The 55595-nt window shown below is 50.5% G+C and overlaps 1 protein-coding gene across 2 annotated transcripts; it reads left to right on the top strand.

Moving 5' to 3' along the window:
• Nucleotides 1-5549: 5549 nt before the first annotated feature.
• THNSL2 (threonine synthase like 2) lies at nt 5550-14307 on the top strand. 2 transcript variants are annotated; one of them, XM_064448886.1, is made up of 9 exons: nt 5554-5731; nt 6314-6541; nt 7191-7385; nt 7652-7804; nt 8507-8737; nt 9602-9750; nt 12510-12635; nt 13568-13707; nt 13830-14307. In XM_064448886.1, exons 2-9 carry the CDS (start codon nt 6319-6321, stop codon nt 14056-14058), a joined length of 1446 nt encoding a protein of 481 aa, XP_064304956.1. In that variant the 5' UTR covers nt 5554-5731; nt 6314-6318; the 3' UTR covers nt 14059-14307. The 2 variants fall into 2 exon arrangements, with proteins under 2 accessions (XP_064304958.1, XP_064304956.1); XM_064448888.1 differs by lacking the exon at nt 7652-7804 and having other exon boundaries at nt 5550-5731.
• Nucleotides 14308-55595: the final 41288 nt, after the last annotated feature.

Here is a 55595-nt window from a genome sequence, read left to right as displayed (position 1 = left end):
AGATGACACCAAGTTGGGCGGGAGTGTTGATCTGCTCGAGGGTAGGACGGCTCTGCAGAGGGATGTGGACAGGCTGGATGGGCAGAGGCCAATTGTATGAGGTTTAATAAGGCCAAGTGCCAGGTCCTGCACTTGGGTCACAACAACCCCAGGCATTGCTAAAGGCTTGGGGAGGAGTGGCTGGGAAGCTGCCTGGCAGAAAAAGACCTGGGAGTGTTGGTCAACATCCAGCTGAGCATGAGCCAGCAGTGCCCAGGTGGCCAAGGAGGCCAACAGCACCCGGGCTTGTGTCAGGAATAGTGTGGCCAGCAGTAGGAGGGAAGTGATCGTGCCTCTGTGCTCGGCACTGGTGAGGCCGCACCTCGAGTACGGTGTTCAGTTTTGGGCCCCTCAGTACAAGAAGGACATTGAGATGCTGGAGAGTGTCCAGAGAAGGGCAATGAAGCTGGTGAAGGGTCTGGAGGACAATTCTTCTGAGGAACAGCTGAGGGAGCTGGGGGGGTTTAGCCTGGAGAAGAGGAGGCTGAGGGGAACCTTATCTTTCTCTGCAACTACCTGAAAGGAGGTTGTAGCGAGGTGGGTGTTGGTCTTCTCCCAAGTAACAAGCACTTGGCAAGCACTGGAATAGGCTGCCCAGGGAAGTGGTTGAGTCACCATCCCTGGAGGTCTCTAGAAGATGTATAGATACGGAGCTTAGGGACATGGTTTAGTGGTAGACTTGGCAGTGCTAGGTTAACAGTTGGACTTGATGATCTTTTCCAACCTAAACAATTCTATGATTCTATGATGCACAGAAATGGACAGACTTTCTCAAAGTCACCTGGAGAACCTGGTAAAAAAAATGTGCTTTAACTGCTCAGCCTCCATAGCATCTTCCTTGCCAAGTCCCTGGTGGGTGATCACAGAGCCCATATCCTATGGGATTGCAGCTTTTGAGATAAAATTTGGCCCTGAGGTTTAATACAATCTTTTGGCATAGTAGGACAGGATTGCACAACCTTCTCAAGGTAATAGCATCTTCAGCGTCCCACTGTGGGAACCAGCATTGCACAATCTCATCCTCACACTCCCTTTGTGCTCTGCCTTTACAAGTAGGTCCTGCACTTTGGTCTACAAGACCCAAATCACAATACGGATGTCCCTGAGCTTGTTGTGAAACACCTCACGGTAAGTAAAAAGCGTTGCACCCAGCCATGGGGAAAGGGCGAATGTGCTGGTGGCTCCTTGCCCTGCAAAATCACCAGAGGTAGAGGTCAAAAAATGTGTGTGTGTACATTTGTAGGTGAGAAGAGGTGTTGTCCCACGTGGAAGTCCTACCTCATGTCACCTGGGATAATGACAATTTATATCAGATTTAGAGGGGGGGAGCCACATTTGCTGTAACAAGGGAGCAGCTTCATGCACTTTAAATCATTTACAGTTGTACATTTCTGCCTTATATTTCCTTGACATGAGGCTCAGACAAATGATTCTGGGTGCATGTTTGCCTGTGCAGCCGTAGACACTCTGCAGACTTCCCTAGCCCCCGTCTTCCCGTGGATCTCTGAAAGTCGCCAATGCGTGGGTCTGCCTTTGAGAAGGGCAGAACCGAAATAGTTTGATTTCTGGCAAAACCTTATAGTTTTTACCTGGAATCTCCCTGTTTTCTCTGTGAAAGTTCATACTTCTGTGCCTGAGAGGGCAGGGGGTACATAACTTCTTCAACAACCCCCAGCAACAAGCTTATATATTTTTTCTCAGACAACATAAATACGCTTCCCACTGGGACGTACTCTGCACAGGGTAGTAAGTGGCATTGCAAAACCCCAAACATCCTTATCACCCACTTAATGGACATGCCTGGCGTTGCTTGGGTCACTGATAGGTCCAAAAGCTTTTGCTTCTGTATGGTTTTCAGACACCAGGCAGCAAACAGGCAGAGGCAGGACTGGGTGATATAGGGAGATTTTTGTGCTGTTCAGGTTTATGCGATTTTTTAAATAAAATTTTATTACATTTTGAACATTCTGGTCCTGGTTGTGAGTTGGGGTCTTTCCATGTGCCCCTTTCTGAGTTCTCTCCTGGGGATAGGCGCCAGAGACCAGGAGGGTGATAAAACCCCAGGTCAGATCTCAGGGAGAAGATGGGGTGAACATGAAGAACCTCCTTCCCACCTTGCGCTTGCTCAGGTCACCCACCTTTGTAGCCTGGCCTCCTGCTGCAGGACATCACCCCGACTCCTCTACCTCAGCTCAAAAATGGGGCTTTTTGGAGGTGTTTCCTGGCTGGTGCCTCAAATCCCTGCGGGATGGCTGGGTGTGCGTGGATGGAGGGAGCTGTGCGAGGGTGGGAAAGGCTGGGTGCAAGCAGGTCAAGCCTCCGCCGAGGCTGCGTTGGTGCATCTCCTCCGTGGATGCAAGGCATTGCCGCCATCTAGTGACACGGGGATTCACTGGTGGCTCTGGCAGAGCCTGTGCTCCCCGGCGCTGCTGGGCCTGGGGATGCTCTGCTAGGGGCGTGGAAAGGGGACCCAAACCCAACGCATTGCTTGTGCTTGGGACATATAGGGGGAGAGGATAGAAACCTGCTCAGCAAACACGAACCTGGGAGTGTTGCAGTGCTTTCCTTCGAGTGCTGCAATGCTCTGGGGTGAGACCTGAAATTTTGGGGGGACTCGTGCAGGAAAAAATTAACTTCTCATGGCTGTACGTGCCCTTCTGTTTCCTTGTTCCTCGCCATGCTTTGGGATGCCTTTGGTGGGTGGAGAGGCTGAGGAAATTCCATGTGGAGGCATGAGAACTGATGCAGTACAAAGGAAGGTTGGAAAATCCTGACAGCACCTTAGCTGGGGTTTGCAGATACAGCTGGTTACTGACAGGTGAGTCCAAAGAGAATGAACTGCTTGGAACAGACAAGGTCCAAAGTGGAAGTGCAAATCCCAGCAAGAATAGGGAGGCACTGGGTAAGACCAGGTTAATTAAAAACAGTTACATTTCCCAGCTCTTGGTCTGTTGCTGGAGTGGATAAGCCCAGGTGGGCTGGTATGCAGCAGCACAGGCATGCTCCTCCTCTCTTTTTTTTTCTTTTAAAATTCAAAAAAACCTTAAAGAAATGGCACTTTAAACATGAATGCATGGAGCTTGCAGGGCTGAGCCTGGGAAAAGCCCTCCCAATAAATGGCACTGCTGCCCTGGTACATGCCACAGGTGCTTCCCCTGGGCTCTGCACTCACCTGTGGCTGCCACATAAACAATCCCTGCCATCACAGCATCAGCCAATGATCTCATTAGCAAGGGCTATCGCTGCTGATAGGCCCAGGGCATGGATCAGGGCATCCCCTGGAGGGATGTAATGCTGAAGGGATCATTGAATTCATTGTAAGTGCTTCACTTTAAAAAAATAAAGAAATGAATCAGTGAATCACACAGCTAATGCACCTGTTGAAAGAATTAGACATACTGTAAGTCAATGCCCAGAGACATAATGTCCCATGGTGGTGGGGTAGGCAAGGTCCCATCAGGGTGTACTGGGTGAACACAGGAGGTGCTCAGATGCTTGTTGGTGATACTAAACTATTACATTGGTAATAAAAGCTATCAGCTTGTGCAGCTTTTTCTAGGGATTTGATCTTTTCCTTATTCTAGCCTAAATTTGAGCTAGGCTCAAAGTGTGGTCTGTTCTGCATGGGCAGAGAGTGCTACAAGGAAGGCAAATCCTGAATTCACCTCGGTACACTGTTGTGGGAGAGGTTAGAGGACACAAATCATGTATCCTGCAGCTTTTGGTATCTTCTTTATTTCTAGTATTTCATAGTTTTGTCCAGAGATGGTACTGGACTTTTTTGTGTCAGCTACTACTGGAGCATGATGAGTAAAAAACCCTTTCAGAGCTGGTAAACAAGGAAGGGACTAATAACTAACCCAGCTGAGTATTAAAGAATCATTTACCCTCCCAAAATACATGGGGTGTTAAAAATATATGGGACTGAGAATATAATCTCTTTACACCACTTTGCCACTGTGTGATTTGTTCTGCACGTCAGGGCCAGCTGAGGCGAGTGGCTGATGCCGAGACCAGCCACTCGCCTCAGCTGGGCAGGTGACCCTGGAGGCTTTCAGTGACTGCAGGGGTGGCCCTGGGGAAGTTTTACCATCAGTTTAAACCTGAGCCATCCCTGAAGAGCAAGGTCCTGCCCTGCTGCCTGTTTTTTCCAGCATCCCCTGGGTGTGCAGCTGGAATGGGGAGGGACCCCCATTACAGGTCAGCACCCCACTATATGCCAATGTGCCATAAGGACCTAGTGCCTGTGGGTACGGAGAGGACCCTGGGACCGCAGCGGGTTTGGGTGGCTCAGGCTTCCTCTTTGGAACATGATGAGAAATGTTGGGCACAGACATCTCCTTAAGGTGGGGAAATGCAGGCTGGTTGGGTGATATAACTGATATAATTATAGATAACTAGATCCCTTTCTAGCTGATTTCCTAGAGGTGGTCAAAAAATGGAGATTATTAACACAGCTCTTTCCCACTGGGTAAGCTCAGATTTATTATTATTAAAAGGCTGCTGTTTGCTTCCTGCACTGCTACAGCTGCCTTGTTTGACCTTGAGGAACACCATCATAGGCAACTCTGCCCAGAGCCTGAAATTTAGCTTCTGCCTCCTGCTGAGGAGCTTGCAGTAACAGTTCTTTTTGGATGTTGGGTGTAGAAAAGCCCATTTCCATGTCGGTGCTCAGGGCAAGGACCAGGCCACTCTCTACCAGAGACTTTTCTCATGGCTCCAGTTACTCACCAGAATTAGAGAGGCAACGCATATTGGGTTGGGCTCCAAAGCTTTGGCAGATGATGTGTCCCTTATGCCAGACGTGGACTTTTGGATTCATGCCTGGATGTTATCAGCCATCCTTTGTACCTTTGCACCATGCCTTCCTGGGCTGAAGTCCCCACACACGCTCCAGCAGCACACGCTGCGCTGCACCTTGGGTCTGTGCAGCCACTAGCCCTTCAAAAAATACTTAGTATTTATTAAACTAAAAAGTAAGGAAGAGGATGCATAGCCCTTCCCTGCACTGGAGAACTTAGTTTTTGCACAGCCCCGCTTGTGTCCCCTCTCCCTCCTGTGCCTCAGTTTCCCCATCAGTGGGACAGGGCTCTGACGACCTCCCAGCCTTGCAGGCTGAATGTGTGGCTTTGCACAGCTGAATTACAGACTGATTTTGCTTGGAAGGGACCTCCAGAGGTTTCCAACCTAAACCCTGCTTTAAGCATGTTCAATCTCAAATTTAAATCCAACTTCACAGTTAAATCAGGTGGCTCAGTGCTTCCACAGCTGAATTTTGAGTTTCTCTAGGATTATACTGGAGACAACAAGCTTGATCCCCCTCAGGGTTAAAAGCTATGTCCTTATATCTAACTAGATTTCTCCCCAGCTGCAGCTCATGCCTGCTGCCCCTCGCCCCGATGCCCGATAACGCCAGGAGCAGCTCGGCTCCATCTCTCCCGCATATTCCCATCCCCAGGCTCGGTGCAGGGCGGCCACTTCCACCGGCTGCGCCGCGGCAAGGGGAACGTTGGCAGGTTGCAACGGGGAGAAGTTTTCTGTGAGCACAAGTGCAAAGGGTGGCTGGGCTGCAAGCGGCGGCGGCAGTGACGGCGAGTTGCTTGGACACTTTCCAGCCTCTGCGTGGGGTCAAGCGGCCCTGCAGCCTGCCGTGCCGTGCCGAGGGGCTGCACCGTTAGCCGGAGTGCCTCAGGTGGGAACGGCTATGGGGGTTCATGGGGTTGGGGTGAGAGGAGGCTTCTCCCGGCAGTGCTGGCGGCTGCTCGGGAGGATTTGCATGAATCTGGTAGATTTAGCTCAGCCCTTCCTACACTGAGTTAAATCCTGTCCTTAGTTTAACCCCTTTGAACAAAATCAGCCTGCTCTAAAAACATGGTTATTTCCTTTTATTTATTCCTTTTATTTATTTTTTAAATTTTAAAATTCCAGCTTTTGCAAATAGCCTGCAGGGGACATGACGTGCTTGCGCAGCGACTCCTGCACTGTCAGGGCTTTTGCTCAGGCTGGGAAGTGTCTCCTGGGCAGAGTGGGAAGGGCACAGGGAAAGTCTCGGGCAGCATTTCCACTGTCCACAAAACGCCGTGTGCCCTCCAGCGGCTCTGTCTGCTCTACCTCCCCACGGTGTGGAATTTTTTTAGGGGGATAGGCGCTTTCTTCCCTGAGGAGCTCTGTCTGTCACATGGGAAGTTTTGGGGGGAGTCAGCTTGGGATGTGGGGCTGTTCCCAGTGGGTGGGATGCTCTGGGGCCCTGGCAGTGACTGTGGTGCCTCCCCAGAACCCATGGGCTATGTCAGCACGCGGGGAGGTGCAGGGGCCGTCGACTTTGAGGGAGCCCTCTTCTCTGGCTACGCACCCGATGGGGGCCTCTTCATGCCCCAGCACATACCCTCGCTGGACGGGGACACCCTGCGGAGGTGGAGCTGCCTCTCCTACCAGGAGCTGGTGAAGGAGGTCTGCTCCCTCTTCATCACAGCTGAGCTGGTCCCGCGGAACATGCTCAACGGTGAGCCTCAACCATGCAGGGAGTTGCTCGCAGGGATGTGCATGAGGATTTTGGGGTGTTCAGATGCATCTGCCTGCCTTCACCCCACCCTCTTTGCAGCTTTCCGAGGATGGAGCCTGTTGTGCCATTGTCTGCTCCTTTCTGTACCCTGTTCTCCTCTGTCACTTCTCTGGGGCTTGTTACCTCCTGGAAAAGGTGTCCCCCATAGTCCTGCTCGCTGCTCCAGACCTGCCCTCCCACCAGGGCTTTCTGCTGCTCCACACTCCCATTGAGATCTGGTTTTTGATGTTTTTAAACATTTAACAACTATCACTTCCACAAGAGGGCAGCTACAACCTCTGTCTCATTGGCACTTCATGACAAAATTTGGGTTTCCTGTATTTCATATTTTAACACAGTTTGCTCTGATTTTGTCAAGTGTCCCCTGGGGTCTCTCACTGTAGAGTTACTGGAGACAATAAAGTGGGCTGGTTTACTCCTAATAACTAAGAATAACTTGTAGGATATCTCTCAGCCCTCCAGCTGCTGAAAGTCTTTAGTTTGGTTGAAAGCTTCCCAGGAGCACGAAAAGTACAGATGCAGGAAGCCATGGGTCAGAAAAATACTCCTCTACCCAATCTAACAGCCCCTCTAACCATTTTCCTTCTAGACCTGATTGACAGGGCCTTCAGCAGGTTCAGACACAAGGACATCGTCCATCTGTCCAGGCTGAAAGACGGGCTAAATGTTTTGGAGCTGTGGCACGGGGTTACTTATGCGTTTAAGGATCTGTCCTTGTCCTGCACGGGACAGTTTTTACAATACTTCTTGGAGAAAAAACAGAAGCACGTCACTATTCTGGTGGGTGAGTATGCCTCTGTGTGTGGGGTAGAACTTCTGGGCAGGTCTTTACCTTGAGAGCCATCATCCCACAGCCCTCCCCATAGATGCCCTGGGGTGGTATTGCCTCGTGGGTGGCTGGTTAGTGATCTCCAGGCAATGCCACGGTGGCTGCTTTAGCCAAAATCATCTCATAGAGCATCTCTGCATCTTTTTCTTAAAGGCCAGTGATGCGGGTTTGACTGATGCATCAATTTTTGCTTTTCTTCATTCTCCCTCACTTTGAAACAGGGACTTCAGGGGACACGGGGAGCTCGGCCATTGAGAGTGTGAGAGGGCAGAAGAACACGGACATCTTTGTTCTCCTGCCCAAGGGGTTCTGCACGCAGATACAGGAACTTCAGATGACCACTGTCATTGAAGACAATGTTCATGTCTTTGCTGGTTGGCATTACTGTTGGACTGTCCACTTTATGGCCCTACTGTGTCAAAACCGTAACCCTAAAAGTCTCAGGGCACTGCTGCTTTAGCACCTACAGCCAACTGGCTTGTTGACATCATGGCTACTGTGCCCAGACATGTGGCTAACAGGAGCCTATAGCAGACATCCCCACTCTGATGAAAAGTGGTTCAAGGCTTCCTTTTCTCCTGGCCACAGATCAGAACTGCCTCCATGCAGGTGGTTGGTGTTTAGCTGCACTGAATTCAGCACCATTTCTTGGCACTAAAAGGATTAAGAGTCACCACTTCCCTCCATCCCCTCACCGCCATGGGTGGTCCATCCCCTACCTCTGTGCCGCCCCCATGGTTAGGGATCACTGCTGGGTGCTTGAGCTGTGTCCATAGACTCCTCTGCTCAGCCAGGTCTCACCTTGGCATCTCATGGAGGATGCAGGCATTTGCATTCCTGGCAAATATACACTTGGCGTAAGCAAGAGCCCAGAGTGCAATGTCTGCAGGAACCACCTGGCATCCATGTGGTGGTACTCAACCGCTGGCTTGTACAGCCCCAAAGGCAGATGGGCAGCTCAGGACACCCCTGGCTGCAGCAAACCCCGGGGCTTGAGACTGGCCCTATTTCTGAGCAGAAATACTTTGTTTGCGCTGATGTTGGCAGATCTAATCTTTCTTTTCTCCTTTTGACAGCTCATGGGAACAGTGATGAAATCGATGACCCAATCAAGGAACTGTTCGCTGATGTTGATTTTGCCAGAAAATATAATCTGATGAGCTTGAATTCAGTCAATTGGTCTAGGATTATGGTGCAGATTGCTCACCACTTCTACGCTTACTTTCAGTGCGCTCCGTCCCTGGATACCACCCCACTGCCAGTGGTGGAAATTGTTGTGCCAACAGGAGGAGGAGGAAATGTCACAGGTGAAGGGAAAAAAGATAGGTTAGATAGGGAAGCGAGAGAGTGCTGTGACTTATAGTCTAAAAGCACTTTGCAGATGCCAGGTATTGCTATTTATTAAAACACCCACTCTCTGGTAGGATTTCTTCAGAACCACTTAGATTTTATTACTCATGTATGGTTATTACTCACTCAGGTGTCACTGATGATTTGCAACGTGCAGAAAATCCCAAACCACCCTTTGATGATGACTGTAGCTATCCTGAGGATGGGCATATTAGAAGAGGACAGAATGTGCTTGATCCAGAAAAGAGGGAAAATACTGTGGCTCTGTTTTCCTAAGTGAGACATTAACAGAGGTGTGGAGCCCTGCCTGGTCCTACTCTGGTTTGCACGGTAGTGTGCAGTCAAGAGAACCACTCCTAATTGCATAATCTGGCCTTCTGAATGTGAGTCCTAGATTGCCTCCATCCCAAAATCGGTGTACAGCTGTTTTATGAAAGCAACAAAGGATTCGATGCACTCACTGTATTTCCAGGCTGCCCATTTGAGCCAGCATTAATAAGACACAAGACCCAAAAGATTCATCTCTCTTGCTTGAACAGCAGCTGCCTGACCTCTCGGTCCCCTGCCCATCCATCTTCAAATCTGGAGATGCCCAAGGGTCAGTGTTCGATGGCCTGACATGGCAGGAGAGCATTGCATCCCAGGATTTTACCATCTGGTGCTTGACCAAAGCGTTGTAGATATCTCAGAGACTATTAGGGAATGTCATTTGTAGCTGCTTCTGAACTATATGCTCAATCAATTTGTAGTGACTTCTTTGCTAAATCTCCTTTGAATGTTTCTTCATCGAGCATGCATGCATTTTTTCACTTTTTTTCTAGCTGGCTGTATTGCCCAGCAAATGGGTCTCCCGATTCGACTTGTTGCCGTGGTTAACAGCAATGACATCATTCATAGGACTGTTCAACATGGAGATTTCTCACTGTCAGAGAGTGTGAAGGCTACGTTAGCATCAGCCATGGATATTCAGGTATGTAATGAATTGGCCAAAATGGGACAATACAAAATATTATATATTTTTATCATGTTCCCCCTTGTACTCTGTTTTACCTGGTTTATGAGAGCATAATTCCGTGACTGGCAATGCCTCTCAGTAATGGATTATTAAGAGGTGTAACTCATATTGAGCATTTATGCTTCAGACTGATGAGCTGAGATAGATCAAACACCTTCTTCCTCATTTTCAGGGCTTGACTTTGTAATCTTCATTGTTAAATGCTGCATTTCTGAGGTTTCATTATGTGCAAGGTTAGCAAGAGAGGGGTGTTTTCTCAAAATGTGACACAGAAAATACAGAAAATTATAAATCCCACCATGTCATGTTGATGCTTCTGAAAGGCTTCACTAAGAGCAAGAGAAGAGACCAGGAAGAAGGTAGGGAAGCCCAGAAGAAATGCCTCATCTGTGACCATCTGCAGTTTGCTCAGGGAAAAACAAGTCTCAGCAGGCCGGGAAAGGCCTCAGAAATGAAAAGTCATGGAGGTACAGAAACCAAACACCTGGAAGCAAATACCTCCCGTTTCATACCTACCCTGTGATCCACAGGGACTGGATCTGCTTCCAGACAAGTGACCAAAGTGTGAAACACTTGGTGTTGTATCGCTGTGGCCTTACGCTACCTGGATTTTCCAAAAGCTGTTCAAACATATTAGGAGGACCTGGGAGCCTGAGCGAACTGCCATGCTTTGCAGTCAGTAACCCATTATGCCCCCAACACCAGGCTTCTGTGGTCTGCAGCCTGACTTTCCTCCCAAGGCACGGATTTGTGGAGCTCCTCAAGGCTCAAAGGGTAGCTGGGCTCCTCTCTTGGCCCATGTCTCTTCAGTAGCACTAGTCTGCTGAGGTGCCTAAGCATGTGCCAGACTTTGGGATCGTAAGGGAAGACAGCCAGGCGAGGTGATGTCCAGAGATTCCTGAGGAGCTGGATGGGTGTATCCCTCTGCACATCCCTCTCCATGGCTGACTGGGGCATCACTGTATAGCTCACATCTGAAGCATCCATGCAAATATTTCCATATCTGAGCAGATCATGCTGGAAGGAACCTCGGGAGGTCTCTAGTCAGGACCTTCTCAAAGCAGGGTCACCCATAAGGTCAGACTGGGTTGCTCAGGGCTTTGTTCAGTCAGGTACTGGAAACCTTCAAGGATGGAGAGTGCACGGCCTCTTTAGGTTGCCTATTTTGCAGACAAGCTGGAGCAGAGAAAACTCTCCAGTTAGACACTAACTGAAGAGTTGAAGGTGAAGCAAAAAAGTGTAGTGTGGATGAGCCTTTCCAGGAGAAATTCTAGGAGACACACAGCAGATGCTGTGTCTTTGCAGTACGTGAAGCCAGCCAGGGGCTGTTCTCTGGGAAGCACCATGCAGTTCATGTCCATGTGCTGAAACTTTCCTAGGGAACAGTCCCCAGCATGATCGGTCCTCCAAACTGGGCCCACTGGTTCTCTTGGGTGACTCTTGTGGCATGGGACAAAACCAGACCAGAGAGCTGGCTAATAAGATAAATGGCAAAGCCAGTGCTCACACCAGTGTCCTGGACCAGTTCGACTTACTGGTGTTGATGTAGTCATCTGCAGTGGAAGCTATAAGGCTGGTATAAATGGAGGGTGAAGAAGAAAGTCTGGATGTGGGACCAGCAGAAGGAAGGACAGGAGAAGGGGTGTCAAGAAGATGGTGCTGGAGGTACCTCTGGTAGGACGTCATCGAAGTCTAGGCACACTAACATGCAGCTTCTCAGGACAGCCAGATTGGGAAGCAGAGGACAGCCTAAACCAGGGGACAGCCTAAAGCAGGCTACGCCCAGACTCAACTGAAGATTACAGGCTGGAGGCCCTGGGAGATGATGGTGGGAAGATGAAGAACAGGACTGGGGCCATAAGCCACTCAGATAAGGACACGAAAGACTAAGTCAGTCCTAACGACTTGCTGAGGTAGGACGGGATGGAGAGACAAAAGGTCACAGGCATTGTCAGCTGCTAAAAAGTATAAAGAGCTCACCCAAAACCAGCACTTGAACCCAGGAGATGTGATGAAGTCTCAGCAGTTGGTGCCCCTTGTCCTGTCTGTCCCTACAAGATATCTTGGCCAAACCACCTGGAAGAGCATTTGGTCCTTGTGAGCATGTGGGAATGAAAGAGTGAGTGGTGAAATTCGTTTGGGACCCTCCTGTATGGTCTTGCACTGAGTTCTGCTGCAGTGTTGCAACACTGATTGCTACATAGCCATACAGGCCAGTCAGGCCCTATATGTGCCTTATGTGTTCATAAAGATTATCGGTCAGCCCTGCAGGGAGCTGGGTGTCTCACGAAGTCACGCAGGAGCTGGGTGACTCACAGCAGCATCTGCAGCACTGAGTAAACAGCTGGATATTTCTGGTTCTCAGATACATAATGTGTTATTAGCCTGGGTTCTTCAAGGTGATTGTACAGATGTGGTCACGCTATTGATTTTATCAGTCTTCCCTGCATTAGTTTTTGTTTTTTAATCTGATGGTCACAGCCAGACTTCTCTGACAGGTCAGAGATCTGAAAGACATTGTACAAGTTCCTAAAGACTTGTCTTGGGATGTAGGTATGCAGGGGGAAAACACAAAGCCCACCCCAGCTTCCACCAACTAAAATGTGGCAGTAGGACCTCAACTCTAATTAGATACCAGAGAATCCACACAGGTGCTCACCCCTCAAGACATATGCTCGAATTTCCACTGCTAACCTATTCCCTTGTTGTCCCAGGAGCCTTATAACGTGGAGAGGATCCTCTGGCTTCTCTCAGGCTCCAACAGCCGCCTGACAAAAAAGCTGATGGAGCAATTCAGCGTGTCAAAAAGCCTTAAGCTGCCGGAGGATTTGCACAGAAAGGTGAGTTCCTCATGCATGTGGCTCAGCATGTGTGTGCGTGCAAGGAGATTTACCGCTACCAGTTATTTTCAACTCATTTTCTGAATAAAATTTAATAGTGGAGAGTTTCCAACCAAAAATGTAAGTGTGAAGCCAGAGGAGTTTTATATCAGTTGTGTGCATGGGGATGTTTGTTTTTTTTTTTTAAATACCCTCTTTCTTCTTTGCAAAACTGGTTAAAAACTGCCTACAATTATTTAAGCAGAATATGCAACCACCCCTTCCTTGGCCACTCCAGTGCCGGCATTGGCCGGGCACCGAGGCATCGTGCAGCAGGTGCTGGCACAAACCGAAGAGTGGCTTTTGGGAGTGCATTTGCTGGGTTCGGTGCTGCAATTCAGCCTTGGTGTTGTGGCAAATGGGAGCACGAACGCAAAGCAGAGAAAAAGACAATAGGAAACAAAACATTTCAGATGGAAAGCTCTTCTGGCCAGATGCAATAATCTTGCCCCTTCCCACCCAACACACACTGTCCCCCACGGAGCATCCTTTGCCCGGTGCCTGCTCCTGCTTGCACAGCAGCAAAATATAGAATAAAACCCCCCATATTATTAAAAAGAAAGAAGAGCTATTACACTGAGGTGGGTTTTACAAGCCCTCAGAAACTCCCTTGGAGCATGCAAATAGCAGTGCCGAGGGGCTCCTCTCCACCCATGCTCCCAGCACATGGGGACAGAAACCCCTCACTCGTGCCCTGACCCTGTGGCCATTTCCAGCAGCGCCTCATCTCCTGGCTGCAGCAGCAACTCATTTCCCTTCAGTCCCTGGTGAGCTCCATCCTCCAGACTCCCTATTTCGAACTGCTTTGCTGAGTGCCCATGGCACAAGCCCATCTGGGAATGTGGGGGTGGTGATGCCCTGTGCAAACCTCCCTGTTTTCCCCGGGGTTGCAGCTCTCCGAGACCCTGCGCTCATGCTCGGCCTCTGACAAGGACATCGTGCGAGCCATGCAGCGCTGCTGGGAGGAAAACCGCTACCTGCTGTGCCCCCACTCTGCCGTGGCTGCTCACTACCACTATTCCCAGCCAGATGGGTAAGGACAGCTGTGGTAGGGAGCATCGGGGACTGGAGCATCACTTCTCCCTTTGCTCCTGCAGCATTTCCAGCTCAGGGCTCGCTTATATCAAAAGTTTTCTTGCTTTCTTTTCTTTTCAGCACACCCCGGTGTTGCTTAGCTCCAGCCTCTGCAGCCAAATTTCAGGACGCCCTGCTCCGGGCTGGCCTGGCTCCCCAGCTCCCCCCTGAAATCGCTGCCTTAACAGCAATGGAGACCAGGTCCACTCCCCTGGAGCGGGGACAGGACTGGGCACAAGAGCTCCGGGAGCAGATCGAAGCCACGGCACAGCGGCGGGGGGTCACTGGGCAGGGAGTCACACAGACCTGAGCTACTGAAGCATGGCTGGCTGATGCCTCCCAGGGCTCATTTTCCATTCCCAGAAGAGCCCATGTTGCACTGGGAGAGGAGCCTGCTGTCTCCGTGCAATGAATTATTACCGGAACACCCTTCACTGTTGAATTATATAGACTATTTCATAGCATTTTCAGTAAAGAGCTCTGCAGCTGGATCCTCTTTTTCCTAGAAATTCACAAAAAATGATTGAAACTCTGAATAAACCTGCCTGTTCCATCATCACATGCTATTACAGAAAGCTCCCTTAGCACTACCCACAGCCATTCCTGAGCATTATCCAGCGATTCTGGCCCCGTGCTGGGATGTTCATCCCAGAAGTGCCAGCAGCACCCGAGGTCCTCAATGGGAAAATTATGCAGGGCTGGAGTGGATCCGCTTTCCCCATCCCCATAATTTAAGCAGTGCCAGGGATCATTCCCAGGCATCAATACTTGCTCAGTGATAGTGTTAAAAAGCAGATGTTTTCCCTGGACTTGTTTATTTTAAGGAGCTGCTTTCCAGTGCTGCATCTCACTGCTTTTGGCCCTAGTCCTGCTGCAGACTCTTCCCAGGCAACTTCCACTGAAACAAATAGGAAATGGGAAATTCCCCTTATCTTCAGCCTGAAACTTCAGGTCTGTCAATACTGAGTTCCCATTATATACATATATAAATACCGTGTGTGGGAGCTGCCTCCACAAGTCATGCATCTGGCAGGAATCTCTTGTGCCTAAAAAAGGGGGGAAAAAATAGGAATAATTACACCAGGGGGAAAATCCCCCTTTGCCATAAAAAAAAAATAAATCCCCCTTTGACATCAAAGGAAGTCCCGTAATGGGAGGATTAATTTGAAGGTTTAGTGGCATTTAGCAGGTTAAAAGTAAATTCTGTGATGTGAGTCAGCATGGGATGGATGTTGGAGAATGTGTGGGAAGCTTGGCCTGGGCTGCAAGCTGCCGTGCTGGCTCCTGGGCAGCCTTTTCCTCATCATCCCCCAGCACACCCGGCCCTGCGCTGCCTCCTTCCATCCCACCTAAACCCTGCAGGAGAGGAGGGACCCGTGCCTCCCCCAGGGCAGGGGCCCAGGCTGCCCCATCCCAATTAATGGGGTGAGGAAAATGACTTAGTTGAAAATAATGCAAAAAACCACAGTGCTTGGATGCTGAATGTTTTTAATGCTAACAGCTCTACAGTTGCATGGATTGAGCAGTTGGGAGGAAAACGGTGGTGGGGTCCAGGCAAAGTCTGATGACGAGGCCATCATTCACCCCTCTTTAAGAGCCAAACTGGCCAGCAAAATAGATCTTATTTAAGGACTAATGTGACCTCATCCCCAGGAACAACCTTGCCCCAAAGGATGACTTTGCACTGGGGGGCGGTGCAGCAAGTCACTGGTGGGTCGATGAGAAACCCCCCGATCTCATCTGACCCCCGTGGCCAGCTGTCCCTTTTGTTGATGCACACATTATACTTGTTGGACTCCACCACCTTTAATAGCTGCCTCTCCAAATCTTGTGGTTCTTGGCCAGGGAAGGCTGCCCGGTTGTAATTTAGCTCTTAATCATAGCTTAAGACACCCTGCAATGGGGGAGAGGCCTGAAATTGCACCCAGCTCTGCATCCAAACGAGAGGCTGCAAATCCAGCTTGCTGCCTGGGACCAGAGCGGGAGCGGGGGTGGGAGAGCGAGGGGCCAGACCCGGACGCCCAGCCGGGGAGCACTGGGAAGGATGGGGTGAGGCATGCTGGGCTTACAGCTCGCTGAAGCACTGGTGTGTTTTGCAAGCAAAAAGCGTGGCAAATAACATCCCCACGCTCCTGTCTCGAAGCAGCCAAATAGGTAAAGGGTCCAGCCTTGCTGCAGGAAAGCAGCAGACAGTGCCTGTGCAGGCTGAAAGGGGGTTTTGTTCTCAAACACCCCTGAGAATGCCCCTGTGGGGTGAGGGTGCTGCTTCTCCCTAGTGAAAACCAGATCGTTTTTGGGCAGGACACTGCAAAACTCTCTCTGGGATTTCTGGAGCAGAAGTGCAGCAGGAAAAGCTTGTTTCTCGCCTGCAGCCGAGGTGGAGGGAGCACAGACAGGCTCGGCTTGCAGGAAGGCTGCGCTCCCGCAGAGGGCAATGCATGGCCGCCCGTGGCGGCCCAGGTGCCCGGGTTGTGGGGTGAACCTGGCCTCGTGGGCCTGCTGTGTCCCACCGCCCACTCGGGCTGCTCCCACACCAGGGGCTTTCGCTCCCACTTTGGCCCCAAAGCGGGTGCTTGGGGTTCTGCTTGCTTCTCGTCAGGTCTCTGTCTGGGAAGCAAGGTCAGCCTTGTTTGATGGAAAAATGGAAAACACAGGGAGGAAAGCCATGCAGAAAGGCGTGACTCCTTGCATCTCCTTGGCCAAGGCATCTCCTTGCCCAAGTCTTTGATGGGCAGCTGCAAGCTCTGGCAGCTTGAGGTGTTCCCGGGCTTAGTGATATATTACTTCTGCACCTTCCAAGCTGTTCAGGCCAGACTTGTGAAATAATTAATCTTATACATCAATTACTCACACTTTTCCCCAGCAAAAATTCCAGTTTCATGCTCCTGACCCCGAGCAGGTCCAACCCACACGTCCTAGGAGAAAGCATTGTCCACAAGCAAGTGGCCATCCTCCACATGGACTCCATGTCATGCCAGAGATGTTCCCCTGGAGGTTGGGACACCTTTCACACTGAGGAACATGGCTGGGATATACTTCTAACCCCTAAGTACCTCAAGTAGGAAGTACTGTATAGGGATGGAGATGCAACGTGTTGGAATGTAAATGCAGTGCGTTGGGGAGAGGAATAGGGTCCCCCATGGTTCAGCTGGAGGTTTCTACCCAACAGCTTACACGTACCAAAGCATCTTGCTGTTCTGTAGCCATTTGTTGGTGTGCCCAACACGGGATTGGGGCACTTGTCCCAGCATGAGTTGGGATTTGTCTGGCTAGGCGTGGGGTCTACCCTTTAAGATGTCTGCCTCCGAGCTAGCGGTTCATCGCTCCAACCATTAACAGTGCCATTAAGAGTGCTGTTAATTAAAGGGGGACATGGGATGACTGGCTGTCTGCAGTACTGGCTGAGCTAAAATTCCAGGGGATAATAACTAAACCCCAATGGGCTGCGGATGAGGATGCTATTTCCCATGAGCAGAGCAGTCCAGCCTTCCCCTGTGCTTTGCCATGATGTCCAACCCCATCTTCCAACTCATGGCTGACCACCCCATCTCCCCCACTGAAGGAACTGATTCTGGGGCGTTTCCTCCGCTGACCAGGGCGTCATGTCCTTCTGCTCCAGTGTTACCCTTATGGGCTGGGAGGAGGAGTCTGCAGCACTGTGAATTATAATCCAATTCTTTAAAAAGAGTGTTCTGAAGCTTTGGGAGTTGAATTATTATTTATAATGCCCTGGGGACAGCATGTAATTTATGGACAGGTATGAAGACAAGTAGGCGCTCAGACATGGGGATGAGCCTGGTGTAAATGCCGAGATAGAAAGACAGATAGATGGATAGATGAAGATAAGCTTCTTGGCCAGGAGAGCTGGAGATTGAAAAGCCTGCTCTTATAGATCTCTGCTGTCCTAGGGTAGTACCTACTATCCCAGTACTCCCACTCCCTATAAAGTCATCTCAAATCTGGTGCAAATGGTTTGTTTACTCTTTTTTTAAATTAATTTATCCCAAGTGCAAGGAAGAAAAAAAAAAGGAGTTGCTTTGTTGTTGCAATTTGCTGCTAGGCATTCCTATGTGTGCTAATGATAAGTATTAATTAAATAGCTTGCTGTTGTCTTTTAAATACAGTTCTTTCAGGCTGTAATTAAACACAGACACCCAGCCCTTTCTGTCTGCATAGAAAGAGGCAGGCAGGCCTCCGGAGCTCTGCACTTCTTTCCTTGTAGCAGGAGAGAAGTGGAAAATGAGGCAAAACCTGTTTCCATTGAAAACTCACCACCCTGTGCATGTCCTTCACGGGGAAAGCAAGACGCTCAAGGAAATTAAAGGAATGCGACTTCCAAGATCCCAGCCCTGCAATCAAAGTAAGTTTATATGCCCTTAAGATTTTGCAGCTTCATACATTTTAAAGGCAGAGGAGATCACTTTGTTTGATCTCCGGCACAACACAGGCTGTTGAACATCAAACGTTCGTCGAGCCCAGCAACTTGTTGGCTTATGAACATCTTGATCTGAAGATCTAGAGGTCCATCCCTCTCACTTGCCTCTTAGTTTCCCCAGGTTTTTTCACCCTTACCATGAAAAAACAGGCATTGTTGTAAATCCCTGACTCTACCCTGCTCCTGTGGTCAGTATTAATCTCCCAAAGGCAGGGTTCACTTCCTGGGAAAACCTGAGCTCCTACTGGCCCTGATGCCCTCTCACCTCCCCAGCTTCAAATAGAAACTCAGCTCTAAAGCCCTCTAGAAATGCAAACTGAAAAGTTGGATGCTCACGTGATGAAGGCAGCCCCCAAATAAAATTTGCCATATGCCGAATGGCACCTACACCCAACGTTATTCCTGCCCTCGAAGGCAACTGGGCTTCACTTATCTGAAATGCTGCTGTTAATCAATAAATACATGAAGTGCCACTGGCCGTCTGCTGTATCACTTATAAGAGTGGTGGGGGAAGATGCAGCTCAGTTGGAGGATGCCCTGGTCAGAGCTGGGCCATGAGAGACATGTTTCTCCTGCAGCTGCTCCAGGGAGCGTGGGAGGGAGGAGGGGAAGCGCGGGGGGAATGGAGCCAGCTCCTGCAGGTCACCCCAAATCCACACGTCAGCCTGTAGCTGGACCTGCTCCTCGACAGGTAGTGACAGTGAGGAGCTTCACCGTGGTGAAGACAGTGGGGTGTTCAACAGCTGCACATGTATTTTTTGGTTAATGGAAGCATTTAAGGATGCATTTGTGTAATTCATAACCTGACATCTGAGAATATGTATAATAAATATACAGAGAATATAAGGGAGTCACACTGCCTGCCTGTGAAGGGGTCCCCCATTTGGGACAGCCCCTCTGGGCACCCCAAATGATGCTCCTCTGCCTTGACGGCTCCCCACCCTCTCCAGAAAACAGCCACGGCCCTTTTGGGATCCTATCAATCCAAGGCTGAATTTGCCATGGGTTTTTCTGTCCCCCAGGCCCTGCAGCTGGGTCTGTCTGTGGTTTTAATGCAGCCAGGCAGTACCCATGGGGACCGTGAGAGGGGGTCCGGGATCCTCTGCAGGCTCCTTCCCCCGGCGAGGGGGGCACAGGGCTGGGAGCACCCTCAGGGCTCGGTGTTAGTGGCAGCAGAAGTGGCTCAGAAGGGGATTTTTTTTCCCAATTAACTGCATTTTAGAAACGAGAAAGAGAGAGAAATGAGAAGGGAAAAGAAAAAAAGTAGAACTAAAAGGTAGCTTGCATTCAGAAATTAAATTTTTAATTGGAAAGGAATTTGGATTTGTTTGGGTTGTAGCAAAACACTTTCTTCCGCTAAATATAAGCTGATTTTGCGCAGAAACTTTAAAAAAATATTCTGAGCTAAAACCCGATATTTTGAAAGTAAAATTAATCAATTTTAGTCCATATGGTTAAAAGTTGTGGGAAAGGAAGCAAATCTAGAAATTTTAGAAATCTTTAAAATACCATATCACCAAAAAAGGTGATAAGGGGGAGAGAAAAAGTGTTGCCTTGCTGGAGCAAGAGGGCCGGAGAAGAGAGGAGCCAGCGGCTGCCCTGCGTGGCTCTGTCCTTGCCCTGACACCCCTGAGATCACCCCGAGCACTTTAAGATCACGAGATACTGAGAACAAAGAGTTTGTGTTCTCTTTTTTGCTCTTTAGTTCCCAGCCTTTTGGGGCTCCCAAAGCTGTTCAGTGTTTTTAGGGCAGGTTATAAACTGCTTCTTAAAGAAAGCAGCGGAGAATCACATATAACTTGGCTCCAGGAGGGTGATGATTTCAGAAAAATAGCAAAAATAATCGTTCCTGTAAAAAAAAAAAATTAAGACATTAAGGAGCAGTGAGCAAGGAGAACAGGAATATTTCATGCAGCTCTTTGTTATCCATCTCCTTGCTCTTGCTTTGGGACTGCTTGAGCAGAGAATGTCGTGGATGTTTGCACAGCCCTTTGCACGTCAGTACTAAAGAGCAGTGGGTTGCTGCAGTAAAGGATGGGGAAGGCAGAAGGGGCTGTTTATGAACACAGCATTATTTTGGTACCCGACACCAATGGAGCAGGACTTGCTGCACCAGATCCTGGACAGAAAAAGAAAGGCGGCATTTTTGCCGTTAAAATTTACAATCAGAGCTTTAAGCAAGAGACTGGCTTTTGGGGATGGGGTCTTTTCTGCTGCTGACTTTATGCATGACCCTGGGGAGCTTCAGGCCAGGGATGGGGAGCAGGGGGCCCTCACTTTAGCTCACCCAGCCCTTGGCACCAGCATAGGTGCTGCCACATGAGTGACTCCTCGGGTCCCATGCTGGCTGGGGACTGGGCTGCTGCCATCTCCTCTGCAGCCCCGCTCAGTCCCTACCTGCCCAGCAAAGCACCAGCTTCCAGTCCCTGGGAGCTCCTTGCCTCTGCTCCTCTGGGATGCTTGTGGAGATTAGCCAGGCTATGCTCCTCAAACCCATCACATGCATTTCAGTAGTTTTAATTGTTGCCTTTAAGATAATAACAGGCTGGAGAGACTGAACGGGAAGAGCCTTGTGAATTTGCACCGTGGCTTGAGCGCACCGTTGTGTACGGTGCGGGAGATTCGCTGCTTGGTGTTTTTCCTGCTTGGGAGAACGGTTTGCACACCACAAGGAGGGAAGGACCACGAGTCCCTGCTCCCCATGGCTGGAACAGCTGGAGCAAGACATCCCCCCAGCATCCTGCTCTACCCACCCTAGGGGAGGGCATCCCCCAGCAGCAGGCGCGGCATGTGCTGGCTCTTGCTATGGCATTTAAGCCACAGGATTTTCCTCCTTTGCAAGCCCGTTCAGAAGGGAATGCACCCCTGAAGTGAACAGGACACTGAAAACCAGACTCACAGCAGGGAGTGGAATACCCATGGCCCCCCTTGCCCAGGGATGAGGCATCACCTTCGCCCAGCCCTGGCTCTCTCCTTGGCTCTTAGAGAGGTGACCCATACTTGGTTTTTTTTTAGGATATTATGATTTGTCCTGGTCCTTTGCTGGCTAAAGAGAAAAGATGTCTCTGATGTTAAAGGGAGGTATCTCAGTCCCTCCCATAGATTGGAGTAATTCAATATTGAGTGAGAGGAATGCTGTGACTGCTTTTCCCCTGTTTGTACCTTTCTCACAGTTATTTTGTTGGAGGTCCTGTTGGGCAGGCCAGCTCTCAGGGGTAACACAACTCCTGGGTGCTGCCTTGCTGCAGAGGAGCTGGGACAGCACTGAGGACCACTCTTGGGGCACAGACCTTCCCCAGGGCTAATCATGCACACAGGGTTTCCCTTCTAAAAATGCTACAGCATCTCTCAGTCCTCTAATGAAGTGCATCTTGAGCACTCAACATTAGAGTATCCAAATTAATCCGTATAGACTGGCATGCCCAAGGGTACCAGTGTGTTCTGCTAGCCAGGCTGTTGTTTTGCTGTGGTTTAAGGTGCTGCTGCTCACGAGTGGTTCATTCACATCCCTCTGATGGATGTGACCAGCTGGGCAGTTGTGCAGCAACAGTGGTGCATGTTGCTGAGCCTGGAGGGCTTTGCTCCCATCCATCTGACTTTGCACTGAAGTGGATGAGGAGCGCTCCATGCCTTGTCCTGGCACCTTCCCCAGGAGGAGATGGGAAATTCCCCACCTCTCAGGTATTTCCTGCCCAAATGAGAAAAACAACCCAAAAGCCAGTTTTTCTTGAGATCTTCTCCAGCCTGGTGTGTCAACATGAAACCCAACAAGGGGTTTTTGTCCTTCCATTTGTAGTAGCCTCTTTATCACTGATGCATTTCAAAATGAAGACAAGATTTCATCTAAATACAAGAAATTGTTCTAGTTCAACCTGCTGATTGCAGGACAGCTCATCGCCGGTGTGGTTTGGAGGATCAAGATGGTCACTCGCAGACATCGAAACCATCGGTTAATGAAGGTGTAATGTGGGGCCCAGCGCACTGAGGATGCAATTTGTTTTAGTATTGAATCCATAGAAATCCACTTAGTAGCACTTCCCCTAAACTGCTGCCCCTTTTCCACCCTAACTCCTAACCTGGAAATAATCCTGGCAGAAAAAAAGGCAAATAGATCAAATATTAAAATGCAGTGAAGATGAGCTGGCTGCGGGGTACACATGGAGGTGGCAGAGATGGGTCCCATTGTTGCTGTCAAGGTGAGTTTTGGGGACCTGCTCTGTTATCCTCGTGGGGTTCAGACCTACATCTGTAGGCAGTGGATTAGATGTCAAATCCATCCCAAATCCAGAGCTGAGTATCCCAAGGGGCTCCTTGAGGATGGGATATTCCCCTCCATCAGCTGCCAGCTTTGCATCAGCAGTCCTTTGCATCCCAGTCCTCTTCTCCCTCTCCCCTTGCCCCTTCCCTCTCCCTATGATATGACACATTGGCAGAGAAATAAAATAATCAGCTATTGCTTTATTACTTTCCACCCGTACTTCCCTCACGGGCATCTGTATTTCTGCAAATGTTTTTAATATTTGCTAATAAAAGCAGCTCCAGTAATGACATGCTCTCTCCCCAAGACAAAATTGCTGGGACTGGCGTTATCTAACAAACTCATTTTGGCACAAGCGCGTCTGCGTACGAGCCATTTCTGCCCATTCATGGGATTATCAGCCATCTCTGCAGCCAGCCCCAGCCCTCCTCTCTCATTCCTAGTTAATTGGTGTGAAATTGGAGCAAGTTCTCAGGTGATAATGTGTTTGCATTTACTGCTTCACTGAACCACCCTAGCCACTCAATCCCAGCTTCATTAAAGCCTCAATCTCAGCTTTTGCTCCTGGCTGTGAGCTTCAAACCCTATTTCCTGCGTGGCAGACATACAGCCTAACAAATGTCAGGAAGACAGCTTGAGCGGAGCTGCTGGGAACAAGCAAGGCTACTGCCCAGGCGCCGCTCCGGGAAAATCACGCTTGCGGCGGGAGAGATGCTCGGGGTCCCTGCGATGGCTTCATGCTGCGTTGGTTGGCTCCCCACACTTGAAAAAGGCATATTTTGTGCCCTTTAATTATCTTTGATTAATGAATTAATTTTATTTTTTTTTCTGCAGCACTTTGAAGATAAAAAGCCTTCGTCTGAATTCTGTGATTAGTATTTAAAGACTCGAGTGAAATATTTGTAGGCAGAAAAACCTAACCGAGGAATGCCTGTGTTCAAACATTCAATAGGGCCTATTCACAGGATCGGATTCCAGGGTTATTATTAGCAATAAGGTTATCTTTGGCATAATCTTTTTATGCACAACATGCTATTGGATTCCACCCTCCCCGTTTCGCTCGGGCCCTGGGGCAGAAGGTATACAAATTAGAGCTGGTTCAAGCCTTGCAAGTGTTTTTCATGCAAGTGGAGCTTAAGTCTGGCGAGGTCTGCCATGGTTATATTTAGGACCATCTGTAAGGTTTTTCCATGCACAGTGCATACCCTGGGATGCTCCCGCGTGGCGGGAGAAGTGTGTTGCCCCTGGGGTAGCTCCAGCCCTGCCAGCACATGCTGCTGCGAACCTGCCACTTAGTGGGGACATCAGTGACACCCAAGGGGGTCACCCTTCAAAGCGTGCATGGAAAAGGATGGATCAGGCTGGTCCTACACCAGCAGGTCACGGACGCAGCTCCGAGCATCTCCCTGGTGCATGAGATTTCACAGGTCTGGACACAGGTCCGAGCTCGGACAGGTCTGGACGCAGCCAGGGAGAGCAAAGCCCTGCCAGCCACGCTGCCAGGTGAATCTCTTTTGGGGAGCTGAAAGCGCCTCTCTGCCGGGGTGGATGTGCCCAGGGGGTCCTGCCTGCCCCCAGACCCAGCTGAGAGGGCTGAGACATGAGCAGGGCTGGCCAGGCTGCGGGCTTGTGGGAAAGGGTTGGTCCAGGCACGAAAGCAGAGAGCAGCTGCCGCCTGCCTCTTAATTTGGTTGTATTTCTAGCTTTCGTAACGCTAAAGGCAGGAAGGTGGGAGGTTTTTTTTTTTTGTTTGTGGTTTGTTTTTTTTTTTGCTGGGTTTTGGTGTGGTGTTTTGTTGTTTGGTTTTTTTTAGGGGATGATGGGTGTGATTTTCCAAATGCACATCTCTGCTGGCGACATCAGTGAGAGTCCCAGGATGCCTCTGCCAGAGCCCAGGAACACCTTCCTTTGAAATCCACCCTGTGCATCTCCCTAAATCCAACCACTGAGCATCACAGGTGGAGGAGGTGAGGCCACATTCTGTGGTGGTCCTTCACCCTGAACAGCTTGGCTGCTGTGGGGGGTCCCCAGGTCACTGCAAAACCAGCTCCAAAAATCCATTGGGGCTGCTCATCCATGGCCGCGGTCCCCAGTCTGGATACAGGCAGAGCCAAAATACAAAGAGATGCATTAAAGGATGGCTGCTGTGGCTTTGAAATGGCACGGCAATCCCCTGTAGCCTAGTTTTTAGGGAAAGTATTTTGCAGCTGGTTTTTCTCTTCGTGACTAAACACATTTATTAGGCCCTGAATGCATCATTAAACCTGTTATTAAAAGTAAACATGTTAAGGAGAATATACTGGTGTGCAGCAAGCTCATCCAGGGTGCTGGACCCTCTGGAAAAGTCATTAACATTTGTATTTAAAGTGAACATTGTTAAGAACATATTGGACTAATTCAAGGCCTTAGAGCTATTAAAATGACTGTCATTAAAAATAAATATGTTAGGCAGAATATGTTGCATAATTAGAATTATTACAGTGTTTACTCTGATTGTTTTTTATGCTGGCCTCTCATTTAAGACGTTATTTGTATGTATATATAACATATATGTTTTATATATATACACATACCTTGTAATGTTTCTAACTGTATTTTTTTTTTTTTTGTAATCTATTGTGTTAAAATGACTCTGTAGGATAAATTTGACTTCCTTGTTGCAGGATGAGACAGAGCCCTGGCAGGATGAAGTCTTGGATAAAACCATGGGGAAAAATAACAAATAAATCTTGGCTATATGTAAGTGCTGTGGCCACGCTCCAGTGTCCGTTGAGTTCAGTGGGAACCTTTCCTTGACTTTGCCGTACTGGGTCAGACCTCAGGAATGTGCCTCCTGCTTTGATGGGTAGGTCAGCTTAGAAAATCAGAAATTCAGCAGCTTCGCTTTCCACAGGCTATTCCCAGGCCAAGCTCCACCAGGCTTTGGTGACTTGCCGCAGCTTATGCTGTCTTATTTTGACCTGGTCTTCTGCAACTCACATGTCCCCGGGGAGGTGGTGGGGTGGGATCATCTCCCCGACATGGGGCTCTCCCCACCTGGGGTCCCAGCGCCTCCCTGCATGGGAAGGAATGTTCCTGGGGAAGAGCTTCTCCCAGCAGTTTTGGACATGAGCTGTGACTTTTGCCTTGCCTATATATATATAGTCGAATAATAAAATCATAGAATGGTTTAGGTTGGAAGGGACCTTTAGAGGCCACCTAGCCCAACCCCCCTGCAGTGAGCAGGGACATCCACAACTAGATCAGGTTGCTCAGAGCCCCGTCCAACCTGGCCTGGAATGTTTCCAGGGTTGGGGCATCGACCGCCTCTCTGGGCAACCTGGGCCAGTGCATCACCATTCTCATTGTGAAAAAATTTCTTCCTTGTATCGAGTCTGATACTCATGTAGGGTCCTCTGTGCTGAATGCAGTTACCTCCCAGGGACGTGTACGGGAGCTGAGGCTTTCATGAGGCCGGGAAGAAGCATTAAGAAAAATCCCAATCCTTACCATACTGGCCAAGGGACTTTCTCCAGTAACTCCTCCAGAAGCCCTAGTAACTGCAGCACCCCACAGGACCAGAGGAGGTAGGACCACAGAGCAGGGAGGAAAAGGCTATACTAAGGAATTGTATGGACTGGAGGATGACCCTTGAGCAGCCTGTCGGACAGGTTTAGCTTTGTTCATTAATTACAGTGAAGGGGACAAGAGGTCAGTTAAACTCTGCTGTGTGGCAGTGACCAGCACCTTCCTCTCCAGCCCTTCTCCTGGGGGTGCTCAGGGTCTGCATCCCCATTGCTGAGGCCATCCTGAACATGGGGCTACCCTGGATGTTTGGGGGGGGCGGGACTCATGCTGCCTGTGCACCCCAAACCTGTGTGTGACTCACTCGTGGGGTTGCCGCACCAGTGTGACCCTCTGTGGGCATTTCTCAGGCTGGCATGACCCCAAACACCCATCTGCATAAGGGAGGCAAGCATCCATCCCTTGCTTTCTAGGAATAACATTATTAATGTCAGTAGATGGCACTATTTCTTCTGCGATAAATGCAGGTGGTTCCCATCACTGCTCCGAACCATGAGCTGGACCTGGCAGGAGAAGCAACAGGCTGAGGGCAACCTGCTTTCCAGGATGCCCATCAGCCCAGGAGCCGGCGGTGGTCTCCATGTGAGGCTGCGGCTGGCTGATGCTGGGAGCTGAGCAGAGGGTCTCCAAGGTCCCTGTGAAGACCCATCCTCCTGGAGGTTGCCTTCCCGTTGGGGTCCGTGCCCAACAGCGAGTCAACGATCATCAACCCAAACCTCAGGCAGCACTGCCAAACCACGGCACTGCTTGTTTTATATTGGCTCTTTTTTTAGAGTTGAAATTCAGTGTTTGTTGCTGATTCTCCAGGTGGAAAGGGAGGAGAAGACAGCTTCTGCGCCCCTCCCTGCTCCCCTTTGCCTGCACCCAGCTCCAGGTGACACTGCTGTGCCTGGATGCTCTCAGCTGGAGAGATGCCTACAGCCAGGGGTATCATTTGGACAAGTCCCAAGTGGGGGGCTCACCACCTTTATAGACCCTATAAGCTTCTAATACCAGCTGGAAACCCCCTTGCCCAGCCCTACCCCAGCACTCAGGGAACAGCAGGTCCCTGGGGCCATTGACTCCTGCCCCATCCTTGTTTTCACCAGCAGTGGGGCTTCTCCCGTGGGTGCCAGCATGCACCAACGTGCTCCCGGCTGTCCCCGTGCTGCAACAGTGGCAGCTGATGGCCAGCTGGGAGGTCACTCTCCACCTCACCAAAGCAAACTTCATCTCTGAGAGGTGCTACCGAGCGTAACTGAATATTTAAATAATAAAACAAAACCCTGCTGGTGGGAGTACAGCTGCTATTACACTTATTATTTAATTGTGGCGGTGTTTCAGAGCCCTAGGCATGCACCTGGACCCCTTGTGCTAGGTGCTGTACAAACAGGACGGAGGAGAAGACTTTGGCGTTTAAAGGCACTGAGTCATTCCTTCGCCCTCTCATCTGAAACCTCAGCTTTGTCTAAAACCTTTAGGATTTTGTTTAATGGGTGCAGCTAATGGTGAGGTAATCAGGGAGACTTTCGACACAAAACCGAGCGATCAGTGGGTTGGATGCCTTTTGATCTCACTGCGGAGCAAAGGCGTTGTGAGGAGAAGCCGTGCGGTGGGGTACTGGGAGATGCTGTGTGAGTGGGCGGCTGAGCCCAGCCCAGGGCCGCGTCTCCCACACCAAGCCCCTTCTATCAGGATCCAGCCAGGGACCGTTGCCCTCGTGCCATGTTCTGGTGCACACTGGGGTCCTGTGGGCGTGTCCCTGACACTGCGCAGATGCTGCCGAAGAGGACATGGGGATGGCCAGGGATGACCGTCCCTCTCCATCTCCTGCAGAAAGGGGATGTCTGTGCAAGACTTACTGCTGGCAGGACACCGATTTCAACCTACCCTCCCCGAAGGCACTCAGACCGAGCAGTGGGTGCAAGCTGTGCCTTCCCTAGGCTCCTGGATGCCCTGCTTCTGTCTGGCCAGTTCCATAGTTTTGCTTCCCAGAGGAAAACCACGGAAAGAGGAGAATGTTCCCACAGAACGGTGGCCAATGGATGCCCTTGGGAGCGGTGGACAGTCTCTGCCAGGGTGGTTAGCTGTCCCTCCTGTGGCTGCGTGCCAGAGCAGAGTCCTCTTGGCCTGTCCTCTCCCGAGGGTGACTTCACCAAAAATCTTTGCTGTGTGGCAACATCTGTCCAGGGTGTGAGCTGGGGCAATAGTTCTGCAAAGACAGAGGCCCCAAGGTAAACCCATGAAGTTACAGTTGTAGGTACATTCTTTTGCACTGATCTTTTGCCTGGCAAGCTGGTACAAGCTACACTTGCAGGACTCCTTTTCCTCCCTGCTGGTGTGAACTGGGTCTACCTCAGGAGATCAGTGCTGGCACAAGGAGAGTGATGGGAGGACTCCACTGTGGTCTCACTCCTCTCCTATCATCTGGCACAGATGTTGTATGGTCTCAGGGGTCATGTTTGCAGCCCCCTGAGGTCCCAACCTTGTAGAAACAACCCTTTTCAGCTCAGTGGTATAGCTGAGGACAGGCCCTGCCAGGTTAGTGTTCAGCTGGATGAACCACTGCATGGCCACAAGGAAGGAGGCAAGGGACAGATGGATATGGCAGGGGACTGATGGTCTTGGGTTGAGCACAGAATCTCCTTCTCAAGGCTCATGCTAGGCTCATGATATCCTGTGAAAGGACCTTAAAGGAGTATGTTTAGAGTTGTTACACTACAAACAGTAGCATTGCGGGGTGTCCCCCACCTTTTCAGTAGCAGCCAGCTCATGGGATGGGGGAAAAGGGACTGATGGAGGTATATCTGCTCCCCCTGGTGTCATATCAGGAGACACCAGTCTGTTTAGGAGATGTAATATAAAGAATAAAGTCCCCTACATTTATCACACCTGACTGACAACAAAGCATACATGATAAAATGGATAAATGATTATTTTATCATGAGGAAATGGAATGAACAGGATAATGGGGGAGGTAATCCAACTGGTGATCACAGCTAAAACTACAGCTGAGCACAAGAGCATTCTTTTCAGCACCAGGAGAGAAGATTTGCTGCTCTGCTTTGCATTAAACATCATGTGTCTGCAACAAGAGATGTCAGACTAGGAGACCAAGCCACTCACAAAGATGCTTCTCCAGCAAATGTCATGGCAGTCCTGAAAAATGGCATGTCCCTTGGGTTGGCACCAGTGTGCTGGGTTGGATTGGTGCAATGGTAAGTTAGCTAGGTCATGCTAATGCCACAAGCTGATGTGGCTCACTGTGTCACTGCGTGGCAGTGCTGAGAGCCCAGGGACATATCATTCACCCCACAGGTTGGCTTTAGGTGGAGAGAGAAGCTGGGACTACTCACTCTGTCCTGGCAGCTGGCATCCACCACTGAGGTCCTCTCTGCCCTGAGCAGTCATCAGCACAGACCCCATCCAAGCTGTGACATCCCTGTAGGGCAGATCAATTTTTTTTCACCCCCAAGCCCATTTTACTGATCTTTTTCTAGCCATGGGGGCCTCATCCACCCTGGTTTCTCCTCCACTAATGCAAATCCTTATCTCACCTAGCTTCAGTCACCAAGGGTGGGAGCTATATGACTAAATGCAGACAGGTAAAAGGCCTAGAGGTCTCCCAATGCCCCCTTTATAGTTGATGGAGATCTAATCTGTACAGCCAGGGGAATTTAGGGTGCAGTTCTTCTTGCCTTAAAGCAGTTGCAAGCAGGCTAGATGAATTGCACCTCCAGAGGGCCTTTGGTCCCAAAGGGGTCTGAGGTACCTGCTCAGCTCCAGAAGTCAACACTGCAGAGACTGACTGGTAAGTGATACGAATGCCACCCTGGTCCCACTTGGCTACCTGGGCTCTTTCAGTAGTACGTAGAGCAAAATACACATGTTCACAGGGCAACTCAGCCTACCTGCCCTGGACACACATCAGAGTATGAAGCAGGATGGTCTTCTGGGGCTCTGTGTACTCTTACTGTGTACTGTGTATGTGCCACAAGTAGCTTCTAGGAGATAAGTTAGGAGATGAGCATCATCCCTTCCCTTAGTCTAAGCTCACTGCCTCCCAACAGGCTTCTGGAGAGCTTGTGAGTATGAGCCCACCACCATGGCTGCAAGAGGATGACTGCATGGCAGAGCATCCCACAGCTGTGTGCTGGCTCACCCACTGCAGGGCATTCCTATACCCTAGCAGCATGCCCAGGGCTGTGACTCTGGCCTGAAAGGCTGTGGGCAATGGGAGAGCCCACCTGCAGAGATGGAGCCTGTGGCTTGGAGCAGGGTGTGAATGTGGATGGAAACCCTAACTGGTTGGGAGGGGACCCTCTCAGGGTCCAGCATCTCCAACAAAGAAACCTTGGGGACCAGCACATGCTTGTAGAAGAAGGCATCTCATACCCAGTTCTCCCTCATGGTTCTCTCTGGATCCAACCAGGTGACACTTGGGGAGTTGCTGGGAGCTACTATCAACCTCTACTTCCATGCCTATGTGGCCAGAGTGGTGGTGTCCAGACCTGGGACCTGCCAGACTACTGGACTCATCCTTGGCTTTCATTGACATCCGCAGGTTTTGGGCTAGCCCCCAATAACAGGACAAAAAAGAGACCCACAGAACCTCCCAGCAAGGGAGAAGAGCAAGCGCCCAACATATGGTGGGATGCTTCTCCCAACGTCCCGGTGGCTCTCCTGGTCTCAGCATCTCCTGCCGGATGCTGACGGCACAGTATCACGTGAGTGTCCCAGTGCTGGTGCTCGCTCTCCCTCCCTTTATCTGCAGATCGCGCTATGCTAACGAGGCACACGTACAATGTTTGTGTGTGCATGTGAGAGACAGAGCGCTGACTCCCAGCCAAGTGAGAAAAATCATTAGTTACAGGCTTTGCAGGACTGAACTTGACGAGGAACTTGGGGCTTTGCCCTGACAGCGCTAGGCGCTGGTGCATTATTCAGTTTGTGGCTATGTTGATTTGCAGATCTAATCGCTCCAACAACACATACAGAAAATTAATTTGGATGCGGGCCCGGTTTCTAGAGAAAGTTGGACCTAAAGGCGGGAGGTTGGTCGTGTGGCTGAGGCAAAGGCCCAGGCTGGGGAATATCTTGTTCCCAGCTCTTGAGCCTGATGGAGGAGATGGGATGGGGATGGAGCAGCAAGGAGCCACGGAGGTTAGTGGCACTGGAGCATGTGATAAACGGGACTTCATCCCCACTGTGTCTTCCTAAACCGAAGTCCTAATCACTCAGGCCTGGCTGTGTACGTACTTCTTGCACTGGTGGGAGGTCAGTTGGGTGAAGGGGGTGATGCTTTCCTCTCCCCAACAAAGGGATGGCCCCCAGGGGGTATCAATTCAACAGATGTCTAAAAAGACATCTGGTTAGAAGAACATTGCTCTTGAGAGTCAAACCAGATGCACTGCTCCTGGACTGCCAGAGCCTTCATCCCCTTTCCTCCTCCTCGCCTTGCTGATTGCTCCTGCCCTCATCAGAAATCAGTGTCTCCTCTCAGTGGAGAAACAAGTGGCCCCCAACGCCAGAGGTTTCTCCATGGAGAAGCAGCCATGTGTTTGGGGTGCCCCCAGCCTTAGGGGGATGCTGCCTGCCCTCCTGTCCAGCCAGCGTGAGCTGATGCCTTGAGAGCCAGTAGCCATCCGGCACCCTGGCTGTCTTGAATTACCTGGCGAGCACTCTCCCTCCTTTTGATCGTGGACCCCTTAACGTTGCCTTCAGCCAGGGCTGTCTCAGCCCTGGTTGTGCTGAATGGCTCCCTTTTAAAATGGGATTTAAGGGGGCATTAGGGACTAATTAGGTCTAATCAACGGTAGTGGCTGTTTTAGACCTGGTGCCTCCAGTTGACATCAAAGGGTGGAGGGGATGGAGTGAAGCCGGAGGAAGCGCTATCAGCAGCAGGAAAGATTTAGACCCTGCAAAATCCCCCCTGGCAGGGGGTTTTGTGTCCCTAATCCCTCTGCGCCCAGCGGGCAGGGTGGTGGCGTGGTTCTCTCCCACTTGAGACAGGCAGGCTGGAGAAGTCCTGGTGGGAGCTCAGCATCACTGTCACTGTCTCCTGGGGTCCACCTCCTCTGCCACCCCTGTCTATGAGTGGCTGTTGATGGATTTGGGGGATCAGGGGCCACCCCAAGATGTGGGTACCAGGATGAGGCTCCCACGGGAGGAGGCAAGGAATGGGGGGGGGAAAAGAGCAGCAGCAGAAGGAGGAGGTGGAAGGGGACACGGGGACACATACCAAGCTGGGGGAAAAAGGGAAGAAGGGAGGCAGCTATTTGCCTCCCCTGGAGGCTTCCTGGGATGCAGGCAGGGCTGAGTCAGGGTTGCTCATGCATGAAGGTGCTCATTAGCAATGTGAAGTGTGTCGGATGCAGGACCCTGAGCCAGGTAGGGTTTATTTGCCCAGGGTGCAGCAGCAGCAGCTGATTCACACACAGCTTACCCAAAAGTAAAAGTTTCTCACCATTTTCTGCATGTCAGAGGGACCTTTATTTTAAGGACCTATATTGCCCAAATCATATAGTGCGGTCTGAGGGCACAGGCACTGTACAAACCCGACAGTACCTGCTTCCCATTCAAAGCACTACCAGTTATCTCTCTTACAAGGGCTGCAATGACTCGGGTGGTTTCGCCGCTGCCAGGAAATCAGGGGTCAGGCTCAGCACCACGGGTGCAGTTTTCTGCCCTCTGCCAAAGCCGACGGTCAGGGATGTGAGAGATGGAGTCTGATGAGAGCGATCCTCCCCGCGATTCAGTTTACATGGCAGTATCGAACAGCGGTTTAGTCGGGGGTGGGGTGGGGGGATGCTACGGATATAAAATCTTTCTAATGGAAAGTCAGCTCTCGGCAGACGGCATTTTGGAGAGCGCACGGAAAACAACAACTATTTACAGGGTTATGGACGCAAATGCCCTTGAATGATACAAACCGTCTTAAGGGGAATTTTTGCGGCTGATTAAGTGTAACCACAAAGCTTCAAGAAAACATGTGTTTATTTTAAGTAAGTAATGTTGATTACTAATGAGAATACTTAGTAGATATGATCAAAGGTAGCTGAAGTGCCGTCATGATATCAAAGACTGGGATGGAACGCTTAATTTAGATGTTGAAAAGCCAATCTAAGGTGAGTGTCTTGAAAGTAAATATCATTAACAGTATCTAGATTAGACCAAGGTATAAAAAGAGTTGGAGGTAACAGCTTTCAAATCTCCCGTATAAACAGGCAGGTGATGCTGTAGCTGGGGGAGGCTGCGGGAGGCAAGTCGGACATGGAGCCTGGGGTAGGGGATGGAGCATGCATCTGGTGCACACAGCCCCTGACTGGGCTCCTGGCTCTGCCCATCGGCATCTTGAGGGAACCGGCTTTCAGGAGCCAGGGTGGCTCCTTTCTGCTCCAGTTTACCCAGAGGGAAGGGGTGGAAATGGGTCCCCTTGCCCTGAGCATCTCCAGCTGGAGCTCTGGTGCAGGGCTCCAGCAGTGGAGGGAGGGCTTGTGCTGGTACTCTGGACTGGGAAGGGAGTGTCCCCTCTGCCGGCTTCCCCCAGGATGGTAACTGCTGTCGGGAGGTCAGGCAGACAGATGGACAGATGGGGCCAGCAGTGTGGCTCGATGCTCTGGTGCTCAGTGTCCAGGTGTCTTTGCCTCCTGCTTCCGAAGCATGTTTTCCTCTCCCATCCTTGTCCTGCCCTTTTAGCTAGGAGGCGCCTGGGGAAAGGGTTTCACATGTCCCCAGGGCCACCAGCCCCACTCCTGGTTGTAACGTCCCTGCAGTGAGGCACTGATGGGATTTGGGGCAGGCAGGAGCTTATGTCCTGTCCTCTTGTCAGTTGTGCGATGCAAGAGGGGGTGTGTTATTCATTCACCCTGTATTCATCCCAAGCACCTGGACTAGAAAAAAAGCCAGAATTAATTGGAAAAAATTGGGATGTGGCTGGGCCATGGTCCATGCTGTCCTTTGCTAAAAACCAGTGCCAAGTCCTTTGTCTGGCCACTTCCCTGGTGGCTTCAAGACACCTCTGTCCCCAGTGCTCTCTCCCCAGGACCATTGAAATCAATCGCCTCTCCATCCCTGCTCCTGCCACCAAGGAGCTCATCCCTGCCCAACATTAGCTGGGACCTTCTCAGCCCAAATGCCCTGCTGATGGCCAGCATCCCCCCTTGCACTCCCATGATCCCCAAAAGCCACCTTGAGACTACGCTCTGCTCTGCACGTTTCCCTGGACTGAGAGCCCCTTTGATCGAGTGCTGTGGGGCAGTAAGTGGGTGCCAGATTTTTGCTCTGCCTTGCGTAGGTTGGGAGAGTTTTGCCTTCCTATTTGGAGCCTCAGGAGGGCAGAGGGAGGCTGGAGATGCTGCCTGCATCTCCAGGACTGCTGGGCACCTGGCCGGCCAGCTGTGGGTCTAGCAGACTCTCAGCGTATGAATCATCACCCCTTCCGCAGCTGCACTGGCAGTCCTGCTTGGCACCGGGAATGCCAGAGCCTGGGAGAGGTGTTTCCCAAGGATGTGTCTCAGGAGGGTTCAAGAAGGGTGGCTTTGGAGGCAGGAGAGCCTGCTGATAAGGGCAGAGACTGTTCAAGGAGCTGGGAAGGCTGGGTGCTGGTCCCCCATGGACTCATACTTCACTGCATCATTAAAAGGTTTAAAAAGGTGCTTTCCAGAACAATAAACTTGAATCCTCCACGTGCTACTTTCAAACATGGACTCAAACCCCATCCTCACAGAGGTGCCAAAGGTAATGGGCACTGAAAGCTTTTCAAAGCCCTGGTCTTCCAGTGCCCTGGCTGGATACTCTGCACAGCCTGTGTGCAGATCGGGCACCGCTGGGCACAGCGGCTCAAACGTCTCAGCTGGGGCTAGAGCATCTCAGCTCCACCGAGCAGTGATGGTGCCGTGCTGAGGTCTTACCAGAAGGCTCTTTGCTCCCAAGTCTTTTACAGGCTCTTGAGTTGTAACAGTAACAACAGAAAGGTACAAAAGGTGGCGATTTAAGTAGCTGAAGAACAAATCACTTCTCTGTTTGCTTGAGTGTCACCTGCTCAGTATCTGCTTGATGATATATATGTACTGTTTTCTCTCGAGCAGCGAAGATCTGCATTTCTAATACCTTAGAAGAAAAAAAAAAAAAAGAAAATCTAACATGAACAGAGTGATTTCTGGCCTTTGCATATTACAAAGGAACAAGATGGGCACAGACCCAATTCCTTTGTTCTTTTCAGATCTCTGCTACTGAGAGCAATATTTGTCAAGAGATTTGAGGCTGCAGATGAAAAGTGCTACCTACGGACTGAGTATTATTACTGCTTTAAACTCACACCCTTTGAGCCAGCTGCCTGTCCCTGTTTAAAGGAAGGCATGTGGCCAGACAGGTAAGACAGACACTGGCTGCCAGGATGCCCTGGGTCCTCGGCTCATCCTTGCCACTGACTGCTCAATGGCTGTGGGCGCACTCCGTGTGCCGTCTGCCATGGACCCATGCTGTTGCTAGCACTGGGGTGGCAGCAAAGAGCACAAACCTGGAGCAGGGAGCTGCTGAAGAGCATCTTTTTAAGAGCTGGATCATGAGCTGGAGATGAACAAGCTACTGCCCATCACACCATCATTTTTTGGAAAAGCCTGGGCCAAGCTTACCGCAGCTCTCCATGACTGAAGTGCAAGTGCATGGGGAGGAGGGATTTGATTTTATTTTTTGGATGCTACAACTATACTGACAAAACCCTGCTGCGCAAAAGCAACCAGAAGATGCCCGGCCACGTTCTGCCATCACACGGGGCTACAGCCTGTGAGCTGGGAGTCTCCAGCACTAACAAAGAGAAACCCATCCATGACATTATGTTCTGCACAACAGCAGCTTGGATTAAGAAGGGTTTTCTTGTGCTGGAAACTCCATGAATAAGAATGTTAGGAATTGGCTCAAGCCACCAGTGACATAATTAGAAGGCTTTTGATATGCCAATTTGGCTGATCTCAGTTACTTCCCCCTGGTGCTGGGGAGTGTCAGTGGAGGGATTAGCCTCCAGTCACTTCCTGACACTCTGCTAAATCTTCTCCCTCTTTGTTCTTCATCCAAGACAGAGGAAAAAAGGAAAAACAGGGAAGCAGCTCAGGAGATACTGAAGTGAAGCAGTGTGCGCCGAATCCCTGACCTGCCTTCAGTTTACACTACAGGCTCTCCTTAGGGGTGTAATGCAATTACAGCTATAACTGGGTGCTATACATTTTAATCCCATTAGAAACAGCCCTTTAACAGCTCCCTACTGACTATAATATGTAATCTTATTAGAGACACTACCTTTATACCTCATACAAGAACATCCAAGCAGAAATCAAAGGCTGGGATAAGGCTAACGTGGTTTTCTTCTTTTAAAGCACTGTCTGCTTTCTTGCTTGTGTTTGAGGTGCTGCTGCACAAGGGGGTTTGGTGGGGCCAGGATGGACGGGGTTTTGGGATCACCCAAACCACCAGGCAGTCATGGCCTCCTCCAGCACCCACCCTGCCCTGCCAGGGACGGGGTGCTGCTGCATTTGGAGGAGGTGCACAGCCCATGTGCCTGCCCAGGTCTCCTGGCCTGGCACGCGTGTGACATGAAGTCATCCTCGCTGACCTCGGGGTTGGCTCTGTGCAAACTCAGGACAAATACTGACCGAGGCTGGGCCAATGCTGCAAGGAGTTCTCCTGCTGGAGCGTGTTTCGCTGCACTGCCTCCCACGATAACACAGGCTGCGCTGACCAAAGCCCTTGTGTGCGGGTACAGCTGTGTCTACACCACGTCTGCTTGTGTTGCTCTGCCAAAGCTGAGAAGGAGAAAGGGAGGGGTGACTTTTTTTTTAAGCTGTTTTTCTCAAGGATCTATCAGCTTTCAACCCTCGCCTTCCACAGCAACCTTTGAAGCTTTGGGCCAACTTCAGGCAGATTTTCAAGGGGTAAGGCAGACTTTAGGACATTCTCTTCCTACATCTTATATGAAAATAGACTCCTGGGCAGTTTCCAGGTAGATTTGACCTCAGTAGAGAACATCACCCACATGGGAGAGAGACAGCGTGAGTGTCCTAACTATGGGCCAAACCTGGTGGGATTGTGCTGCCTATCAGACACCCAAGAAACCAACCTCTCAGCCAAGCGTCTGACCATGGCTGGATGGGAGTCCGAATGTCACTCTGGTCCCCCTTCAGCTCAGGTGATGTTGAAACAGCAGCTCAGACTAAAAAGTCTGGACGGAGGTCGCAAGGCTCGGACAGAGCAGCAAAGGTCAGGGAGGGAGGACAGGAGGACAGGACAGACCTGTTGTGCAGGGAATGCAGGACAGTCCCCTCCCCACTGCTGAAAAACCGAGATACTCAGTGGATGACAGGCAGGACCCAGCCCTAGTCTCTTGCTGAAGGGAGTTCAGGTGTCCCTGGCTTAGTCTGAACCATGATATGAGTCAACATGGACCAGGATGGCAACCAATTACTTGGGGACAAATGTATCAAAAAGAGGGGGAAAAGGGTGCCATTGAGCTGAGCTGCACATCAGTCCAGTGTTTTGGGATCACTGTGTTTGTCTTTCTGATGGGACTTAAGAGATCTTGATCTTTGGGACCTCTAAAGACTGCAAAACCACTTATTTTTGCAAGAGGGGGATGTTAATCCCAGCAGATTCAAGGGGTGATAAAGCACTTTGTTTCTTGCTCTACAGTAATTGCAACTTCTGACAACTCTGATAAACTAAAATGAGGTTCTCGAAAGCATCCACCCAAGGCTTTGTGGGGCTGCAGTCAGGGTTATATTTAAATGCTCCTAATGAGTACCTACAGCAAATGGGAAAGACATGCAAATCAGGTGTCTAATTGAATGGGCCTTTGAAGGAATATCCCAAGCCGCTGGGTAATTGATGGGTTATCTTTCCACCGGCTTGCCTTGATTGCATCTTCTTCCGCATTAGTCTTTCCTAGGAGTCTGGTCTAACAGGAAAACTGGTGCACCAGGATTAAATGCAGACCTTCTGCACAGTCTGAAGGAGGACATTTGCTGCCCAAAAGTATGACCCTTTTGCAAGGCAGCCATTATTAAAATCTCTCTAGACAGGTGTTTCTTCCAGGCATGGAAGTGCCTTATCATACTGCATCTGAACATCGCACTCAATAAACTGCCTTATGACCTGCTTTGCAAAGCGAAGTCATGACAGACGAAATAGCTTTCCTATCAAGTTTCTTGGTTCCACTTCTTCAGAAGGTGTAAACTGATGTGACTGCCTTCATCTGAATGTAGTGAAGGTGATTTATGCCATATGGAAATGTGACCCATCTGACCCATTGACTCTGGTTTTGTCTCGTGAGGATTTATCAGTGTTGCATATATGAATTTTGCTTTGCTTAAGAGCCTCGTGTCTTGCTTGTGCAAAAGTCAGTTGATAGCAGCCACTGTTAAGGCCAAGAAAGCTTGTGGCTCACTAATGAGGAGGAAGAAGATTCCCCAGTTGGATCGTGGAGTTACTCTGAAGCTGTTTGGACTCAGAATTGAGGCATAAATTCCTAAATTTCGGGATTTTTCTAGAATAGAATTGTATGGCCCATGTGAGGTCCCTCCAACATCTCTACTGACTCTGAGGGCTGAATTTTGTTAACCATACATGGGCACTTGAGGCCATCAGAGAGGTACTGGGGTGTCTGAGACATCCTCAAGGGCTGGCTTATGTGTCCACGGGAGACTGGTGTGCTTCTGGAGCAGCAGCCGGAGGCTGGGGGTGATACTTAAGTGCATCTCAACACCTCTTTTAAGGCAACAGATTTTTAGCCAAAGAGTCTGCTTCTCAGCTGAGGCTAAAATTACTTTCCTGTAGTTCCTGACAAGGACAGGAGGGGCAGATTTTAACCATAGCTTCAACTTCCCCCATGCACGTTTCTACCATTTTCAGAGCAGAGTCTTGGGGATACTCAGCCAGGACTGTCCTCAGACCTAAGCCCATTGCTTGGTTTATCTTCAATCCTTATGGGCACAGAAAGCACCAGCTCAACACCTCACATTCCAACGCCACCCTCAAGCTCCCCATAGAAAACCAGCACCAGGATCCTGGCTGTGGCTTGTTGCGTTTGAAAGGCATAAAGACATACGCAAGCATGCTGGCTTAGCCTCGACTTTATTTTCCATTCCCCTTTCTGCTGCTCAGCCCCAGATCCATGGCTTTCTCCTGCCTTCAGCCACCTTTCTCTTTGTCATAATAAAACATCCAGTTCCTGGCTACGTTCTTGCCCATTATTTACTGCTCTTTTCTAATCCGTGCCTAAATACTCTGCTTTGCTCTTCGTCTTTAATTTTCCAGCCGAAACCAAAATATTAATACCAATAATCTCACGGATTTCCCAGATCCAGACTATGCATTAGCAGCTCTGCATTTCTGCCTTCCCCCTCCCATCACTTTCATAAAGACTTTGCTCCCGGCTTGCCCTGGGATGGAGCAGCATGTGCAGGGTGAGGCTGGTTTGCAAAGACCCCACAGGGTCAACAGGCAGAGCATGGCCCTACTCTTGCTGGCATCTGGGTGCTGCAACTGTCTTGCCCGCTCTTGGGTTTGTCCCACTGCCAGCATAGGTTGGCGTTGCCAAAGCACCACATCCAGGAGGTGCAACAAAAGGCCTTGGCCAGTGCCAGTCTCCTCACAGCCATCCCTGTGCAGGATCTTGGTCCCGGTTCCTGCCCACTGGCCCAGCTCACCAGTGCTGGACCGCTTTTGCTCTCGTCAGTTCGCTTGCCAGCGTTTGCCACCTGGCTGCTCTGTAGCCTTTGCACCACTGGCCCCTTTCCTGAAGAGCATGCTTCCCACGCAGCTTTGACTCTTCCACCAAAGCTTTCACCCAGACCGTCCATACATAAGCCCTGAGAGCCAGGGTTAATGCACGGTGTGAACCTGGCTGTGTGCCTGCCTGGGCATATAAGTTTACAGCCTAGGTTTCGCTTCAAAGCAGGCTTTGACCTGTCTACTGTGCTGTAAGGATGGAGTTAAAACCTGGAGAGAGAAACTCTGATTTGAGTAGCTTGCCAACGGTGGCCACAGTTCGCTGGGACTGCATTTCTGACTTCTGCATCTATTCCCTTTCTTCCCAGACATCAGAAACTGGTTGCTGTTTTCTGCTGTTAGCCCAGGGCTCTTTTTGGATGTAGGTCTCAGCATGGACAGATACATGTGGTGGACACCAAACTGCAGAGCTCTCTCCCAACACCTCTGCTCTCATGAGGGGGCATCTCCAGCCCAGCAGCAGCAGGTCACCCAGGTCAGAACCAAGGTGACTCTGTGGCGGAATTCTTGAGATGGCCTTTGCTTCACTTTCTTTTGAACTTTTCATAGCTCACAAGATAGAGGTGGATAACTGGCGGGGAGGGAAATGTCATCCTGCAGCTACTGATGGAGTTGAAATCCTTCCTGGCTGGGATGGATGAAGTGGGGGCTACAATATTACATGAGGTGCAGAGGCTTCGGAAGAGTCAGTCTCTCTTTCAGATTTGCCAGGTAATAAATGCTCCTCAGTATTACAGAAGCACTGGTGGGAGGCCCAAGGATGGATTATCACCGCTCTGTCCCTACTAGACTCGATGATGAAACTCAAAATCCCTGCTGCTGTGAGCTGGGGATGTGCCAGCAGCCAACCCCAAGCTGGTTAGCCATCTCCTGAAGCCACCTGGGGTAGCCAGCTCCTCGCTGTATTGCTGTGGTCTCCCGCACTTCCATGTCCCAGAGCTGGCAAGCACCGTTGGGTGACCATCTCTTCCTAAAGCGGATGTTCCAGACACACGGGAGATGTCCTCAGGGCTCCATGTCTTTGTGATTGCACCCTGCCATGTGCTCTGTCTTGCATCCCCTGAGCCTTTCCATAGGGAAAACCGTGTATTAGAGCAAGCACCAGTTTTTCCTTTCTACACTGGCTTGCATGATCCTCTCATACATAGTATATGTATGGCAACAGTTGTTATTCCTTCTTTTGACTGGAGAGCTTGATTTCTGCCATGAATGTCAGCCATAGAAAAGTCAGATGCACATCCTAGGTGGAGAAAACTACCTTCTGGACCTGTCTTTCTGTGCTAGCTATACAGTGGGTTTGGACTACTTTCAGACGATTGACACAAGGTCAGATGAATGCCAGCCTAAATGTGTCAGCTTGCCTCTGTGCTCTTCAGTGCCACCCTATTTCTGGTGTCCCTGTTGTAGTTAGGCAGTTTTTCTGGACTGCAATTCATATCCGTTTCCAGACTGGTGATGTCTTACCTTCTTCACCTATTTTTTGACATCAGCTGATTTATCAATATATTGCTGCTTTTTGTGCTGAAGTTACCAAGAAGGATATGAAATGATTTACAACGCTGATTTTTAAGGAGCCCCATTAATGATCTCAACTGACCTTTTCCTGCACAAGTCACTGCTTGCTTGCCCTCAGCTGGGTCCCTGTTCTCCTCCAGCTCATGGCAGCACCCATCTCCTCCGGAGGAGCTTGCCATGTCCTGTGTGCCACCCCAAAGTCTTAGAATATTTTTCAAGTCTCCAAAACACTTATGCTGTAAAAATGTACTGTCCCTCCTGGTGTTTGGGAGATGTTCTGGCACTCACCATGCTGTTGATCCCAGGCCACAGGGCTTAGCTGGACGGACTACCTTCTTCCCTTCTTAAATATAGGGAGCCTGGGATGTTCTTCAATTGGAGCTGGTCTTAACTTGTGCCTTCCCTACCTTCCCAGCTTTTGCAAGATAAGATAATCTGCTTTCCTGGACCTGAGCACCTCACCTCCCTTCCTCCCCCACAGCCTCTGTCTCCTCCAGACTCCCTTTTCCCCCATGCCCAATATTTGCTCCCTGCAGGGACTTGGAGCAGAGAGTCACTGGTTACCTTGGGATGACTTGAATCAACTCCCCTTTACCTTTTCTTTTTATTTAAATGGGTTAAAAAAAAAAAAAAAAAGCCCAGAACTGTTACTGGTTGATGCCTTTCCAGCACCTCTCATTTTTTGGGGCTGTTTTCTTCATTTTGTTCCAAAATTTGTACTCTTCTTTGTTGACCTCTCTCCTTTTTCTTCTTCCCCTTCCTTCCTGTCTCCACTTAATATCCCATTTCTCCTAACCTACTCAACACCTGCCCATGGGTTCCTGCAGTAACTGGGGAAGCGCAGCATCAAGCCTGCTTTTGTTTGAAGGTGAAATGAAGCACCGTTTCACCAATAAAAAGTTCTGACTGTCAAGCAGTGTGTTATTCAGGACTGATGAATAACTTAGAGGAGATCAAAAGATATTAAGCTAAAAGAATTATTATACAGGAGCCTACGGGACCACACAGATCTCCTGTTCCAGCTAAAAAAGTCCCAAATTAACCCCCCACACCTCTCCCCCTGAAATAAAAAAAGGCGTGTGTGGTCTTGAACAGCCAAAGAAGCAAGCCATTATTTGTAAGTCTGCTATATAAAGCATAATTATTATCCTTTTTATCATCCAAGTTATGGGGCAGGCTTTTCCATCTTTACTCACGCCAAGTAGCACCTCGTGTTAGAAATAGCCTCGCTGGTTTGAAGGGGATGAGTCATCCCACAATCAGGTAGGAGGAGAACAAAGATAGACACGACTTCCCGGACTGGATCACCCCACCACTCTCTCTCCGATGCATGATCTCGCTCCACGGCACCTATCAAAGAGCAACCGCCGGGAGCGTTGGTGCAGGCGTGCCTCCCGATGGCCTGCAGGCTGGAGACGGCCCACCAGAGCAATGCATCTGGTCCGCAGCTCCCTCCTTCTCGCTCGCCTTCCCGACAGCTCCTCAGATGTGGGCAGGAGCACGCTGTGGGCTGTATGAACTGTTCTGGCAGCCGGCGGTCCCACTCCCACTCGCCTCCTTTCCCATAGCCCCACAACCATCATGTGACCATCACATACTGGGAGGACTCCAGTTGGGTTACTTAACAAAGAGGCTCCTCGCCAGTCATTGAGGGGACCCCAATGCCATCCCAGCAAAGAGGGCAGGCACTGCTGTCTTGGAGGAAGGAGAAAATAAACAGTGATGCTATGGCTCAAAAAATGTATACACTGAAAAAAATCCTCCTCCTGGCCACCACCAGTAGCCAGGAAGTGCCTGGGACCAAGAGCCTGCTTTTGTTAAGGGCCCAATTTTGCTCCAGCTGATAGCTTGCACACACCCTCTGGAACCAGAATTTAGATTTTCGCCACTTTTTGGCCATTTTTTTTCAATGAAGAAAGGAATTCTGAGGAGGAAAAAGGCTGGTTGTTTTCCTCTTGCTCAGTCGCGCTGTTACAATTTGAAGCCCGCATCTGGCATTCAAAGTGTTGAGAGGAACTCAGAGCAAATGGATTGGGCTGATGAACTACGCTGGGTTTCAGGGAAATTAGCTGTTTGCCCAGACGCTCTGGGGTAGGCCTTTAATATCCCAGTGGGAATAACACTACTAAAAAAGGAAAACCCATTAGTACACGTCTGCTCTTGTAGAGGCTCCCCTGCTCCTGTAAGGGTGAGACCTTACAGAAGGCTCTTGAGTTGTTACGGGTCTTGCCTTGAATGGCTCTGGCAATGAGCAATTTTAGGGCAATTTCATTCCCAGCTACCCCAAAATGTCTCCCAAGCCTTTGCAGTCGCTACCATTGATGATTAGAAGAAGTCACTCTAATTTAATCAACCGGTTCGTTCACTGTGGTGAGCGCTGTGCTTTGAAGATGCATTAGAGCACACGTAGGGAAACACTGAGTAATGTAGGAAGATAAGCAGCTGTGTTTGAACTGAGGATCCAAGAAGCCATGGAGGAGCACAGAAGGCACATGAAAAAAGTGGCGTCGTCCCGGCTTCCCACAGGAGACCTGAGGGCCCAGATCTTCGCCCTTGGGTAGGTTGGTTGCTTCATGCTCAGCATCCAGCCCTACCTCCCCATGTTGCATGCAGCAGCTTTTATCCCTCTCTCCAGCTCTATTCTCTTTTGATGGTCCTCTTCTCCGCAGCAGAGATCAGAGGCGGTGGCCACTGTGTTGTCTCAAGGCCAGTTTGGGGGGAGGAATGAGTGAGAGCAAATAGGTCTGGTTCCCTCTCTCATGTAGTCCCTGCCTCTCCTCGCTTGCTCCCTTGGGTTCATTTCTTAGCAGTAATAACTCTACTAAGGCAAAGCCAACAGCAGAGCGAGACCAGCCCGAGCTGGCTCCACATCGAGGAGAAGAGCAGAACACCAAACCCTTGGCTCCTGCAGGTGGAAGCTCAGACACTCATCAGAGACACTTGACCCTATAGGGATGTATGTCTGTGCAGAAAGCCAGCCAGACTACCCAAAAGTCATACCTCAACCCAATGATTAGGGTATGGGGACAACAATGAGAACAGCTCTATAGAGCCCCCTAGAAGAGCATATGATCTTTAAAAATTATGTGATCCTTGGGCTCCCTCCATGGTCACCCGTGGCCATGGCTAGCTGCTGCCACTGGGAACTAGACTGGCAAGAAAGATAGAGCTCAGTTTTGAGGACATCTTGTTGCTTTGTCCCTACTTTAGGGCAAGAGGAATAGCAAAGCTTGGGAATCCTGGACCTAAGGTGTGGCAGGACTTTCAGCTTCTTTCTATAACCCCATTTTACCAGCTGTGAAACAGCACCAAAACACCCCAGAAAGCAAATTATGAAGATTGCCTTCATCTGGAGACATTCAGGTGCCAGTTTGTCTTGCAGCACATCTCAGAACTCACATAGGACCGATGGGCGGTTGTCCCAAAGCAGGCAGTCAGGACATCGCTGAGAAGCTCCCTGATGGAATAAACATCCCAAAATTCATGAAAGGCAAATCGCCGCCTCTAATACCTGGGTGCTTTTTCCATGTGAGCAGGTGCAGATGTTTTCTGGCTTGTGCCTGCCACTGGGCGTAGGTTCTGCAGAGCTGTTATCTCTCTCATCAGATGATACAAGTTTGCAGGCTCATCTCCTTCCAAGAATGCAACTGACTTAAAAAGAGTTCAAAAGAAGATTAGGTTTCAAGGTAACTGGAAGCTATTCAGTCAAAGCCAAGCTGCATAAAGCAAGGGGAATCCTCCTTCTACCTCCATGACTGTGCGAGGCAAGTGGGAACATGAGAAGGGAGCTGAGAAAGTGTGTCTTCTTCACAGACACAAACAGGACTGCAAATTGGAGACAACCGCTACAAATTTAGCTAAAGATGCTTTAGAAATTGCAGCTTGCCAATGTTTTGCTTATCAAGCTACAGTGTTTGCTGGCAATTATCTCAGCAAAGCTAGCACAAATAAAAACAAAGGGGATCTCATCTCTAGTGCTCCCTTGTCAGCGGGGAAGGTGATGCTGAGGATGGCATTGGGGGACACAGAGGCCTCAGCAGTGTGAGCAGTTGGGTGCTCTGTCGGTGAAAAGCCCCGAGCTGCAGCTGTGGCGTCCATGGTGCTGTGCTGATGCCAGGCAGGAGCCTTGTCTCCCCTCTTCCCATAGCAGGAACACACAGCCTCAACCCACCTCATCCCCTGGCCAGTTTTGTTTGCCCAGCTGAAATGCAATGAACCATCTGCATGATAGGAAAGGTTTGGGGCAAGAGCCAGCAAATTAGGTGACACCAGATGAGATGGAAATAAACACCCAGAGGTGGGGATGGCCATGACTGGAGCCTGGTTTAGAGGCCAGATACTGCATGGGCAGGCTGCAGAGAGACCTGCATGGTGCCCTCCTGGATGTAGTGGGACCAGGTTCTTACGCCTGGAGACACAACGGTGTCTGACTCCTGTTAAAATCCCATCCGTGGACTCGGGCATTAACTCTCCCATAGCTCCGTCATGTAACATTTGTTTTACAGCAGGATCCTGTTGCACAGGCTGGGTTGGTAGTGTCGTTATTGCAAGAGACTGCATGATCGAGGTCCTGTCTGGGGGAGTTTAGGGTACAGCCTCATTATCAAGCAGCACATGATGTGCATCTAGCTGCTCTTGCAGTCATAGGGAAATTCCTCAGATCATGGGATAATTCAGGTGGAAAGCGACCTCCGGAGGTCATCTAGTCCAACCTCAGCTCTCCAAGGCTTGGCAGCAAGCCGTGGGGCAGCCTGACCCAAAAGCCTTGCTATTTGGAGACATGCAAAGGCTGGCTTTGCCATGCACCATGGTAGGGTGTTGGTCCTTCACGAGCCTCTGAGGCTTGGCCACCATCAGGGCACCTGCAGCTGACTCCACCACCACAGAGGTACCCACTATCAAGGGTCAAGGACACTCGGCACATACCTGTTTGGGCAAGCCAGGCCCTTTTATAAAATGACTGCTAGAGAGGTGTTCACACCCTGGGTTATTTTAAAGCTCTCTTGTGCACCACCACCCAGCCTCTCCAAGCCCTGCCCCAACCACAGAGCACCTGGCAGAAAGTTTAATCCCACAGGGCTGGACAGGAGAAGAAAGTGCATTTGGTGGCTGAAAGGCAAGAAGTGCTGCAAAGCTGCAAGTCCAGCTGCTGGACCCCACAGAGCTGCTCCACATCTTGCTCCAGGCACGTGGCTCCAGTGGCTGCTGTGCATCCCTGAAGGTTTCAGGCTGTTTCACAGCCAAGTGTGCTCCCCGTCTCACACCAGAGTGCTGCGTGGCCAAGCCAAAGGGACTGGTAGGTCTGAAGGCCCCAAGAAAAGTTGCAGAGCTGTCCCATGGCTGAAAGGGTCACCCACAGGAGATCCTCTCCACACCTTTGCTGAGCAGCTGCTCAGACAGCAGCTCATGGTGCTCCTGTCCTTGCTTTGTCCCCCGCTGGGTGCTCAGGGCACTGGGTGGGTACCCATTTGCCCTCTCCAGGGACGGATGCTGCTTTGCCTTGCTCCACATTCCCCATCACTAAGACACGGTCTTTTTCTTCCCTTCCTTCCTCCTCTCCCCACCCAATCTAGGGAAAAACTTTTCTCCTCACTGCAGCTCACTCAGGGCTGCTTTTTGGGGTCCTGCATGCAGGACTCCCTGGCAGCCTGGGTAAAAGCGGTACCCGTGTGAGAGAGCTGCAGCCTGGTACCTGCAGCAGTATCTCTCATACTCACTAAACCTGTCATCCCAGTCCGGATTTTCTTTTAATAATCAGACAGGAGTAAATGATTCACTTATTGCTCATCTGAAGTTTGTTTTTCTCCTCCTGGAAACCAGTGCTTCGTGAGGGATGGACAGTGCCAGCCGGCCCCAAATTGCCCGTTTCCCAGCGCTCCTCAGTGCTGACCATGCCGCAGAGGAGCTGGACATGCCTGGGCACAGGACAGCCAGAGCAAATCCACCATCACCTTTGCGTGCCTCCTTTGAAAACCTGAGTTAAAAATAAGGTCATGCTATTTCACCGTTTCCAGCCTCCTTGGCCCATTTTTGCTCAGTTTATTTCAGAGGTTCCCTTCTATGATACCACCAGAACAAAAAAAAAGGAGGATTTTGATGCTGTTGCACTCAGGCACAGATCCTCTGGAGCTGCCTTTCTTCTCCAGAGGAGTGGAGGGTGAGGAAAAGGATTGCACCCGCTACTTGTGTCTGTTTATTTACAGTGTAAACAGCTTCTGTGCCGGAGCTTTGAAGAAGCGCCACACGTTTGTACACCGAGATCCCTCCATACTCTGTGTGGTTTTCCCACGTGATCTGAACTCTTCAGAGAGGGAGGTTTGCTCCTTTGCCTCTATCCTGGAGAGGATGGGGAGGCCCAGAGAGATGCAGAGCCCCAGTGAGGGGTAAAGCCTTCAGTGAGGGAGGTTTGGGCTGAAGAACCCTGTTTATGGTAACCCAATGCAGCTCTGCTAATGAGCAGTGATTCAGTAAATCCCCATTAGGCTGTTGACCAGGAGCCCTAAAGTGGCTCTCGGGAAGTTGTGGCTCCCACCAAAATCAGTGGAACGATAGCAGCGAATATAGCTACCCCTCCGGACCGAGCGCTGGTTTTGGTCAAAATAAATAAAAATAGGTAGATAAATAGATAAAAAGATAAATAGTAGACAAAAATAGTTAAATATGTCCCAGAATTGCCCCCAAAATAGTCATGCAACAGTTATTTAAGACGCTATAAAGAATGCTACCCGCTTGCAGGGAATTATTGCCCCTGCAAAAACAATCTTCGCTAAACTCAAGAAAGCCGTTTAACAAAGTGAAACCACGACAACATCTTATCACACTCACAACCTCTCAGGTTTGACAGAAGCAATGATGGATGTCAGAAATCTTATCTTAGCAAAACAGCTTTTAACAATACTCTAACCCTGAACGTGATTGTTATCCACTAAGCTGCCTGACTTACCTATTTACTGTAAGCTATGAGTATGACCGTGTGCCCCATAATAAACTTAGGCTACTTCATTCTGTTGGTTAAATATTAGATTTATATCACTTCAAAATTAGGAATGGGATTTAGGTCACCCAGTGCGCAATTACCAAAATTTGGTCTTGTGTCTTGAAATATTTGGCATCAACACAACTGTGCTCCAAGAAGACTTGGTGCTCAAATGGTTTTCATTTGCTAGATGCTCAGCATGCCAATAGTACTGCTTCATTTTCCCCTTAAAATGGTCCAGGGGTCATGGTCCAGGGCCCTACACTGCTTCATACAGGCTCAAACACTTTCTCTTTACCCACCTTCTCAAGGGTTGAGCTGCTTTTTCTGCCATGCTCAACCCTTTAAGATAGACAGTGGCTCTTTACCAGCTGGTGAAGAAGAAAAATGGGTATATTCCCAAATCCGAGGTCCGTTGGTGTGCTTGCATGTATTTCCTTCTCTCCCTCATGCTCCACCATCACTTGTGGAGCTTTTGCTGTTTCTGGGGCAGCTGCAGCCTCCCAGCACAGCGGAGCCCCCCTAGCTGGGACCCCATCCCAGCTGATCCCACCAGCCCCACAGGGTGCTGGGTATGGAGGGTTGGGAGCACCAGTGGCCATCACTGGGTGTTTCACATTGGAGGCACACATGACCAGGGAAAACCAGCCCTCTCCTGTAGCTTTGCCTGCCCCAAGGCCTCATCTTTGCCTGTCAATATCTCAGTTACACGCCAACACAAGCCCTTTGCAATGACTTTAGGATCATCCCTTCCAATGGACCTCTGAGGACCTCTCCTGCAGCCCCACATGTGGCCTCTGCAGGGGGGGCCAAGGGGTCCTGGGTGGCTTTCCTCTCCCTGATGGCCATGCCTGGCTTTGGTGACTGTGACAGGAGACTTACCCGGGAGGACACAATGATGCAGGTGGCGCTGGTGGAGGCTTGTGCCTCACGCATTGCCATTAAGCTGATGCAATGATGGGCAGGATGACACAGGGCCCCAAGCACACACTGGTCTCCCTTAAGGCCTCATGCTGCCTTGCAACCAGATGCGAGGTGTAAATATTGCAGAAATAGTTATGTTGATGTACCCCAGCATCACTTATGTTCCCTTCTAGGGAAAAAGGCCCAACAGTTTCTGTGCTCACAGGAGAAACCCTGCAGGAGAAGAAGACTGAAGCAGAGGCACGTTTGCACAACAGCCTTGCAGATCCCCGACCTTTGATGACAAACCCTGGTTTGAACTCTGGCTGTCCCAGCAAAGCAGCCCCCTCCTAACCTGGAGCTCTGCCATGGTGGGCTCCACACAGCTGCAAAACCCCCACTGCCCCCACCAGCTCCGCCGCTGCCATGCCTGTGGGTTGCTGCAGGAGACGTAGTGCTTTTGGGATCAAGGGCAACGGCTGCTGTGTGGGTGAGGCTGCCTGAGCCTGGAGACTGAGTGGTTAATTTGTTTGTTTCCTTTCTGTATAGGATATTGTTACCAAAAAAAGAAAATGGGGGGGTCGGGGGAGAGAAAGAAAGAAAAAAGTTGAGGCCAAATGATGAAAAGCCGTCTCTCCTGCAGCTATGAAATCTCACCCGGAAGGCGGTGAGGGGAAGTGTCTTCCAGCGGGGTACAAAGTCAGCAGCAGAGCTTTGAACCTGGGGGAACTCCACGGCGGCGCAGAGCCCTGCCAAGCGAGCCCCAGCTGTGCATACCTCAGCCGCAGCTGAAGGCACCAGGGGCCGCATCCTGCACCCCGGCCTCATGCTGGGATGAGCCCAGCACCAGGCTTCAGACCTGCCGCTGGAAAAGGGGAATTTGCTGGACAGGCAGAAGGGCATGTTTCCTTGGCCAAAAACTCACCCACCTTTAAGTTCTGTCTTGTTTTGGGGTACCTTGAGCTGCTGCTAATAGGGAGGGACCCTGGCCCTGGAGCATGGTGCGTGGCTAACACCTTCCCCTGGCCCAGACGGGGCTCCACTGTCCCCTCGCCTGTCCCCTGGCAGCTCACGGGTCCCCTCTCCACTCCTCCATCATTGCCGTTGGACTCTGAATGCACCGAGTTCCCTTTGCCACAGGTGCTCCGAATGCACTGAACAGGGAAAGGTTTTACTCAAATATGGTAACCAGAAAGCCAGGCTTTGGAAGGGATCCCAAGCTACTTGGGGGAATTTGGGCAATTATCCCACCATGTCTTTTTCAAATTTTAATTTCACCTTAATGATTTCAGAGGTACCTTTTCCCCATCTCATTTACAAGTGAAATGTTCAGTTACTGAACTGAGGAAAGAGATTAAAAATTGATTTAGTTGCCTCAAACTGAAAGTAAACTGTGGGATGAACAACATGCTCTGGGTGGAGCTGGAAGCCAGGCTTCTGGGCTTTGCTTTGGCTGGAGTGTCCTTCACCCTGTCGTCAGGCCTGGTTGCATCTCTGGGGAAGGTGCATGAATCTGTGGCCCCCCATGTTTTGGGAAGGATCACAGCTGGGACAAGTGGGAGCAAAGCAATGCTGTGAGCGTCTGGGCAAGGTGTGAAGCAGCACAGCATCAGGCTTGGAGCCTCTTTTCCTCCAAATTTCTCCCAATATCCTCAGCAGCAGCTTTGCTGCAAGGGCCTTCCAGCTGCAATTCTTTTCCTCCCTTATCAGCAGCTAATCCCATGAACAGCCATTGGAAGGAGATTTTTGCAGTATTTGCCCATGAAACAACTCCCAGATTTTCTGTTTTCTCAGTGACTTACAGCTGCTGCTCCCAGGCATCCGGTGACAGGCACACCTCCACCCCTGGGAAAACACTGCCCAGCCCAGAATGGATGAGATGCCAAAAACTAAATCTCCATGTCATAGGTATTTCTTAGGGCTGTAATCCCCAAATAAACATCCTGCCACTTGAACCTGTTGTGTGTTGCATGACGGTCACCATCCCCAGCAAAGATGCCGTGACGAGCTGCCAGCGGCCCAGGGATGGGGCAGGAGGACAGAGGTGATGGACAGGGCTTTTTGGCCGTTTAGGGGCTGATGGTTTGGCTGGAGCTGAGCCTGTCCCAGTGCTGAGGACGGCTGCCATCAGGTTAGGGAGGTTGGGGAAGCGGTGCCATGATTTCTGGGCTACCCACACTTAGACCCACCCTGCAGTTCTATTTGAATTGAGGACTGAATTCTGGAGAGCCTGCGAAGGATGGGCAAAGCGACCTCCCCACCCTCGCACCAGCGAGGTGGTGCAAACCTTTGCACCTCGATTGCTCGTCCCAAGGCTGGTTGGTGCAAACCCCAGGCCTATGCACAGCTGCTGAAAAGCATCTGCCTTACAGCATCGGTGCAGGGGCATCCTCTGAGCACTCTTGAGCCAGCCAGGGATGGAGGGATGTCCCAGAATGTTCTGGAAACACACACCCCACTGGAGGGGGAGCACTGTGTGGCCAAGGGCTTCCAGCTTCTCCCTTGCATTCATAGTGAAACAATGCCATCATTTGAGCAGGGTGGTGTTTAGTTAGATTTTACTTGAAGGAAAAGGGTTGGTGGTGGATTGAAGGAGGTGGAGGGGGGAGAGAAGCAAAACACCAAGAGAAAATCCCCTTTTCTCGGTGCAGAGAGGGACGTTGCCTGGGTGCTGTGGACCGAAACACCTGCTGCCCGGAGGGAAAGCAAGTTCCCAGGAAATGCAAGAAAGGCACTTTCCAATGTGGAATATGTTGAAAAGCAAAGAGGAGGAGAAGGGGAGGGGGGTGGAATGGCTGCGGAGATGCATGAATATTAAAATGATTGTAGCGCTTAATAAAGCACCACGCAGGGGAGGAACAATAACAGGTATTGTTGGCAAGCCTGATGCTCAGCTTCCCCTTGATTTGATGGGGCGATAACCATCGCAGTATCTCTTTCATGATCCCTGGCTCCGTATCTCTTGCAGCCCTGCAGAGCCACACACATTCCAGGCGAGACTTTGATGTCTCTGCAAGGCACAGACCTGCCAGCCCTGGGCAGGCTGCGCCGCGCGGCGGCTCCCCCGGCGAAGGGCCGTGGGTGGGGGACGTGGGGAAGGGGCTGCAGAGGCCAGGGGGGCGGTGGGGGGAAGCAGCCGGGGGCGGTTCTCCTGAGCCCATGTGTTTGCCACCCCCATCCCCTGAAGTGGGCCTGAAATACCTGGTCCCCTCTTTAGGATCATCCCCAAGAGCTGAAACCCCAAGAGACTTGGGTCACTGGACACCTTGGTCCTATAAGCTGATGAGAAATGTCCAAGGGGGTCAGCCAGGAGGGAAATGGGCACTCTCCACTCCTCCATCTCCCCAGACAGGCCAGGATTTGGGATGGACTCAGTCAAAAAGAACAATTTAGGATTTTTTTTTTTAAAGGTTGAGCAGCACAGCTTGCATGCTGTCAGGTGATAGCCGTGGTGGGTAAGCAAGGTACCTCAGGGACAGGCTGTGGGGTTTTATCCCCTGGGAGAAGGTCTGGAGCCCAGTGATGCATTTTGATGGCTGGCAGAGCAAGCCTCTCTGTCTACCCCTTCAGGGTGACACAGATGTGCCTTCTGTGACATGGGTGTTCACCCACACCAGCGGGATGAGCTGGTGGCTGTGGCGCAGAAAGACACAGCTGTACGTTGGTGGGACCCTTGGTTTGGGCTGACTTAGTGGCCGGGACCAAAAATGCACCAAACTTTCCTCAGGGATCGAGGAGGGGAGATGGGCAGGAATGGAAAGGGACGGTGGGATTTTCTCCCCAGAGAAAAGGGTGCCGCAAAAAGATGCTTAGAAGGAATGGGTTGTGCAACGGCCCCCATGAACACGGCATCTCCAATTAATTTCTCCCTGCTCCTCTAGGTCTGAGAGGTCTTGGATTTTGGGGCAGGGTTGCCTTATTTCGGGCAAGGTTTTGAGCAGCCCATGTTTGCTGGAGATGGTGGAGTGGAGCCAGTGCTGTTCAGCCACAGCCACCCAAATACTCCTTTGGTGCAAACCAAGAGGGGAAAAGTACGGCCGTAGCTCACACGCCAGCTCCAGAGGGCCCCATGCCATCTGCAGGTCATACCCCACGTTAGCCATGGTTTCCAACCCACTTTCCCTCCCTCCCTCGTTCTCTCTGGCTCTCTGACCATCCATATGAGACAAACTATCAGGGCTCCCAACCAGAACTGCTTGCTCTGCTGTTTTCGAATCAAACTTCTGCAGGTAGCTTAGACCTCATACTTAATTTGCTTTAATTGTTGTTGGGTTATTCTTTAAATTTAATTATTGGTTTCAGAATGCAACAGAAGAAAAAAATTCCAGCTCTTTTTTTCACATGTGCATGTTTTCTTTCTTGTAGGAGGCAGCCGCAGTGGGTTCACCCCTCTGTGGGTCCGGCTGGAGAAGAAGGGTGCCAAAAGCCAGGAGGGAGCCCGGGCGAAGCTGCCCTGCACCTCCATCCTTGCCGACATGGTGTCCTGGGGCTGCGGCACAGCCGGATTCGGGAGAAGAGGCCGCGATGCCTTTGATGCCTGCTCTTCCCCCGCGAGACCGTGCCGATAGGGGTGTGTGTGTCTCGCGCGTTGGCTCTGCCTTTGAGATTTGCCCCTGGTCATTTCTGCTGGGAGGGAGCTGAGGTTGGTGCTCTGATGTGGGTGGCCCGGAGTTTGTTACCCGAGGACAGCTGGCTTACCTCTGAACTCCTGCCTTCCCAACGGTTGTTTCTCTGCTTGTGCCTGCTTGTATTTTTGCCATGTGTCTTGCTGGTACGCCTTGACCAAGCTAAAGTGAGCTTCTCCCTCGAGAAAGGACTTGGGTCGGGGTGCCTGGGTGGTGGTGGGAGCATCTCCCACCCCAGGATTCCACACTTCAAGCACACGTACAGTTTTAGTCCAGGTGAATCGAGCACCCAAAGGCATTTGGAGTAGAAAAGGAAGGACCTAAAGGCAGAAAACTCCCACTGTGCCACAGAGGGAGAGCAGGAGATCAGAGAAAGGCAATCAAAAACCCTGAGAGAAAAGGCAGCCTGGCGTGCAGGGCTTTACCCTGAGATCCAGTAGAGCCATGAGCAGCTCAGCCCTGCTCGCTGCGGGTGCTAACGGAGACCTTCCTCAAGGACCCTGTAAACACCTATTCCCTCTGTAATTTTTCACAGCTATGCAACATGGCAAAAAAAAAAGCAAGAGAAACAGAGAGTTTTTTGAGGTGAGGCTCAAACTGTGCTGATGCCGAGCAACCTCCGAGCCCAGGAAGGCTCGGAAATTCCTCCCTGACCCTGCAGGCAAAGAGCTTATGCCTTGGAGCAGAAGATTTGATTGCCTTTTACGATTAGCTCTGCTTGCATTGGTACAGAGAGTTATAAAAATGACACACACACACCCCCACTTGCCAAATCACAAAGGCAGAAGAGCGGCAGCGCGCACCCCTCCTGATGGCCCGGGCTGCGGCAGTGACCTGCACCTGGGGGAGGATGAGGACGGCGGGGGGAAATACAGCGAAACAGAAAAAGATTGACCCAATATCACTCAAGCTGGAGAGACGTTGTTATTCCATTTAAACCCGCTGAACAGTGCCACAGCAGGGAATCTGTCTGTCTTGGTTAAAGGTCTTGCTGCCAGCCCAGCCTTGGAAGTGCCAGCACTAATCTGCAAATTGTTGCAAACCCTAAAGAGCTGCAGAGCTGGGAACCTTCCTCCAGCCCAGACCCCCATGGACTGGGATGCCCTTCCCCATTAATGTTCTGCCTCCTGCCGCCGCCAGGCAGGCTCAGTCAGGCACCGCTTGCCCCAGACGGGACGTAGTAAAACTCCTGGGCATTAAAATACCGGCTCCTGCCGGCAGCCCCGTTGCAGTGGGAATGGGAAGTTTGCCACCGACGAAGGTTAGATTCAGCCTGGGGAAACTCTTGCGTGCTCTGGACTAAATTTGTGCACGTCTTTCTGATTAGTGTCTTCCAGCAGGTCCCCAAATAGATGATGATTCCCTTGTCCTCCTCTGACCCCACAGATCACATTCAGAGCCCGTAGCTTTTGATGAAATGCCTGGTTTTTGGCCTGGAAATCTCTGGTGCAACCTCTGGTGTTGGCCAGGAAGAGGGTTGTCACATGTGCTCTTAGACTAACAAACAACACTGTTCTTCTAAGACCATGGGTAGCAATAATTCAGGGTCAGTGAAAAGGGCATATCTAATAAGAGGGCCTGGTCTAGAGGATAAAAAAAAAGAAAAAAAAGAAAAAAACAGGCAGCTAAAAAAGCCTGGCTAGCGTGATGGATCGAGACGGATGTGGAAACCCGGCTGCAGAGCTGGCGACAGGCGGCGTCAGGGAAAACAAAGTGATTCATGGAGAGGGATTGGGAACTGGGAAAGCCTGGGCTTAGCCGTGTAAATCATGGCACCTCTGAGATGCCAGGCGGGTAGGAGGCTGCAGCATGC

Source organism: Phalacrocorax carbo, chromosome 4, assembly GCF_963921805.1.
Source record: "Phalacrocorax carbo chromosome 4, bPhaCar2.1, whole genome shotgun sequence".
In the NCBI taxonomy this organism is placed as follows: domain Eukaryota; kingdom Metazoa; phylum Chordata; class Aves; order Suliformes; family Phalacrocoracidae; genus Phalacrocorax; species Phalacrocorax carbo.
This window is presented reverse-complemented; position numbering and strand designations above follow the sequence as displayed.

Excerpts from the sequence above, each read along its gene's own strand:
- THNSL2 (XM_064448886.1), top strand. The coding sequence starts at position 6,319 with ATGGGCTATGTCAGCACGCGGGGAGGTGCAGGGGCCGTCGACTTTGAG. Across the intron at positions 7,386-7,651 it reads GCACGTCACTATTCTGGTGG|GGACTTCAGGGGACACGGGG; the intron begins GTGAGTATGCCT and ends ACTTTGAAACAG. Across the intron at positions 9,751-12,509 it reads CATCAGCCATGGATATTCAG|GAGCCTTATAACGTGGAGAG; the intron begins GTATGTAATGAA and ends TTGTTGTCCCAG.